Below are 68,415 nucleotides of genomic sequence, written 5' to 3' on the forward strand. Positions count from 1 at the left end.
GACATGCGCTCCCCCTGAGAGCTGAGAACAGGCCCCCACGGTGGGTTAGGATTTATGTTACTCATGCCTCAGAGGAAACCCCAGGCTGTGTAATTAATACAAAGAGTGGCCCTGGGAAAGCGATAACCCTTGGGCAACTGGAGGACACAGCCTCAAGCCAGGCCCCAGAGGCACACGGAACACGGAAGATGTTCCAGGTCTTGGCATCGGGCTTCTTAAAGGCAATACTATTTCTACCTTGAAAGATGTGAAGAGGCATAAGAATTATGACAATTACACAGTAGACTGTTGAGATAACCTGGAAGGCTTTTAGAAAGAGCCAGATGGACACTCACACTGGAAAGGCATGGGAAATTCCAAGCAGGATAAAGAAAAAGAGACTCCTACATAGGCTTGATACGGGAAAGCTGGAGAAACACGGAAAACCAAGAGACGATCTTGAAAGCATCCAGAGATGCTTTAAATTGGAGGTTGTCTCCAAGATGTGCATGATCACTCCCAAGCCAAGGTCCTTCAACGGGAAGGAGATGCGCTGAGAGCCTTAGAGATGGGATTGGCATCCTGGCTTCAGTGGTACCCCTGCCAAGGATGCGCTGTGAGACTCTATCAGGTGAATGAACTCAGTTTCCTTGCCTGCAAAATGGGGATGAGCACAGTAGGTGCCTCTTAGGGCTGCTGTGACGATCAAGCAAACACACGTGCCAAGCTTCGCAGAATGACACACCTTCACCCCAGGGTGATGAGGTTTTCATTCCATTCCTGCCATCACACACCGTCCACTCACCACAGAGCAGGGCCACAAACAAGGAGACAACTTCTGAGCAGTGGGAGAAGAAATCCCCATTTATTCAGTACCAGTCGAGCCAGAAAGCTGGGCCCTTTCCGAGCACCAGTCTCCCTGCGTGCCCTTGAGGTCTGGTGAAATGGTAATTATACAGACTTCCCAGAGGATGAGCTTGCGCCTCAGAGGGATTGAGGGCTGGGCCCACGTGGTAAGCCAGGGCTCCAGCTTGTGCCTGTGCGACCACAGAGTCTGGAACCTCCTCTCTTCTGCATGATTCTCCAAGTCCCCCTCCACAGTGCCGGATGGGGCAAGCGCAGACCACACTGGTGGCAGCCGGCCTCTTCCACCGTGGGTGGAGTGGGGCGGTGAGGGGTGTTCAAGCTCTTGTTCTCCTCCAGGGATCTTGGCACCGAACAGATGCCAGCGGGGTGGCTCAGTGCCAGCAGGGCCGGCGCAGCCAGAAGCACAAGTCGTCCTGCTCCACTGCCTCGCCGTGACTGAGGACCTGCTTCTCACCAGATGAGGTGGGGGTGGGGAGGGAGGGAGAGTGGAGAGGCCCCACCACCCCCTCTTGCCTCTGGGCCCCCTTTCTACCTGGGGGTGTCCCCGGACCCCAGGTGGCATGGGACAGACACGCTCCTGGCAACTAGGGGACCCCGGCTGGTTCTCAGTTGTTCAAAGCCTCTTCCACCCATGAGGTCAGGGTGGCCGCTCTGCTCTGGGGCACAGGGCACTGCACGAGGGCAGCGGGGCCCTCCAGACCGGCTCCGCTAAAGGGAGCACGAGATGGCTCCTCGCCCTCCTCTAGAGGCTTCTCTGCGGCCCCCAAACTCCTGCCGGAAGCGGTCAACCTCCCTCCTGCTGTCAGGTGCATACCATTGACCCAGATGTCCAAGTTGGCTCTTTGGTAGCTACTCTTCTAGTAAACATGACTGCTGACCTGCCTACACAGGCCCTTGGCTGGGCACTTCCAATCCCAGAGGGCTGGCAGTGCCAGGAGGAGCCCCTGCGGGCTGAGTGGAGCAGGTAGATGGACAACTAGCAACCCAGCTTGAAGGGCAAGTCCACGCCAGAACACTGCAGACAAAAGGGACGGCACTGGAAATGGCAACGAGCAGGACAGGGGACGCCCAGGTTGTCAGCTCTTGCACGGGGGCAGAGTTTAGCACAGAGGGCATAGAGACTGGACAGGGAGGCAAAGGGCGGCGTCTGAGGCCCCTTTGCTTGGACGGACACACGGGGAGCCTGGAGCTAGTGCTGGGGCAACAGGGGCTCCAAGGCCCTCAGATGGTGCTCCTTGCAGGACAGGGCCCTGGTGGGACCGGGCACATGGCCAGGACCTGCGACCAAGTTTCACCCCCAGCTCTGCTTGGGCCTTGCTGCACAGGCTGGCAAGCCCTGACCCTCGGAGGGCTGGGCTGTTCCATTTGTGCAACGCGCTGCCTGGACGGTGGTGTGGCTCAGGAAGCAGGGCCCGTGGGAGACAAGAGGGGCGGCCTGGGGCCAGGCAGAGGGAGCGTGTGGTGTGACTAGCCCGACCGAGGGCCGACGTGACTAGCTGATGGCCCGGAAAGTGAGGAGGGGGAGGGTAGAGGGCATCAACACGAAGCGGTAGATCATCTTTACGTCCTCTTGCACCAGCGTCTCCACCAGGAAGTTTTTCAGCACCTAGGACAGAGGCGCGGGTTCTGCCTGGCCTGGCCTCCCCTGCCTTCCAGGGCCCTGAGGGTGGGTGCCCCAGGAGCGGAAGCCTGAGGTTCCCGACGAGGCTGCCCGCCCAGGCCCCATCCAGGCCCACTCACGTGGTGCAGCAGAAGCAGCATCTCCACCTCTGCCAGGCGCCGCCCCAGGCACTGGCGCACGCCAAAGCCAAAGGCCAGGTGTGGGAACCTGGTACCGGAGGCCCGGCTGTCCAGCCAGCGCTGGGGATGGTAGCGCTCGGGCTTGGCGAACATGGCGGGGTTTCGCCCCAGGGAGTACAGTAGCACCTTCACCAGTGTCTGCAGACAGGTGGGGAGGGGCGGGGTCAGAAGCCCTGGGGGTGAAGGTCAGAGGGCGGGGCGTCTGACAGAGGAGCCATGACCTCACTCACCCCGGCCGGGATGTGGTAGTTCTGCAGCACCAAGTCTGAGCTCACCTGTCGCTCCAGGAAGACACCCACGGGGTAGAGCCTGTGCACAGGGGCGGCCAACAGGGTCCTCAGCTGCGACAGGGCGCCCGCTTCCCTTCTGCAGCCTTCCTAGCCCAGCGCCCACGGCCCGAGGGCAGCTCCCCCAGCGCCCTCACAGCTCGCTCCCGGCACTGGGAGGCCCAAATCCCGAGGAGCTGCTTCCTTGCCTCTCCTGAGTCAGCCAAAGCTGCCCCGGCCTGAGCAGCCCCGGGCCAATGAGGACACGACCGACGACGGTGCCGGGACACTGAGGTGCGATCCCAGAGGAAGAAGCACCCCCAGCCCTTTAGGGAGAGGAAGAGGAGGTGCAGGGGGATGTAGCCTTGGGCCAAGCTGCTGACCAGCAGCCCCAGGATCTGCCTGCAAGCCGCGGCGAGCGGGCTGTCCCGACAGCGGCCAGGGCAGCAGGGGGAGCCCAGGTCTACCACGCCTACCTCAAGGTCTCCTTGAGGGCTGCCCGCAGCAGGGGCAGCTCCGTGGTTGCCCTCTGGGGATTTTCTGAGACCCTGGCCTCGGCCACCAGGCTCTCCTGGCGCAGGGCCTGCTGCACTTCCGGGTTCCGAGCCAGTTCAAAGAGAGTCATCAGCAAGGGGAAGGCCGTCTGCAGGAGCCACGGGGCCAGGGCTCAGACCTGGGCACAGGCTGTGCCCCTCCACCCCCAGGGCGCCCCTCCACCCCCAGGGCACCCCTCCCAGAAAGATGACCGCCGTCCCCTGGGGCAGGGGGCCTGCGTGCCTGGAAATGACAAAGCCCAGAGAGCTGAACCTCAAGATCCTAAAGCCACCTTGTCTACTTCCCCTGAATCCCTCGGGGAAGGTGTCCCCAACCTCAGGGAAGACCCAGGCCTCCCGCAGCCGCTTCAGAGCCCGGCTCTCACCCTCCTCTGGGCCCAGGAGGTGCCCACTCTTGCTATCTATCCAGTGGGGAGGGTTCAGGAGCCCCGGGCCATCCGCTCCCCGTGGGTCACCTCCCTGGCCAGCCACAGGCAGGTCCGAGCACGGGGTCCTAACACGAACCAGCCACCCCAGGCCCCAACTATTTCGTCCTCCTGGATCATCTCCATGTGCAGGGAGAGGTGTCCGCCAGCCCAGCCTGAGATCTGGGAGGCTCAATATCTCCTAAATGCCGTCCCCAAGGCAGCGCGCCCCTGGCATCTCCTGATATGCAGATATGGCTCCCTGTTGCTCCCTCAGCTTTAGTCCGTGCTCTGCCCTGTGGCCCCAGAGGGAGCAGAAGTCTGAGTGAGACACTCCCTACAGTGGCTTCCTCTAGCCTTGGATACAGGCCTGGTGCCCAAGGCCCCCTCCTGACAGGGGCCCTGACCCTGTCTGCCCTCCTCTGCCCACGTGCCCTGTTCCCCCCACTCAGCCTCACAGCCCTTCCTTGCTGTCCGCTCTTGCAGGCCCTGGCCTGCTGCCCTCCCAGCCTCCTCTTCTTGGCCTGTCTAACTTCTGTGTGGTCCTTCCACATCCAGCGCAAAGGCCTCCTTCTCCAGGAAGCCTTCCCAGAGCTACCTCCTGAGGCACAGGTCCTGCCCTGGGCTCTCTCACCTTGTGGTTGCAACACAGCCCCTGCTCAGGGAGTGTCCACACCAGGGGTCTGTGCCTCTGCTCAGGATCCTGGGTGCCTGGCCCAGAGCAGGCCCTCAGAGATGCTGGCGGATGCAGGTTCGGTCCAGAGGCAGGCAGCTTCGGCTGCACCCACACCCCGGGGCCCACCCTGCCCACTGTGCCGTGTTGTCAGCCACCTGCTCTCCCGCCCACACACTGGAGCCCCTTGCTGTCCCTCCCATCAGACTGTCACTGCCAAAGGACCTTGAGTGAGAGCCACAGGTACTCTGTCCCTGGGAAATGTCCCCTGTGTGGGCCTCCAACCGCGCCTCGGCCCTTCCCCCGCCACTCCCCCGCCCCAGGACCTAGATGGTCCCCGGGGTCTCTGCTGCTGCATGTCCCCGGGCCTCGTCCACTCTGCACTCTGCCTGGAGCGTGGCTTCCCACAAGAGTAACCACAGACTCCTGCCTTTGAGGCCTGGCTCCCGTGCTCCCCCTTCTCAGTTGGGAAGCTGGAGCCGTAGACTGGGGAGGGGCTTGCAGGAGACGTTTGCCATGGGAGGGGGCAGCCTGGAGGCAGGAGGGCTCCCTGTTCCATGGGAAGGGCTGGGCGCTGGCCTAACCGTGTCCACGCTCCCAGCAGTGAGGTCGATAGAGTTGGCCTTGATGGTGTCCGGGGTCATGTCCGCACGCATCAGCAGCTCTGCCACGATGCCGCTGTAGTGCCACGGGTGGCCGAGGGCCAGCTCCTGATATATTCTCCGGATGGCTCTGTTGGCTGCGGGACACACAGAGACAGAGGCCCCTGGTCTGGTGCTGGGAAGCACTTTTTTTGTCATCCTCCTACCCTTCAGCCCTCAATACCCCCAGGTCTCCATGTCCCACCCCCATTCTCAGATCAGCCCAGTCCAGCCTCACTGCCAACTATCTTGGAGACCATGAAGAAGCCACAGGTCCCTCCTGTGGCCTCCGTTCTCCCCAGACCGTGGTGCGTGGAGGGGGCCCTGGGGGCCCTGGTCGCTGCACTGCCCGCTCCCCCGCGCTCACCGTACTGGAAGATGTAGTCCCAGGCCTCAAAGTGCTCCTTCCACATGTTGGCGCTCGTCCAGCGAGACAGGCTCCTGGGCATGAACATGAGCTGCACGGTGGACTTGAACATGGCCTCCAGAGCGTGGATAAAGTTCAGGCTGTCAGGATTCGGGTGCTGGGCAAAGAGGCCCAGCTGCTCTCCATAAAGGACTAAGTGGCTGGCTGCGGCAAGGAGGGGGTTCCTGAGCCCGAGGCAGCCCGGGCCTCATGACCACCTGCCCCCAGCCCTCCCTGACCCCACCCCGGCCCGCTCCGGTCGCGAGCCCACACCTTCAATGGCGTAGTGGAAGATGCTGGGCCTGATGTCCAGGGTCAGACTCCCGCGGGCATTCTGCACCACCCTGGCCTTCAGGGCCCGGGAGAAATCCCTGGCCACCCTATCCACCAAGGGCGTGTACTTCTGCACAGCCTGCAGCGACAGCACGTCTGGGTTCAGCCGCAGTCGGTCCAAACGCCACTGGGGCCCGTTTCTGTCGAGCAGGGAGCGGGGCATCAGGGCGTCCAGAGTCAGCAGCTGGCCGCGGCCCTATACCCCACCTTCCTTTCCCCAGAGGGAAGCGGGCGAGGCGGGGAGCCGCCTGGTGGTTCCTAGGGGGCAGGCTGCCCGCGTTTGGGCCTCGGCGGCAAGTCTTCCTCAGGGCAGCCTCGTGCGCTTCACCCAGAGGAGACGGGGGCCTCTGCCTGAGGCTGCTGCGGGGGTTTGTGCAAACTGGCAGGCCCCGTGCCTGGCACACCCGTCTCCCACCCGGGCCCTCCCTGGGGCTGAGGCTTTTGCTGTGAGGAAGGGGGCTGAGCCCCCAGGCAGGCCAGGCCCAGCTTTGCTCTCGTCACACCCCAGAGTGGGCGAGGCCCCTGGAGACCTTCATCTCCCGGCTCCTGTAATGCTGCCCCTGTGCCAGCCCCACGGACCCCTCCCTGCAGAGCCTCCTGCTGCAACGTGGCAGGAATCAAGTCGTGTCTCTCCTAATATTCCCACGCAGAGCCCGGTGTTGACGGGGCGCTGCCTGCAGGGCTTCCAGGGGAGAAGTCCAACCCACACGCCAGCCCCTCGGAGGCCTGTGCAGGTGCGGGGCTCCCTGACGGCAGGCATCGTCCTTCTTCCTCTGGCCCTGCAGGAAGGGGCCGGGCTCCCCTGCCCAGCCCCAGGGCACACACGACCCCCAGGGCATGGGCACGATCTGCATCCGGAGCCAGTGGTCACCCTCTCTCCACCCACCCGGATGGTTCCCGGGCAGGCATGCTTCAGGGTCTTCCCTGGCTCGCCTCCTGTCTGCACCCAAGCCACCAGCCCCCTCCGTCCGCGTCCCCACTCGCCCGCACAGCAAGAACACGCCGCACGTGAGGCCACGGTCCTGTCGGTAGGCCAGCCAGGGCTCCAGGAACATCCGCCGGGGGTGAGGGCTCTCCACCTGCTGCAGCCGCTCCACGTCCTCGGGCAGCATGACAAACACCATGTGTCTCCCTCCCACGTCATACCTGTGGGACAAAGCTCCCAGCCCTGCCGTGGCGCCGTGTCCTCCCCGGGGCCCCACTCTGCAGAACCCGTCCGCCGCTGGCCCGGAGCGGGCGGTCCCTCCCGCCGCCTCACTGAAGCCTCCCCTCCTCTGGGGTTTGCGTTTTGTGCTCCCAGCCGCGAGCCACGCAGGGCTCCGTGCTCACGAAGGCCCCAGTCTGCCGCATCAAAGGCACAGACCTGCCCCGCTGAGCCCCCTCCCTGACCCTCCCCCTCACTCCCCGGGCGCCCCTGCGCCCAGCAGGGACTCAGCTGCCAGGAGGGACAGAAAGGTAGGGTGTTCTCGCCGAGGTGGGCAGGGAGAGCTTTACCTGAAAATGGGCCCCAGCTCCTGGAAGGCCTGATGCATGTCCAGGTGTATGTTCTCAGAGCCCTGCTCCTTCCAGATCTGCAGCACCCGCATCCACTTGTGGCCAGGACACCGGGGCATGGCTTCAAAGGGCAGCACCGCCTTGGGGGCCGGAGTGGCTCTGCTGCCCAGCGTGCGTGCCCTGTGCAGGGACAGCCAGGGCCCTGCCATCCACGCTCTGGCCTTTGCCCACAGCGCCATCCTGCTGCATCCCCGCCCCCTTCAGACCCATCCTTTTATCTCCCCTGGCTCGCTGGACCGGCCGACTGGTCACGTCAGAGGAGAAAGTGTCCCTGGGCCAGACCAGGAAACCCGGGGCAGCGGTCAGGGCTGGAGGCCTCCAGCGGGGGAGGAAAGAGACGGACGGGCGCCGAGTCCGGCAGTGACGCAGGCCTGCTCGGCGGTGGCTGTTGAGAGCAGGGGCAGGGTCTGGAGCAGGGACCCGATGGGGTGGGGCTGAGGGCAAGAGGCCTCCCTCCCCGTCCAGTGAGGGAAAGGAGCAAGACGGATAGGTGCCTTATCTTAGCAAGGGATGAAAGGGGACCTTGGGTATTTTCATCCCTTTTCTACAAGGACCAGAGTGGGAAGCAGTGGCGAGGGCTTTGCTCTAATTTCTCGAGGCCGCATGTGTTTTGTCCACTCTTCCCCAGGCCCTGGGCTGGGTCCAGGGAATGGAGGCGGGAGCCAGCAGGGGGTCTCCCAAGGGGGGCTTCCAGTCTCACGGGGGCAGAGAGGGGGATGCACAGACACCACTGGCGGTGGCACTGGGGCCGCCAGGGCGCTGACGTGGCCGAGGCCCTGTCTGTCCGGCCTCGCTGGTCCCGCTGAGGAGCAGAGAACACCTAGAAGACGGGGTCACTGGGAGGGTGGCCTGCAAGCCCCTCCTCAGGCAGGAGGGTGAGAGGTCCCCGCCCCCCCCGCCGGGGCCTGTGCTCGGGGCCCGCAGCCTCCTTTCCCCCCGGAACCCCTGCTCCCAGTGTGGGCAGAGTCGATGACGGGGGTGTGGTTGTGGACTCCCCCTCTCCCAGGGACCCCGGCCAGCAAGCACGCAGCCGGAGCCAAGCCTAAGAGCCAACCGTACGAGGGGGTCCACGGTTTGGGGCCCCGACTCGTCTCACCCATGCCCGGCAGCTTTCCCGTGAGGTGGGTAGCGCTGTCGCCGTCCCCGTTTCCTCAACAGGCGACTGACGCCCGGGGCTCCTGTCACCTCCCAAGGCCCCCCGTCCCGCCCGGTGTGCCCGAGGGGCCCCAGCGCCCTGACCCTGACTCGGGGGTGAGGCGGTGAGGCCACCGCAGCGCAGGCTCTGGGGGCAGGACGGAGGGTATGTGTGGGGTTAGCAGGGTGGCTGACGACCTGAGTGTTACTGGTCAGTCTACTTCAATCCGTTCCCTGCTCCTGACACTTCCTCGGGGAACATTCGGCTGGGGTAATGAGTCAGAACCGCCAAGGCCCCTCGTCAAGCTGAGATGTACGATGTGCCTCAGCCCCAGATGGTGTACGAGCTGTCCTTGGGCCGAGAAGACGCAGCCTGCCCTTGGTGTGCTGGGGCATCAGCCCAGGCCACTCTGGCCAGCCTCCTGCTGCCCGTTCCTGCCGGTGTGCCCTCCACCCCGCGCCCCCTCCCGGCCTCTCCTGGTCTGCCCTTGGGGCTGTCGGGGCTCTGCCGGGTGCCAGCTTTCCCCGTCCTTACACATTCTTCTGCAGGGTGCTGGACATACAGGCCAGCCCAAAGCCGACCCCCTGCCCCGAGGAACGGCAGAGGTGGCTGCACCCCGAGGCGCCGGCACCACACGCTCCGGTGCTTTCGCTGAAGTCCTGGTGCCTCCCAGACCGCCCAGCCTTGAAACCAAGGTGCAGGTGCCAGGAGAGCCTTCTTGCAATGGCTTCTCGCTGATGAAGACATCAGAGGCTTCTCAGGGCCCTGCTCCCCACGTCACCACCCTGGGGGCCTGGCAGCCCCTCCCTGCAGACTTCCTCCTGTGCTGAGGCCAAACAAGCTGGGAGGCCTCCCCGAAGGCACAGCTGTGGGCACGGGCCCAGCCCAGCCCCAGAAGGCCCAGGGGCCTGAGAGGGAAGCACCGCCCTGACGTTCTCCTACCCTGGTGAGTGCACGCCGGTGCTGGCTGGAGAAGAACACAGGTTAGAGGCGTCACCAGGCAAGGCTAGTGCTCGGTGGCCTTGAATATGGAGGACGTTCCCAAGCAGAACCTGCGTCCTCCCCTGGATGCTGGGTCCCGGCTTCTCCACACTTCATCCCCGACCCTTCCTATCCCCCACTCCAGGCACGGAGCCTGCACCCTAGGAAGGTTCCCAGACTTGTTCCCTCTGCCCTGCGCTGGGGGAGGCAACCGGAGCCCCAGCAGCGACCCAGCCCCTGCCCCACCTGCCCGCCCACGCAGAGCCCCAGGACCTGCTGGCCCGGATGTCTGCCCTCCTGGCCGCTGCCTGGGGGCGGGAATGCCAGCTGAAGCGTGAGACCAGCCAGGACCGCCTGGAGGAGGCAAGGGCCCCCCCTCTCGTTGAATCCTGGACTTCACAGGCCCTGCGTCCCAGGACACCTGCTCCGAGGTCCATGCTGTTACTAACAGTCTGTGTCCAACAGAAAAAGACGGAGAGTGACCCAGCGGTTCCACTCCTGGGTACGTACCCGAAGCACTAAACACGCTAATGCAAAACGATGTTAGAACCACTATTTACAATAGCTGCGACATGGAAGCAACCTAAGTGCCCATCCACAGATGAATGCATAAGGACAATGTGGCACATACTGGGTGTCCAAAAAGTTAGTTAGCTAGTTTCCATGCCATCTGACGGAAAACCCCGAACGAACTTACTACTCAGCCTTAAAAAGAATGAAATTTTGCCATGTGCGACAACATGGATGCACTTGGAGGGCATTATGCTAAGTGCAGTAAGTCAGACAGAGTAAGACACATCCTGTATGTTATCACGCATCCGCAGAATCTAAGAAATACAAGCTCGTGACTGTAACAAAAAAGAAACCGGCTCACAGATACAGACAACCAGCTAGCGGTTACCAGTGGGGAGGGGGAAGGGGGGAGGGGCAGATAGGGGGAGGGGATCAAGAGGGACAAACTATTATGCATAAAATAAGCTACAAGGATATACTGTACAGCACAGGGGATGTAGCCAATATTTTCTAATAAGTATATGTGGAGTATAACATTTAAAATTATGAATCATTATATTCTACACCTGTAACTTGTATGGTATTGGACCTCAACTCCACTTCAATGTTTCAAAAGTGGCATATTCACACAATTCAATTCTACGAGTGATGTAAACGAGGTTTACCTTTCATCTACGTACTTATCTTAATGAGCATGAACGATCACAGACCGTGAACCCTTCTCTTACAGTCACACAACTGAATTTCTAACCACGGTGGAAGGATTTACTGCAGGACACACACTGAGAAGGATGAGCACCTATAGAAGGACGAGCTACCAAGACGACATTGAATGAACGAGAACACATATCAAAGTCTGCAACATCGTGATGCACTTTGTATCTGAACTGAACTAGACAATTACATGCACCAAATAGCTGTTTCAAATAGGACCAAAGGCGGAGGAGCGACAAGATCCGGTGATGATGCCTAGTGTGGGGGAAACAGGAACGCAAGCTCGCTGCGGATGTGGAGGTTACCGCCTAGGTTACAGCTTGGTCGACTCCTGCGTGCCCAGAAGTTTCCAGAAGGTCTGGGCAAGACGGCCGGGGGGTGCAGGGTGGCGAAAGTTCCAAAGTCTCGCTAGGACCCGGGACCACAGGGAAGGTTCCAGAGGTCTTGGCAGGATGCGGGCATCAGGGAAGGTTCCAGAAGGTCTTCACAGGACACAGGGTCACGGGGAAGGTTCCAAAAGGTCGCGCGGTGGAGGGGGCGCGGGAAGGGGGGGGCGGAAACGTCCCATAAGGTCTGGGTAGGAAACGTGGCCACAGGGAGGGCCTGAAGGTCTGAGCAGAATGCAGGCTGGGAAGATTCCAGAAGGTTTTCTCAGGACACAGTGTCCCGAGGAAGGTTCCAAAAGGTCTGGGCAGGACACGGGGAGCGTTGAAGGCTGTAGAAGGTTGGGCAGGTCACGGGCGGTGGGCGCCGTGGAGCAGGCTCGGCCTCGGCCTCCGGTCAGCGTTTGCCGGTCCTGAGGTTAGGCCCTACCCCCTCGAGCAAGATTCTGGGATCCCATGGGTGCCAGTCAGCCATCCGAACCCCAAAGCACGCCCACCCATGGGGTCTCTGGTCTTCCCCTACCCCCCAGCCGCCCCTCCCCTGGGTACAGGAACCTCCAACCTCCCACGAAGCAGCCCCTCCCCATTCCAGCTTCTGTTGTGTCTTTTTTCAGGCCCTTTATTCTGGGTTGAAGTTGCTGTCACTTTCCTGGCTTTTGAGATGGAAAATGAGGTCCTTGGGCTTCAGCCTTTCTGCCTTTCTGACGTGTGCTTGGCTTCCCTTCCTTTCCTGCCAGGCCTTGAGGGTATTTAGGTCAGGTTTTGTTTTGTAATATTTTAATTATCATGCTGCCCAAAATAGTTTTTGTTTTCTCCTGGGAGTGACGGGGGTGTGGAGGCTTTATCAGTTGGAATTGTTCTTAATGTCCCAACACGTGAAGCACCTGGTTTCTGCTTAAGGCCACTGTAGTCAGGAAAGGTACTCTGAGTTCCAAAAATCCCTTATGGATGTGAAATCTCCATCTGCCTTTAATTCTCGCGCTACTTTTTGCCTTGAAGTCTACACTGGCTGATACTAATGGATCTGTTTCCACATCTCAATTCTGTTACCCCCTCTGCGTGGGGCTCTTGTTGTCAAATGTTTTATTTCTAAATGCGATGTGCAGTAAACATGCCTTGTAGTGGGATCTGCTGGTAAGGCGACAGCCGAACTGTTTTTGTGTCGAACCATATTCATTTTACCTTCATTTTTGGAGCGTGTTTTCCCTTCCTTAGAATAGAAGTCTTGGTGATCGGTGTCTTCTTTCTACAGCGTTTGGAAGTGATTGTCCGTGAGGTTTTCTGTTTCTCCTGGTTTTGTGGAAAGAGCAGACATGGCTGGGGTTTGGCTGCCTAAAGGTACGGCCTGGATTTCCTCTGGCTGATGTTCAGATTTCACTTACTAAAAATCACTTTCCACAGTTCAGCTGTGGTACGTCTGAGATTGGTCTTCCTTGTGTGAGTTTTTCTTTGGACCTGATGTAAGGCCAACTGGCCCGAGGCAGGGGAACGCAATCAGATTCACAGGTTGCATCAGACCGAAACTCTCCGGACCACCCAGTTCCAGGAACTGACCTGGGGACCTTTCACCCGGCCCAGCCTTCCCGCCTTTCGAAGGGCGGGACTAGCGGTCCCAAGACTGATGCAACCGGCACCAGATAGTGCCACGATACCCGAAGAGACCACGAGATAAGGAATTCCCTTCACCCTCCCAGATTCACCACACCCCTTTCCCTTCTTCCCCTATAAAATCTTGCCCAACCCTCGCCCGGCTGCGACTTCTCTGGCCCCTTTCTCTCGGACCAGTGAACCTCGCCCGGGAGCGCCCCCTAATAAAGCTCACTTGAAGCTTTCCTCTGTTTCGCGGTGCCGTTTGTTAAGATCCGACCTTAACACCTGCCGCACTGAACTTTCTGGGTTGTGGGCAGATGGCCCAAGCTCATCCTGGAAAATTGTCGTCTCTGCCGTTCTCTCTCCAGAGATTATCTCTGTCTCTCCTTCTAGGACTCCGGTTACATGGAGGCCAGATATTGGACTCTGACCTGCGAGTCCCCTTTTCCCAGGTCAGTTCATTGCTTTGTTTTTCTTTCTCTGGGTGTCAGTTTGGATATTTTCTGTAGACCTGTCTTCAGGTTTTCTATTGTTCTGTTTTCCTGCATCTGGTTGGCTGTTAAGCCCATCCAGTGAGTTTTTCACTTTCAGGTGTTTTGTTTTTCTGTTTTAGGGTGTCCCTTTGATTCTCTTTGTGGATGTTGTAGGGGAGGAAAAGATTTCCGCTACCCTCTTAGGTTCCTTTGGCTGGTCTAATCTAGTTGATGTGAGATGGATTAACAGAAGGAAAAGAAACCAATTTAATTTTGTAGGTACGGAGGCCCCATAGGTATAGGACCTAAGAAGTGAGCAGAGATGGCTGTCTACATACCTTTTTAGGCAAAGAATGTGTTATTTGAGAAGATTTGATAAAACAGAGGGATTTTTGCTTGGGGTATCATATTAATGAAGAAGTAACAAAGTTTTTTTATGCCCCTTTCTCAGACTCAAAATCCCCCCATCTTTGGCAATAAGAGTGCCCTCCAATCCTCCCCACATAGGGGGGATACCTTCCCGTGGGACTTTTGCTTCCTGCTTTCAGTGGGACAAAGTAGGGTCAGAGCATTCTTCTGGTACTGGGTGTTTCTCAAGTAACTTTATTTATTTTTATTTTTATTTTTTTTACATCTTTATTGGAGTATAATTGCTTTACAATGGTGTGTTAGTTTCTGCTTTATAACAAAGTGAATCAGTTATACATATACATATGTTCCCATACCTCTTCCCTCTTGCGTCTCCCTCCCTCCCTCCCTCCTACCCTCCCTATCCCACCCCTCTAGGTGGTCACAAAGCACGGAGCTGATCTCCCTGTGCTATGCGGCTGCTTCCCACTAGCTACCTTACGTTTGGTAGTGTATATATGTCCATGCCATTCTCTCGCTTTGTCACAGCTTACCCTTCCCCCTCCCCATATCCTCAAGTCCATTCTCTAGTAGGTCTGTGTCTTTATTCCTGTCTTACCCCTAGGTTCTTCATGACATTTTTTTTCCTTAAATTCCATATATATGTGTTAGCATACGGTATTTGTCTTTCTTTTTCTGACATACTTCACTCTGTATGACAGACTCTAGGTCCATCCACCTCATTACAAATAGCTCAATTTCGTTTCTTTTTATGGCTGAGTAATATTCCATTGTATATATGTGCCACCTCCTCTTTATCCATTCATCCGATGATGGACACTTAGGTTGTTTCCATCTCCGGGCTATTGTAAATAGAGCTGCAATGAACATTGTGGTACATGACTCTTTTTGAATTATGGTTTTCTAAGGGTATATACCCAGTAGTGGGATTGCTGGGTCCTATGGTAGTTCTATTTGTAGTTTTTTAAGGAACCTCCATACTGTTCTCCATAGTGGCTGTACCAATTCACATTCCCACCAGCAGTGCAAGAGTGTTCCCTTTTCTCCACACGTTCTCCAGCATTTATCATTTCTAGATTTTTTGATGATGGCCATTCTGTCTGGTGTGAAATGATACCTCACTGTAGTTTTGATTTGCATTTCTCTAATGACTAATGATGCTGAGCATTCTTTCATGTGTTTGTTGGCAGTCTGTATATCTTCTTTGGAGAAATGTCTATTTAGGTCTTCTGCCCATTTTTGGATTGGGTTGTTTGTTTTTTCGATATTGAGCTGCATGAGCTGCTTATAAATTTTGGAGATTAATCCTTTGACAGTTGCTTCATTTGCAAATATTTTCTCCCATTCTGAGGGTTGTCTTTTGGTCTTGTTTATGGTTTCCTTTGCTGTGCAAAAGCTTTGAAGTTTCATTAGGTCCCATTTGTTTATTTTTGTTTTTATTTCCATTTCTGTAGGAAGTGGGTCAAAAAGGATCTTGCTGTGATTTATGTCATAGAGTGTTCTGCCTATGTTTTCCTCTAAGAGTTTGATAGTTTCTGGCCTTACATTTAGGTCTTTAATCCATTTTGAGCTTTTTTGTGTGTATGGTGTTAGGGAGTGATCTAATCTCATACTTTTACATGTACCTGTCCAGTTTTCCCAGCACTACTTATTGAAGAGGCTGTCCTTTCTCCACTGTACATTCCTGCCCCCTTTATCAAAGATAAGGTACCCATATGTGCATGGGTTTATCTCTGGGCTTTCTATCCTGTTCCATTGATCTATATTTCTGTTTTTGTGCCAGTACCATACTGTCTTGATTACTGTAGCTTTGTAGTATAGTCAGTATGTGACATTGGCATATTTTGGGGTGGCCTGCGTTGAGCCCTATCAGTGCCCTCCTGAAACCTGCCTGGAATTTTCACACATTAAAGCTGAGGTGGGGGCTTCCCTGGTGGCGCAGTGGTTGGGAGTCCGCCTGCCAATGCAGGAGACACGGGTTCGTGCCCCGGTCCAGGAAGATCCCACGTGCCGCGGAGCGGCTGGGCCCGTGAGCCATGGCCGCTGAGCCTGCGTGTCCAGGGCCTGTGCTCCGCAGCGGGAGAGGCCGCGACAGTGAGGGACCCACGTACTGAAAAAAAAAAAATATATATATATATATATAGCTGAGGTGGTAGGTCACCCTGTTATTTCATTGAATTAAGCTCTTAGTGTTGAAAAGAGATCACTTAAATAGTTGTGTCTCCTTTTGGGAGGTGGTGGTGTAGCTGGGGTCCTAAATTAGGCCTACATTGTAGGAGAAGTCAGGTATTTAATAAGGCATTGCCATGGAAACTAAGGGAAAATAACGATGAATGATGGAAGCAAATTATAAACTGTGTCTGAGTTCTAAAGGCGGCCAGTCTAGAAGAGCTCTTCGTATCAGATCTGAAGCATTCTTCACGTGGTTTGAGGGCAGGCAGTGGCAACTTGACAGCTTTTCCTGGTTTGTGGCTTGAATGGCTCGAGTGATCTTTCTGAGTGGCCCACGTGGCAAGAGGTACAAAGATTGTCTATACGTGAGCTGTTGTGGTGATTTCTCGGAAGTTTATGTAAAGTTGTCCATCTTTAGTTTGCATGGCTTTAGAAAAAGGGCAGTTTTAGTTCTTAATGACTGCAAATCAGAAGGGTGGGAGAAAAATAGGAAATTTTAGTTTGGAGACATGTAGCCAAATTTTGAGGAAACACACTGGAAGAATTCAGGATCTAGTTCATTTTACAGTTCAAAAACATAACGTAAAAAGTAGTCAGCAGGGCTTCCCTGGTGGCACAGTGGTTGAGAGTCCGCCTGCCGATGCAGGGGACACGGGTTTGTGCCCCGGTCCGGGAAAATCCCACATGTCGCGGAGCGGCTGGGCCTGTGAGCCATGGCCGCTGAGCCTGCACGTCCGGGGCCTGTGCTCCACAACGGGAGAGGCCACAACCGTGAGAGGCCCACATACCACAAAAAAAAAATGGGCAGAGAACCTGAATAGACATTTTTCCCAAGACATACATATGGCCAACAGGCACATGAAAAGATACTCAACATCGCTCATCAGGGAAATGTAAATCAAAACCACAATGAGATGTCACCTCACACCTGTCACAATGGCTATTATCAAAAAGACAACAAATAACAAGTGTTGGTGAGGGTGTGGAGAAAGGGGAACCCTCATGCACCATTTGTGAGAATGTTAATTGTTGCAGCCATTATGAAAACAGTATAAAGATTCATCAGAATACTGAAAATAGAACTACCATATGAAGGGGAAGACGGGACGAATTGAGAGTAGCACCGACGTATATACACTACCGTGTGTAAAATAGACAGCTAGTGGGAAGCTGCTGTGCAGCACAGGGAGCTCAGCTCAGTGCTCTGTGATGACCTGGGGGTGGGGATGGGGGGGGGAGGGAGGCTCAAGAAGGAGGGGATATATGTATACATAGAGCTGATTCACTTCGTTCTACAGCAGAAACTAACACAACATTGTAAAGCAATTATACTCCAATTTTTTTTAATGACAAAAAAAAAAAAAGAACTACCACATGATCCAGTGATTCCACTCCTGGGTATTTATCCAAAGAAAAGGAAAACAGTAATTAGAAAAGTAACATGTATCCCCAATGTTCATTGCAGCATTAATCACAGTAGTCAAGTTATGGAAGCAACCTAAGCACCCATCAATAGATGAGTGGATAAAGAAGATGTGATATATACACAATGGAGTATTACTCAACCATAAAAAAGAATGAAATCTTGCCATTTGTGACAAAATGGATGGACCTAGAGGGTATTTTGCTAAGTGAAATAAGCCAGACAAAGACAAATACTGTATGATTTCACTTATATGTGGAATCTAAAAAACAAAACAAATGAACAAATATAACTAAACAGAAACAGAGTCACAGATACAGAGAACAGACAGGTGGTTGCCAGAGGGGAGGGGTTGAGGGGAGGAGAGAAATAGATGAGGGAGATTAAGAGGGCCAAACTTCCACTCATAAAATAACCAAGTCATGGGGATGGCATGCACACTGTGGGGAATAGAGTCAGTAATTATATAATTCCTTTGTACAGTGACAGATGGTAACTAGACTTACTATGGTGATCATTTCGAAATGTATGGCAATATCAAATCACTACGTTGTATAATGGGAACTAAGCTAGTGTTATAGGTCAATTATACTTCAAATACAAATTCATAGAAAAAGAGAAGAGGTTTGTGGTTACCAGAGGCAGGGTGAAGGGAGGGGGAATTGGATGGAGGTAGTCAAAATGTACGAACTTCCAGTTACAAGATAAAGAAGTACTAGGGATGTAATGTACAACATGATAAATAGCATGAATGCTGCTGCAGGTTATATATGAAACTTGTTAGGAGAGTGAATCCTGAGTTCTCATCACAAGGAAAAACTTTGTTTCTATTTCTGTTTTTCATCTATGTGCGATGATGGATGTCACTAGATGTACTGTGGTCATCATTTCATGATGTGTGTAAGTCACATCATCGTGCTGCACACCTTAAACTTATCCAGTACAGAATGTCCAGTTATGCCTCAATAGAACTGAAAGGAAAAAAATATCCTTCGTTGTGAGTTCTTGCTCCAGTGTTTAACACCTGTCCCACCGTCCTAATCTGAGCTCACACTCAAAACTAGCTGAAGCTCGATAACCAGGTCAGCCCCGGGACTTCGCTTCCTGCTTTTCCCTCCTTGCTTGGCTTGCTTTTGAACAACCTAACCCTTGACCCCGGGAAAGGCTCTGCCCACAGGTCCTTTCTCTCTCTGCTCCCAACCTGTTCTGTGGGGTACCTTGCTGGCTATGCTCCTCTGTGGCCCCCGCGCACACCGTAGCCCCCTCTCTGGGACCTGGAGTATAATACACTTCTTCCTTCCAAGTCTTTGCCTTGCCCATCCAACATTTCTAATAGGACAGCAGCAGGATGGACAGGCAGGATCTGCCCCAGAGAGATCTCTGGAAATGGAGCCTGTGGGGACAGCAGGACTTTGGGGGCACAGCTAATTCAGGAGATGGGTGGACCAACACTGCCCCACCCCCCACATTGCAGGGAGCAGCCCCCGGCGGCATCCTCACAGGTCCGTTTTATCCCACAGGAAGGTCAGGATCCTCCTGGTCCAAATCCTTCATCAGGCGGGCACCAACAGCAGACGTTTTGCCGGCTGAGCTGCCAGGAAGGGGCTTTCTGGGAAGACAGTAAGTGCCCGGGGAAGCTGAGGACAAGGAATACCCAGGAGGGGACTCCCCGCAGCTGTGTGGCGACTGCACAGAGGACTGGAGGTGGCCTGTGGGACGGGGGCTGGGCGCCCAGAGAAGGAAGGGGCCGGGGGATGGATGATTCTGAAAGGTCTCAACTTTGCAGTTCTGAGGAAGGGGGAGCCGCCCAGCTTCCTTCCTCCTGGGATTTACCCCAAGCGGGTGCTTCTGAGGAAGAAAGAGTTTGGATGTCTGCCAATCACTCCTTCCCACCAGGGCCCAGGTGACACCCATCCTGCTGGTCTGGGACTCAAGGTCCTGGATGAGGTCTGACAGGTGGATGCAGGTGGAGGCACGTGAGCCCAGCCCTGCATTCCTATGGGTAGGGCACAAGGGTTCTGGGGGATATAACAGTGGGCCACCAGGGAAGTGGCTCCAGATGCTGGCTTGCTGAAAGGAGTCTGAAGCTAGTGGTGAGTTGACTCAGGAGGGAGGTATGCTGGGGGGTCAGCCAGGGAGGGGAGGCAGGAGCTTAAACCTGGGGCACCCCAAAGGGGCCCACGGAATCGTGCCATTTCCAGGCGTCATGAAAGGCCCCCATCTCGTCCTTCTGGTCCTCCTGCTGTACTCGGAGCTCTGTGAGTGCCAGGACACCCGAGGGACCTGGCCCAAGGGCATGGGTTGCAATGCCCTGTGAGAAGCTGTGCTTGTGAGCATGTGAGGGGTCTGCCTTCCAGAACCTGAGAGGGTGGAAAGGGGCAACAGTTCCTTCAGAGGGGCCCAGAGGCAGCCGTCCAGAGGCCATGCTCCCACACAGCTGTGGTCCTGTTGTGTGGGAGTCTGAACGCAGCCTTCCCGCCCTCTGAGCTTGGGCCTGTGTCCCTGCCCAGCCCCAGCCCTGAGCCTGTGGTGCTACACGTGTTATGGCATCAGCAATGTCAGCAATCTCAGCCAGTGCCAGTCCACCCAATGCAACTGGAGTCCTGCTGTCTGCTTTAGGGGCGACCTGACCACAGCCATGGGCAGTGGTGAGTTCCCAGCACCCAGAGCATGCGGATGGGTTGAGGGGGGCTCTGGGAATGGCAGGGGGCCAACATCAGTGTCACCTGGGGCACAACCCTGGCCCTCACCGGCTTGCCTCAGTGTCCCCATCTGTAGAGAGAGGGGCTAGCTCCCAGAAGCCTCCTGGAGGGGGCGGGGGTGGGGAGGGTGCCTGGTGGAACAGGACAGCCTCCCAGCAGAGGAATGAAGGGCCCAGCGGGTCTGGGGAGAGGGTGAGGAGGGACGACCCCAGGAGGGTCAGAGGGGGCCTTCCACCCCAGACGGCTCCTTCCGTGCCCACAAGGAAGGTGGAGTCATATTACACGGCCTTTCCTGCGAGATAGCTTCCACAGCCAGGCTGGTGCTGGCGGTGTCGATAACCCCTAAGTCTGAAGTGTGGGGCGTGACCTGCCGTGCAAAGGACCTGTGTGATGGAGTGACCCCGACGGGGCGCAGCCTCTGGGCCCTGGCCGCGGGGCTCCTGCTCAGCCTGGGCCCTACCTTCCTCTGGGCCCTGCTGTGACGACCCGCCTGCGGCGAAGTCGCCTTCGGCAGGCGAGGACTGAGGTGGGGAGGGGCATCGTTCGCTATCGTGGCTCCGCGGGGGCCGCACGGCGGTCCCAGCCCAGCACGCCTGCGCAGACGTGTGCGCTCAGACCCGCGCGTGCTCAGCAAACACAGGCTGTGCTGGGACTCGTCCCCTCGCAGGGGCCCCACCCACCCGGCCAGCCCAGCCCCAGGCGCCCAGCGCCCTGCTGTGCCAGCAAGCCTGACATGTTTTGCAAACGCGGTCAATTAACCAATGACTCAAGATGCAGCAACCTCGGGGCGCTGGCTGGACTGGAGCCTGTAGGAGGGCGGAGGCCACAGCCCGACCGGCGGGGTCCCACTCACAGCGAAAATAAACGCTTTCCACATCCTCCTGATCTTTGCGTTCTGTTCAGCCCCATCGGGGAGAGGGTGGGGTCCCCTGTGACACCCCCCCCCCCGAAGGGAGACTTTGCTTCAAGCCCATTTTCCCTGGGCCGGGCGAGCTCCGATGGCCGGGGGCTGGGAATAGGGGCGCCTGTCCCGGAGCGGCCAGCTCTGCACAGCGGTGGGGGTCCCCGCTCTTCCCCGTGAAGCATTTCCTCCTCCGCGCGCCCCTGCGCGTCCGCGCCAAGCAGAGCCGGAGTGGACCAAACTCCTTCCGCCTTCTTCACTCAACCTCAATCCCTGAACATGGCGCGGCCACCCCCAGACTTGAGGGGGTTGGGGAGGGGGCCTGTCCCCACTGGAATGGGCCTGGGGGCGGGGCTGGGCCGGGCCTCTGAGGCCTGGAAATCCAGAAGCTTCTCCCTCAGCGCCCTGCCTTCCCGCATCTCCCCAGCCTCAGCAGGGCAGCCAGCTTCGAGTGGGCGGTGACACCACACAGGCACACAATGCGGGGTCCGGGGATGGGCCTGTACGGGGTAGGAGCTGCTTCTTGGGAAGAGGCATCTGAAGACCCCATGCATACCTTGCTGGCCTCCAGCGGGCCTGCACAGGTACCCTCACCCCCAGCCTGGTGGGCCAGTCTCCCTCCTCCTGACCTCGCGGTCCTGTCCCCCTGGGTGACCCCGGGCAAGGGTTGTCCCCTCTGGCCTGGGGGTAACCAGGGACCTCGAATGTAAGGGTGTTGGAGGAGGGGCCTTGGGGGGTGATGATGTGGGCAGACCCATCAGTGTAGAGAGTGCCTGGGGCGTGGCGGGTGAGGAGCCCCCAGGAGAGCCCCTGGTGGCCCCTGAGGCAGCGGAGCCTGAGGGACGTCCCAGGCAGGATACTCCTTCTCAACAAGGAGCTTCCAGTCATCCCCTGACACTTTTAAGAAAGATGTTTCCAAAAACTCTCCCATTGGCCAGGTCATGGGTCCCGAGAACCCCAGGAATGGCCCTTGCCGAGAAATGCACCTGTGAGAAAGCCAGGCCTCAGAGGGTCCAGCGCCCAGCCAGAGCCCCACCCCATGAGGACCCAGGGCCACCGAGACAACCCCCGCCACCCAGATCAGTCACGCCTAAGACAATGGCAACGTCTGCAGACACAGAGGGTTAGGCCCGGAGACCTTCTGGTCACGGGTACCCTGTTGGCTGGGCACTTTGGTTTATGGAAATACAATATAGTCCCCCACATTTGTGATTCTTCATTAATTGTTACAGAGGAAATCTTCATCAGCATTTTAGCCATACTTAATGAAAACGTCGGTAAACATCTATGATACGATCTATGGGAATTAAAACCTTGAGTTCGCCCTTTGCCCTTGCTCTGGGGACAGAAAGCAGTCTGGCAAATTCTCCTGACCCCAAAGATGAGTTCTTAAAATAGTTTTCAAAAGGGGCAAGTAGTTTTTCCAAAATATCAAGAGTTTGTTTCAGTGACTGAAAAGAGCATAGTGATAGGGATAGAGAAGGATATTCAGAGTTAGCTCGAAAATCCCACGGGGGGTCGGAAATAGAGAGGGAGCTTTAGGTGGCTTTGGGAGATCACAGTCAGTTAATAATCACTGGAGAAAGTAATGAGAAAATCCTGGAACAATGTGGGCTTGCTTGACTCATAAGGCAGAGCATCAAAGCCAGACAGGCCTGCCTTACAACGAAACCAAGCGAACTTGCTTGCCAAAAAAGCCATGCAATGGAAGTGCAAGTCATGCCCCAAGACAATAAAACAATAGTGGAAAAATAAGTCATACCTCCTGCCCAGTGACATCAACAAGTTAATGACCCCCAGGACATGCTGTCTGCACACACAAACACAGTAATTTAGGGAAAGTTCACATTTCAAAATGAAACACCCTCATTATACTGAGAAGACCTGAAATAATTTTTCCATGGTGCCATGAAAGTCCCGGATGCACCATATAGGGTCAAAAACTCCCCTGCTCAACATGTAGGAGGAGTTGACGTTGGAAGACTCGAAGAACAAGGAAGAAGGTGGTCTTCTCCCCCGCCCCTCTTTTCCTTTGATTAGAAAAAGATAACCCCCTAAGTACTCAGGGCAGCGCAATGCTCGCCTGCCTGCTTGTAAGCCTCACAAGCATCCTATTGTAATACATCACTTCTGTCCACCACTTTGCCTCTCGCTGAATTCTTTCTGCGCTGAGACATAAAGGACTGGAGTTCCTTGGACCACCATCACCACCCACCCACCCCACTCCCGCCCCCCGCGCCGAAACCTAGCGGTTTCAGCAGGTCTGTAATTTGAAGACTAAGAATGTCCATCACAGACACTGTACCGTGGTGAGTGCTTTTCTCACTTACATTTCCGTGGTCTCAATCATATTTCTCAGAGGAGCTGGGTTCTGCCACCAAACTTGTGTCTAATTAACCACCAGATACAAAATTGCTCATCCGCATAGAATTAGACAGACCAGTATAAGAACCAGGCATGTGCTTCCCAGGTCAGAGGGCCATTCCTCCACGTATGAAGGTTGGGCAAGCTAGTTACAGAGGTGTCCTTGGTAGATTAACATGACAACAGATGTGGCATCTAGCTTTTCCAGGTCACCTTCTTTGCTGTGTGTTTCTAGGACCACTGATGTGAGGGAAGCCACTGGTCTGGACAGGTTTCTGGCACACGCAGGGCAGGCAGTGCTGGCTGCCCACCCAGGAGCCCCACCCGCACTGTGCAGGCCTGTGGTTTTGCAGGGCGTGAGGAGCTCAGGAACCAAGCACCACCTCCCTGCTCCCTGTGCAGCCGGGGCAGGTCAGAAGGGGCAGAATTGGCATGATTCAGTAAAGCATAGAGAGAGGGAGGTCGTAAGACCCCTCCCCAGGAAGCCTCTGGAAGCCACCTCCTCTCTGGACAGTGAGTACTTAACAGGAGGCGTGGGATAAGTCTGGGCACCTGCTGTGGGTCACCTGGGGAGGTAGAGGCACAGTCTGCTGAGGACCCAGGTCCCCAGTACAAAACTCTGCCCACCAGAGCAGAAGGGGCCCCAGGGTGGGGCCATCAGGAGAGCAGTTCTCTCCTGGGAAGGGGCTTTAAAGCACTTCTTCCCCTTCAGACACACACAAACACACACACACACACACACACACACACACACACAAGTGTAAGCAGCTTTTGGCAGGAAAGAGCTCTCTGCAGGAGGTCCCTTTTGTCTTATCACTGACCTGAAACGGGCTCCCGGTGCTCCACTCATCTCTCGCACAAGCACGCCTTTCAAATGTTTTGATCACAGGATACCTTGCTAAACTGCTGGTTCTTTCTGTGGATCAAAGAAGTAGAAATGAAGAATAAGTAACCAATGACCAGGTAATGATTTTCCAGCAGTGAGCAGCCGGACCTGAGTTTGGTAACACACATACACCAGATGCCCATACACAGGCACATGCACATATACACACACACGCGGAGATTCACACATATACCTACACACACACACACACACACACACACACACACACACACACACACACGCATGCACCTCTGTCCTATCTGGGACTCACTGCTGGCATTGGTCTCCTGGGATATTCCATAACGTTTGCTTTCCTAGTACAGGAACCACCCCTCCCTCCTAGCCACCACTCTGCCTGGAGTGCAGATGGCAGCTGGAGGCTGATTCACCGTGCTAGGACCAGGCCTCGGGCACCATGGCCTCCAGCAGTCTCACCACACAAGGGGAGTATGAGCCCCTTTGCGGGAGGACTGACCGCTCCCTGCAGGACTCAAGGGGCCCACGTGTCCCGAGGGGCGGGAGCCAGGCCCGGTCCTCCTGCAGAGGCCTGAGGCACAGCCATCTGCCTGGATTCCTCCGCCATGCAATTTCTTGGGCTTTTTAATCTTCCATTGTGATGAGTGGCTACTAATTATTGAAAGCATCTTCTTTCAGCCTGCCATCTCTTTTCTTTTCTTTTTGATTGCTGTATCATGATAACAGGCAAACTTTTTTCACCGTTCGTATTCTTGAACGTATTGGTGGATTATTTAAAAACGTTTTCTGTTAATACATGAAGAGGTGGTCTTACATTTCTTCTAGAGACCTCTAAGTTTTCCACTTGCAGTCTGAGCTTTGATCTACCGGAAATGTTTCCTCCGTGACGCCCCTACCCAAGTCTCAACACGGTTCATCTTCCCTCCTCTGAGATGCGGGCCGGGGCCCCCCCACCGGCCTCCTACGAGAACCCCCAAAATCACTCAGCTCCTGCCAAGCCCACTCCATGCTGCTTTTAAAACATTTTTAACTTTTCATTTTTAAATCAGTTCACACGTACAAAGATGTTTCAAAAATAATGCAGCGTTTCTAGAATTGCTTCCCTCATCTTCCCCAAATGTTAACTTCTTACATAACCATGGCACTGCCACCAAAAACAGGAACTCAGCACCGGTGCCAGACCCTCAGGCCCTTTTGGAATCCCCCACCGTCCATCAGTTCTTCCCTTGGGTCCACAGCCCAGTCCTACACCGCACCTCCACCCTGTCCCCTGGTCTTTGCACCCCGACACTGCCCCTAGAGGCCCCGGCCACTCCCGGCCTCCCAATGCCCATGGCTTGCATTCCAGGGCTTTCACTTCGCCTCATTCTAAGACCCCCTAGTTAATCATAGCATCCCTGTTTTTGACAGCTGACTCTCACAGGTTTGCCCACCAGTCTGTGAACTAGAAACACCCTCCAGGCACCACACACACTGAGGTCCCAGGTCCCAGCCCTTCACCCCCCACCCACCAGAGCACGCCCTGGGAACATCCGAATCTGCAAAGCCCATGGGCACAGACCTGCACAGTGGCCACCTTGGGAAAGCTGGCTGACTCGAGTCTGCCTGTCCAAATGGCCCCGCTGCCCAACCAGGAACAAGAGCCCCCGGCCCTCTCCTCTGGCTCTTCTGTTGGGGGGCAGGTGCCTCACTTCCCTCCATGGCCCAGACGCTGGTCACCCTCGGAGGGAGGCCTCCCGGAATTCAGGGTACCAGAGGGAGCAGTGTGCATGTGCCTGTGTGTGCATGTGTGCACGTGTGTTCTAAATTAAATTCTTTTAACATTTATTTGTTTATTTATTTATTTACTATTTATTTTGGCTGCGCCGGGTCTTAGCTGCAGCACGCGGGATCTTCGTTGCAGCACGCGGGCTTCTTAGTTGCGGCATGCACGCGGGATCTAGTTCCCCAACCAGTGATCGAACCTGGGCCCCCTGCATTGAGAGCACGGAATCTTATCCACTGGACCACTAGGGAAGTTCCTGCATGTGTGTTCTGTGTTTGGTGTTGGTGTCGTGTGCACAGGGCTGGTGTTGGTATGTGTGCACGCTGTGTGCTCAGTGGAGATGCAGGGCTGGGCATCCCACCAGAGCGTGGCCAGGGCAGCCCTCCAGTTTCCTTTTCCCCAGAATGTTGCCCCATTCTGGCCTGGCCCAGCCTGGGCAACAGAGGAGAGGCGAGGGGCACCAAGACAGGCGGATGGCTCCTTTGGCCCCAAGGGAGCAAGCCAGGGGGCTGGGGACCCAGGCGGGGAGGGGCCTCCCCTGCCCACCTAGGAGAAGAGGGTCTGGGGCAGATCCCTCCAGCCCACTTCCCTGGCCGCTCCTGCAGTGGGGGATTCTGAGTGAGGAAGAGGTGAAACCTGTGCCATGAGGGGAGAGCCAATTCCCAGAGACAGTGCAGAAGTCGGCTCTCAGGGCCACGTGGCCTGGCCTCTGCTGACCCGTCCACAGCCTCCCCTCCCTTGGAGAGTGATGGCCAGCTGGTGAAGATCCACTGCGAGCCAGACAGCACTCACCCAGGACCCTCCATCTACTGGGGAAGGGAGGGGGACCAGGGAATGTGACTGCACAGCCTCCCCCAGAAAGGGGCTGCCAAGCTCAGCCAGGACAGGGGCTGCAGGGGAGGGAGCTGGGCGTGCAGAGGTGGTCCTGAAGGACCAGGACCCCCAGGAACTGAAGTTAGTGCCCTAACTATGCTGGTGATAACAGGCGCGTTGGGAAGTAGAATTAGAAACAAACCTCCTGCAAACCCAGAAAACCTCTGCACGTGAATTGTGTTACTGAGTCAGCATTAAAGAGAGCGCCGTGCACATGGCAGGCAGTCCGCTGAGCTGAGAGACGGCAAAGACGGACAGCTCCTCTACTGCGCCCCAGTTCTCCAGACCTACTGTGACTGGTCCTCGGGGGACTGCAACACTGACACATGGCTCACCCCAAATTCACCTTTTAAAAGGATTTAACTCCATCTCAAGTTAGCTCAGTCCTCAAGAGAGAGAATTCATCACGACCAGTTTTCAAAAGTGATTGCTCCAAGAAGGAAGAGGTGGGAAATTTCCTTCCTTTCTTGCTCCAGGGAGAATAATTTTTGGCCTTATTTTTTTTTTTTTTTTTTTTTTTGGTGTGGTACGCAGGCCTCTCACTGTTGTGGCCTCTCCCGTTGCGGAGCACAGGCTCCGGACGCGCAGGCTCGGCGGCCATGGCTCACGGGCCCAGCCGCTCCGCGCCATGTGGGATCTTCCTGGACCGGGGCACGAACCCGTGTCCCCTGCATCGGCAGGCGGACTCTCAACCACTGCGCCACCAGGGAAGCCCTGGCCTTACTTTTAATGTGTGCCCCTCACGTGCAGGATGAATGACGACTCTCTGCCGGCGTCTGTTTGTCCTGCTGCTCACTGCCTCTCAGTAAAGGGTGGCCAAACTCGCGTCTAATATGGCTCAAATCAAGTTCATTTCCATTTTACATTCCATTTCTTTCTCCAACTCAATGCTTTTATGACATAAATAACTCTGTTTCCTATGGAGAGTTCTAATAAGCCATCTGAAAAATAAATGTCATGAACTAGGGGCTTTGTCCCTAAGGTAGAAATGGACAGAATCAAAAATACCTAGTGCCTCCACACAGCAAGAATTTACTTGTGTTGGTCATACTGTGAAATATATTTCTCATGGCAGATGTTGGTCAAAAACATGTAAGAGGGGCTTCCCTGGTGGCGCAGTGGTTAAGAATCTGCCTGCCAATGCAGGGGACACGGGTTCGAGCCCTGGTCTGGGAAGATCCCACATGCCGCGGAGCAACTAAGCCCACGAGCCACAACTACTGAAGCCCGCGCACCTAAAGCCCGTGCTCCGCAAGAAGAGAAGCCACCGCAGTGAGAAGCCCGCGCACCGGGACGAAGAGTAGACCCCGCTCGCTGCAACTAGAGAAAGCCCGCGCGCAGTAACGCAGACCCAACGCAGCCAAAAATAAATTAAATAAATAAATTTATTTTTAAAAAAACCAACCATGTAAGTGTGTGCTCGCTCAGGCTGAGCCTCCTGGATGGGTGGGAGGGGCTTGGGACCACCCCAGGTAGGAGAAGGACTGTGGCTGGGTGCCAGCCACATGCCTTGTACTTGACCAAGGCTGGGCCTCACCCATAGCCTGAGTCCCACCCAGGGCCCAGGGAGAATTCTCTCTGGGGACACAGGCTGAGGCCTGGCTCTGGGGGGCCAGGAATTGTGTACGCTCTTCTCTGGTCAGACCCTAAAGCCATGAGACATACAGTAGAGTAAATGTTTGCAGGACAAAGCCCGTTTTTAAACAATTTCCCTCTCCCCCTTACCTTCCCTAGTATCCAGGGAAGTCCCTTCTAGAGAGAGCCTGTGTGAGGAGCGTTTCCAGGAGCCCAGGCCTCCATGGCAGCGCTGAGCGGGGGCCCCGCCAGCACCCACCTGCTCTTCCAGGGGCCCCCATCTCCTGGCGGGGGGGCGGCCCCATCCCCTGGCGGCGTCCCCCTCCCTCCTTCCACAGGGCTGGCCTGCAACGTCCTGAAGGTTCTCCCATCTGACCCTGGCCCTCCTCCCTTGCCCTTCCCAGGCTTCCAATCCAGATCCTTCCCTTCTCTCTATCCCTGGGAGTCTGCTTCTCAGAGCACCCAAACTGACACCCCCCTCCCCGCCCCTCGCCTCCCCTCCCCGGCATGGAGGAGTCATGGACATGGGGTAGTGAGGCAGGTGTAGGGAGACACGGGCGGGCCCTTGACCTGGGGCAAAGGGTGTGGGCGGAGCAGAGAGGAGGTGGGTTTGCGCTTCTCGGGATGCAGGCAGCCCCGGGGAGGGGCACACTCCAGTGCAGCTTACTGCCCAGGGCCCGGGGCTGAGGACAACCCACTGACCACCTCCTTCCCGGGAGGCGCTGAGGGCCGGCTTTTCTGCATTTCCTAGTAGAAATTTTCCAAACAAGCTGGTTTGCCAAAGGTCTCACGACAGCAGCAAGAGATGAGAAGAACAGAGAACACATCCCATCTCCCCCAGAGGAGCCAGTTAGGAGCCAGTTAGGACAGCGACAGGGCATGGACGGGCACTTGACCGCGCTGCCTCAGCCCAAAGGGAGCCTCCTCTGATGGGCAACCCGCTGGCGAGGCTGAGGCTTGTGAGAACTGCGCTGAAGTCCGTCCGAGTCTGGAGTGACGCTGGGGAAGCAACGGTGGGTGTGAGAGACACGTCCAGCCTCCGGCCATCTGGGCTCCCAGTGGCCACAGATGGCTGATTGCTGCCCCTCAGGCGGCACAGGGGCCAGGCCCGGCCTTCCGGCTGCTCTGTTGGAAGAGCTCAGAGCCGGTCCACGCGGCCCGCCGGGCAGAGCTGCGGGGAGGGCCTGCAGGGTCCTGGTGCCAGCGCGCCCCTTGACATCCGGAGCCCACTCCTCGGCAGGACATTAGAGTGTCCCCACGGAGGGGCTCTTCCCCACTCCCAAGACACCTTGTGGAGCTTTAGGTGGAGATGCTTGTGAGAGTAAAACTCCAAGACTCAAGCTGGGGAGGACTACAGGGGCACCTGACCAGGGTCCAGGGCAGGAGCCGCCTGGAGGTCTCTGAGATAAAAGCAGCGGCAGGGAAAGGATGAAGCCGGCCTGTCCCCGGGACCGTGTGAGTGAATCCACCGTGTCCGGGAGAACGGAGAACAGAGAACAGGCAACAGCTTCGGGGGGGAAACCGGCAGCGGCCTTGAAGCCTGTGCAGGGTGCACTGCACTCTCCGGTCACCAGAGGGCGAACGAGGGGAGAGGGGCGCGCGAGGGGCGGGGACAGGGGACTGGATAGAGAGGGGCGGGGGGAGGAGACTGGGGACAGGGGGCGGGGACTGGGGACTGGATGGAGAGGGGCGGGGGAGCCAGAACTGGGGAATGGAGGAGCGAGGTGGGGTGCATGACGCCAGTGGAGCCGACTGGGGAAGCGGGCGGCGCCCTGACCCGTGCGTTCTGCCGCGTGCCAGCCCGGCCCCGGCGAGCACCAGGGACAGCGACACGTTCCGCCTCCCGAGGCCCCGCCCTGGGCCCTGCCGCCACCGCAGGACGAGCCTGAGCACCGTGCAAAGGCAGACAGCAGCTGACACCCGGCGCGGGTGGATGTCCCTCCCTTCGCAGGATGAAACCAAAATGCCCGACAGCGACGATTGCCCCATCTGCACCCCAGCCGCCGCTCCCCCTTGGCGCCGTCAGCCCCCATCCTCTGCAGACGCGAGGGCAGTGGCTCCAGGCTCCCTGCTTGGACACCGCCGCCTCGCCCGGCGACGCCTGATGCAGACCCAGGATATGACTAGGGGCCATCCAGCAGCAAATGTGCCCCCCATAATTCAAAGTGTGCATCACCCAAACCTCAGTAGTCTGCCAGGAGAACGTTCCCCAGGAATCATGAGTTAGGAGTACAGCCCGGATACATTTTACACACATCCTGGGGGGTGGGGGGACCTGCCACCTTCTGCCTCTGCCCTGCTGGGCTTCCCTTCCCCACTCCCCCACCAGGCTCTCTCTCTTTAGAGGAAGTGTCACCACCCCATGGCACATAGCAAGATGGAAGGCTTCCCCCATCTGAGCCCTGTACCCATCTGATATCTCCCTGGACTAAAGGGGCAGCTGGAACAAAGCCTTGAGGAATAAGCGTGACTGAGGGTGGGAGGGCTGGATCACCAGCACAGATGCTACTCAGTCTCCGTGCTGGAAGATCTGGGCCTCTTCACTTCCTGGCTCACTTGCCAACCTTGCAGGGCTCTGGGGCACTAGCACCTGGCACCAGAGGGCACTAGAGGCCCAAGGGGTGCCCAGACCTCCTTTAGGACAGCCAGGAGAAGGGAGGGGTGAGCAGGAGGGAGGCCTAGTGACTTCTAAAGGGGGGATAAGGATTGACGGGCCAAAGAGGTCGTTCCCTGGTTTCCTGGACCAGCCTGGCTAGCATGGGGACCTGGGAGCAAGCAGGCCAGTGAGGGGCCATGCAGGAGGACACTTGGCCAAGGCTGCATCCACCTCTACCCATTGGGCAGTGCTCAGGACAGGGGCTGCCCAAGAAGCTGTGAGGTAAACTGGATCGGAAAAGCAAGCAGCCCTGGAAATCGGCAGTTTGCAAAGCTCAAAGAACTTGGCAAGCTCAGAGCTTTTCAGGCAGCCTTAGAAGAGTGAGCAAGGCAACACGGAGGGTGTACAGAGTGACCCCAGTGAGGACTTAAAAAATTTTTCACAACCTAAAAGTTGAGAGTTATGTTTTACTCAGTGGGACGTTTTAGGACTTCAAGCCTGGGAAGCAGCACCTCAAGTAACCCCGAGAGAACTGCTCTGAGGAGGCGAGGGGGGAGCCAGGTTATGTAGAAGTTTTGCAACACAGGGCAGGTAGTTTGAATGTCAAAAGATTACTGTTAATTAAAGAAAACCAGATATCCCAAGTTAAGGAATTTAGCCCTTTTCTGTGTATGGGAGGATGCAAGAGTCTGGGCTCACTGAAATCATTCCTTTGATCTGCACCTCAGCTACCTGGGGCCAGTGTCCTGTGTTTTCACATCCTGAGTTTCCTCAGGGCTCACCGTAGGGAGTGGCTGCAGTCTGATGGCTGCTAGATGGCAGGTATTCTTTCCTTCCTGAGTTTCCTCAGGGCTCACCGCCTCCTGTGGGAGGACTGCAATCGCTGATGACTGTGACATCCTTTGTTTACTGATATAGCAGGAAATATTCCATTTCTCACCAGAGACTGGGGAAGTGCTGGGAGGGGCTCCAGAACTTGGGGGGAGGGTCCATGTGCAGGGGGCACACTCCAACCAGGCCCTCTGAGAGTGGAATGGAGCCTGTGGCCTTCCCCACCTGCCCAGCCCCGCCCTGGGTGTGCATGGGGTGAGGTCCCGGCCAGACACACGGGTGCAGGCAACTTTATGTAGAATTCCTCCTGGTCAGAATGATGAACTGTTCGAATCCAGAAATCAGGACAGATCACGGGGTCCGGCCACCTTCTGGACATTCTGAGGAAATTACACTCTGTCTGTAAAAGGTCACTCTTGGGGACAAGAAGTCCTTAGAGGGCATATCCGTGGACAGGAACTGGCCCAGATGAGAAAAAACTAAAAGCGCTGGGGGGCTTCCTTGGTGGCGCAGTGGTTGAGAGTCTGCCTGCCGATGCAGGGGACACGGGTTCGTGCCCCGGTCCGGGAAGATCCCACATGCTGCGGAGCGGCTGGGCCCGTGAGCCATGGCCACCGAGCCTGCGCGTCCGGAGCCTGTGCTCCGCAACGGGAGAGGCCACAACAGTGAGAGGCCCGCGTACAACAATAAATAAATAAATAAATAAAAGCGCTGGGGATTTCCTTGGTGGCCCAGTGGCTAAGACTCTGTGCTCCCAATGCAGGGGGCCCAGGTTCGATCCCTAGTCAGGGAACTAGATCCCACATGCCACAACTAAAGATCCCGCATGCCGCAATGTCCTATGTGCTGCAACTAAGACCTGGCGCAGCCAAATAAATAAATATTTTTTAAAAGACTAAAAACACTGGATGCTGAGGGGCCGTATAAACCTAATCCCAACCTCAAGGCAGGGAAAATCAGTAAAATGGAGCAGAGAGCAAGGTGGTTGGCCAGGATGCCCCAGTCCTGGCCAAAGTGTCCAACAGGTCTTCCTGTCCACCCCGGGGGCCCCAGAGTGCCTGTGCCCCTCCAGGTCATTGCCTGCCAGGTCCCCTGAGACCCTATGAGGTGGGGGATTCCGTGCCCAGGGGAGATAGAAAGTTGCAGCTCTGAGCCAAGCTCGCCCAGAAATCCCACCCACTGCCACATATCTGAGGTGCTTCTGAGAGGAGAGGTTCAGAGTGACCCAAAGGCACCCACCTCACGGTGGCTACGGAACTCTGGGCCATGACAAGACGAGTGGCTCCCGCCCCAGGCACACTGTGGATGGCCACTGTCATCACGCGGCACCCAGCCAGAGAGATCCAGGTAACCGAATTTCCCCTGTTGGCAGTCCTACGTCATGTTTGCCCTGGAAGGATGTGTATGCGAGGCCCAGGTAGCAGAGATGACACACCTGGAGGGCTCGGACCTGCCTCCCCAGCACAGGGAGGCTTAGTTAGCGGCATCTCATGGGACGCGCTGTGTGCCTGCTCCCCTGCCCACCACGCTTCCCCTGAACTGCCCCATCACAAGCCCCAAGTGCACTGCAGGGGGCTGGCCTGGGCATTTGGGCCTCCTGGGATTTGTGACACGTGGGACTGGCGGCACAAGGTCAGATTTTAAGGTCTGTGTGGAAAGGAGAAGCCGCAGGGTCACAGGGGGCGTGGGCAGCTCTGGGGGGGTGGGGCAGGCTGGAAGGAAGGGAAGCAGAGACAGAGGCGGAGGTACCTGCAGAACGACTGGACCCGCAAGTGGGGAGACACACACCTGGCCATTCCAGCAGGTGTCCAGTGGGGGAGAGGCAAGTTCCCAGAGCCCAAGGTTGAAGGAGGGAGACTGAGTGGGCCCCCCCAAAAGTGGGTGGGCCTTTTAGGAAAGCCCCCCTGGCATCACTTTGGTCCCAGGAAACGCCTCTGGCTGATGAGCCTGGCTATGTCAAGCTCATGGATATAGACCAGGAAGTCACACCTCCCAGGGCTGCCATGTGTTCAAGGGCGTGGCCTTCTGAGTGCAGCAGGCTAATCTGGCCACCCCCCCAACACACACCCCACCCTCACCCCCATCGGACAAATCTGACTGGACTGTATGCTGAGAGCAAGCATCAAGGTCAAGGGAACCAGCTGTCCTCCTGGCCACAGTTTTCAGATTATGTTGAGGGGGAGGGGGCGGAGGTGAGGCAGTTCCTCTCCCCAGAGGTGAGACCCAGAAGGGGGCTAACCAAAGGCCACAGCCTACTGCGTGTCCCTGGGCCCCAGGGCTGTGTGACCCCGAGGATGTCATCACTTCTCAGCTGGGACATCTCATGACACACAGAGTCCCACCTTCAGCCTCCAAGGAAAAGGCCCCCAAAGCCCCTCCGAGTTGATCTATCCCACTCTCCTGTCATCTGGTCATCAAAGAAGACCATAGGAGAAGGTGACCCAACCCAGAACTCTGAACACACAAACCCACTCGGCAGACAATCACACAATCACTCGTATCCATGCATAATCACATGGTGCCTAGTGTACCCCTACCTTGCCCATGGGACTGGTCTCCTGTTACAGGATCCCTCTTCCCACCCTGCTCATCCTGGCCACCCTGCCATCCTGCCTCAGTCCCTCTCCCTTGTATAGTTAAGAGGCCACTTCTCCTGGGGCCCTCCCCCACTGTCACCGCAGATGCCACCAGCAGATGCCACCCAGAAAGACTGCAAGAAAAGGTCAGGTGCGAAAAATAGCTCCAACAGGAAATGTGCTGTGAAAGTAAGAAGTGAGAATCTGCAGGGACCCATCAGGCGCTGAGAGGACTCTGCACGAAGAGAAGGGAACCAGCAGACGGTGACAGGTACAGGAAGGGCGCTCTGCCTGGCAGCCCCCGCCCACGGGCAGGCCTTGGCACCCCCAGCTCCCGCAGGCTGCGAGGCTCTTCCATCCCCGCCAGGGAGAAGCAGGAGCAAGGCCTGGGGTGCTGCAGAGCCTGGCCCCTGAGCCTGGCTCACAAGCCCGGGGTGGGGGACGCAGGGCCGCACACAGTGGGTGCTCTGTGAACGCTGGCTGAAAGGCAATTAATGGCACCTGGAGACAGAACACAGGAAACACACTGGGTCAGACTAAGGACGGCCCGCTTCACTCTAACAGGGGCCGCTAGGTTCCGCGCTGAGAGGGTCAGGTCAGGCTGGCTGTGTGAGGACAAGACCCGCACCCAGCCCCGGCTGCAGGGGAGCACCCAGGGGGCTCTTGAGTTCTCCTGGGCTGAGGGTCAAGACGCTGGTGCGGCCCGGATCTCCTGCTGGGCGGCACTGTTGCCCGCAATCACTGCCCCAGAAGCCCCCTCCTCCACTCTCTCATCCTCGTCCTGTCACCTGGCCCGGGCGTGGCGTGCTGAAGGCCTCTTCGCGGACCCCATCCCACTCTGCGGAAGGGGTTCCGAGTACTGCCCCCTCGGCCTCCTCGGACGCATCCCCTCCCCCGAGCTCCACCTCAAAAGTGTCCGGCCACCTGGGGGCCTCCCCCACCCCTGCCCAGCCTGGCCGGGCTGTCGCGATACGTCCCCGCGCAAGCGGACCAGACGGACCGGTTGCGACGGGCCCTGCGCAGGGGTGACGGGCTGGTGGGCGGGGCCTGGGCGCCAAGTCCCGCCTCCCGCACGCCCCCTGCGCTCGCGCGCTGCCTGGCCGCCCGGGAGAGCGGGCTGCCGCGGGCTCGGGCTCGGGGGTTGGCTTGACTGCGTGGCCGGGCCGGGGACCTGCGTCCGCCGGCGGTAAGTCAGGGCCCGGGCCGGGCGGGCGGGGGTGCGGGGACGGGGCCCTGCCCAGCGAGGTGGGGGAGCGGGCGAGTGGGGCGCCAGGGAGGCGGGAGAGGCCTGCGGGAGACTGGAGGTCGGGGTTGCGAGCGGCCCCGGGCCCTGGGCGCCTCGCCTCCACTCCCGGCCCCCCAGCCTCCCGGCCCTCCCCAGTATTTCCAAAGGACGAGGGCGTGAGCGGGCGGAGACTGCAGCCGGGCACCCTCCCGGGGTGGGTAGCCTAGGGCTGCGCAGGCGCCGGGGGCCCATCGCCCAACTCTAAGGCCCATCCCCTGACCCCTCACATGGGGACTGGGGAGGGGCCAGCCTTCCTGACTTGAAGGGGCTGGGATCTTGGCGCGCTGGCAGGAAGGAGAGAGTTAACTGCCCTGGTGGGTCACCATGGGGACGGGAGCCTGCCTTGGGAAGAGGTGAAAGCACCTTGTTTGGCATAGATTACGCAAGTATATGAGGTGCCTAGGAGCCCAGCCCCCTGCGCCGGGCCACAGGCCCCTTCCATCCCTCGGGTCCAAGACGTGCTCCTACCTCTCTTGCTGGCCCAGCGTCACTGAATGCCAGGCTCTCCCGGAGATCAGCCCTGTGAGCCTGGGGGAAGAGTGCACAGTCTGGGTCCCGAATGGCCCTGCCCGCAAACCCACGGGCTCCCCCACGGGCTCCCTTCCGCCTGGCCCTGCTAATGTGGACACATTAGTATCCAGTGCCTGGACTCAGCCCAGCAGGGCGCACTTGGTGGGGTGCCTGGCAGCAGGGTGGGGATGCTGGCCGTGACCGCGGAGGTGCGCCCCAGAGCTTCCTTCAGGACAGCTCAGAGCTCCTCCCGCCGGAACTTCACTTTGTGGAGGAGGAAACCGAGGCTCCTTCCTCCCTAAATGCCGGGATCCCGGAAGAGGCCCCCGTTGGGCTTGGCGCTGTTCTTGGACCTCTGCAGCTCCTGCTGCCAGCCCCAAGACGGCAGCCCCTGCCCAGCCCTGAAGCCCATTCTCAGGGTCTCCGCCAGCCCCTCCCCAAATCGGTTCTCTCCCTGGCATTCTCCTTCCTCCCGGTGCCTGGGGACTAGCCCTTCCCCCGCCCGCCCACGGCTGTCCCCAGCAGAAGGTACCAGACTGCTCCTCCCACACTGCGCCTCCCGCAAAACAGAGAACCAGAACCCCAGCTGGTCGTATTCAAAGTGCTTTCTCCATCCACTGCCAAGGACCTCTGCCCAAGGGAGGGTCCTGGTGCAGGACAGCCCCCAGGGACTCACAGCCACCTGCCAGAGCCTGTGCCTGTTCCCGCTGGGGTGACTGGTCGCACACTGCTGGGTCTCCCTGAGCCTCCCCAGCCACGAAGGGGGGGAGAGTAGCAAATACGTATGGAGTCATCGTCTTCAGCGTTAAATAACACAGAATGGGAGAGCCCCTCTCCCCTCCCCCTGCCCAGGTGGATACTCAGCTAGATATGCCTCATGCCCCCAGCCCAGCTCTAGGTCCCCATGTCAGGCACAGAGCTGGCCCCTGGAAAGTTCTGGACGCAGGTCAGCTAATATTACTGGTCGCCATCCCCCCCTAGGGCCCCTGGACTCGAGAAATTGCTAAGAGGCCAGATGGGAATTCCAGGCAAGGCTTTACTGGGGCTCAAGCTGCAGTACAAGGAAGCAAAAACAAGGAACAGTTCCCGAGAGGAGCTACTTGAGTCCTTAAGTGGGGTGACAGCGGGGGCGGATCTGCGGGTCAGGCAGGAGGCATAGCTTAGGTGGCCTGTCCCCTCCTTGGGGGTACCGGGCAGGAATGATGTGCAGTACCCTGCTTTTGCTCCCAGCACCTCAAAAACGTAGTTTGTGGCTTCTTGTACCCTGTCGCCCCAGGGTGCATGGGCAGTTATTTTTAGTCACTTATAGTTTCTTTGTATCTTGTTGCTCTAGGGGACATTTGTCCAGGTGCAAGCACTCTGATAGAAGATCCCAGGTCCCAGCCTATCTCATCCACACACCCCGGACTGTGGGCAGGGGCCACTCCCTTGACCTCCCTTTCTGGGTGATTCTGAGAACCTTAATGAGTTCCCTCCCCCCAAGCAGCAAGTGCCACAGACTTGGGGAAGGGTCTCAGCTAGGAGTCTGCACTGAGTGAGGGGCAGGTTGGGAGTGGAGCAGAAAGACCAGAGCACAGAGGGTCTTTCTGCTCTGGCCCTGCTGCTGGAAGCTGGCAGCTCCCCCCATCTACGAAGTGGGGACACCAGGCTGCCCCCAGGGCCAGTGTCCCTGACCCCATTGGGAAGAGCAAGGCACCGCCCCTGCCCCAGGGGCACAAGGGGTGGTGAGCCCCGCCCTCCAGCGAGCTGTCTCTTTAGCACAGGGCTGACTTCTTTGGCTTCGTGAGACCCCAGCCGGGACGCCAGTCCCCTCCAGAATGAAGGTCTTCCTGCTGGTGCTGCTGGCTGCCCTCCTGGGTGTGGAGCGAGGTGAGGTGCCCTGGGGCCCCAGGCCTCTGAGCGGGCTCTGCCCTCCTCCTGGACTCCCTCTCCCCTTTCTCTCCCGAGCGGTGCCCACGTCACCTACTCTGCCACCTAACAGGCTTCTCTCCCACGGCGAAGCGGTCCCTCCTACCCCCGCCCCCACTGGCAGCCTCAGCCCTGCCTGGACACTTGGGGCATCACTGGAGCTCCTCCAGAACCAGGGTCTGGTGTCATTGTCTTCTGGGTCTCCAGCCCGGGCCCAGGATACCATAGTTGCTCAGTCAATGCCTGCACAAGATGGGGTGTCCTCATGCCTCTGGGTCCGGGCTGGGAGGGGACACAGGAAGACTCCTGGGCACGAGACAGGCATCCCTCCTTCTGCAGCCCACTCCCTGGTGTGCTTCTCTTGCGTGAATAAGAACAGCAACTGGTACTGCCTGAAGCCCACCGTCTGCTCCGACACCGACAACTACTGTGTGACCATCTCTGCATCCGCTGGCATCGGTGAGTGCAGACGCAGGGCGGCCAGGCGGCCCCGCCCCAGCCCTGTCCTCTCTGCCCCTCCACTCACAACCTCGTTTTCCTGTGCAGGGAACGTGGTGGACTTGGGCTACAGCCTGAACAAGGGCTGCTCCGCGATCTGCCCCATCCCGAGCGTCAATCTCGGTGTGGCGTCCGTGGGCACCTACTGCTGCCAGAGCTTCCTGTGCAACATCAGTGCGGCTGACGGCGGGCTGCGGGCCAGCGCCGCTGTGCTGGGCCTCGGGCTCCTGCTCAGCCTGCTGTCGGCTCTGCTGCGATTTGGCCCCTGACCCCTGGGACCGTGGGACCCTGTGCCCGGCCCAGACTCCCAAAGCTCAGGAAGGAAGGAAAGCCCAGCTCCTCCCAGACCCAAGAGGATCTCGAAGCCTCCTCCCCTAGCCTCCTCCCCCCGCAGCGCCCACCCTCTAGGCCCTGGGGCCCCACAGGCAGGCCTGCCCCCTGCACCCACACACCTGCCGGCTACCCTTCCTTCCCGGTCAGCCTTCCAGGGGGAACCTGGGAACGGAGCCTGAGGGCCCCAGAGTCAGAACCACGTCCCAGGGACATGCTGGGAGGGGCACCTGATCCCAGGCCTGCCCCTGTCCAGGCCCTGTCGGCCCGCAGGTGTGGAAGATGTGCTGTGTGGACAGGCGCTGGTCCGTGCGCCCTGCCGGGCACGGGTGAGTGTGTAGCCAGGTCTCGGCCTGTGTGGGGGGAGGATGGGAGTAAAGCCTCAGGAGCCCAGCCCAAGCGCCAGCACGGAACCCTTTCCCCTGGCATCTCTGCACACCTCATTTCACTCACTTCGAGGGCAGCCTCTAGGAAAACAGGCCTTCTACTGTCCCCAGGTCTAGGCTGCTGACCCAGGAATCTGCTCCCAGCCCGAAATCCAGCTGCTCTCGGGCCCCCTCCCTCCCCCGCCACACTGGATCCCTCCTGCTGCTTTGGTGCCTCAAATAAACAAAAATGTTCCCACCCTTTCCCCGCTCTAGGTGTGGCCCACAGCCTGAGACTGCCCCTCCTATCAGGGTCCTCCTGAGGGGGAGGGGACAGCAGAGAGGCAGAGCCGCAGGAATAGAGGGTCTGAGGGTCCCCCGCGCCCCGGGCCCCGCCCTGAGGCCCACTGGGAGGCAGTGGGGAAGGGGGTCACCGGAGACCACAGCTACTGCCCTCTGCCGGGCAGGTTGGGAAGTTTATCCTCTGGACAGGACTGGACTGGACAGAGAAACTAGCAGAGGCCAGCCTGCTTCTGGGTGGAAGGCAGGACCCTAAAGAGGGAGGGATGGGGTTGGGCGGGAGGGGAGGGGAGGGGACCCCCAGCCGGGGTTGCGGGACTTGGGTACGGGGTGCCTGGGCCAGTCAGGCTGAGGAGGACACGAAGCGTGGTGAGGAAGGGGGCAGGAGCTCAGTAAGTGGGTGAGTGAGATGTCCATCCCAAGGGCCTATGGGAGGAGTTGGGGGGGGGACTCCCCTGGAGAAGGCCTGGACCCTGGCTGGAGGGCAGGGGTGCTGCTACCCGAGCCGGCAGCCCTCGCTGCTACACGCCTACTCCCCTGGCAAGCCCTACTGTGGTCTGTGGCTAAGCCAGGGGTACCCATCGTCTGCACTGGGGGAGTGTCTGAGTTCTAAGCCAAGGGGATTCTTTGATTGGGCTGGTGGCCGAGGGGCAATGAACCAAGGGCTGCAGCTGGGCGCCTTGCAGAGAGTGACAGCTTATCCTTCAGGACGCTGTCGTGTCTCCTGGGTGGTGGGCGGGCGCAGAGCAGGGCTGGGTCCAGGCTGGCCAGAAGCTCTGAGGTGCCTGGGTCCGGGGTCCAAGCATCGCTGTGCAGCAGGGCGGGACAGTTGTCCCTGCAAGGGCTCGGGTTGTGGCCCATATCCCGGGCCCGGGTCACAGGAGCAGGTGAACAGCTCTGCACAGAATGGGCCCTGTGACACACATGAATGCAGCATCCTCGGCGTCATTGCCACCGAGGGCGATGCCAGCCAGCACTTGGGGTTGAGCGCCGATGCTGTGATAGAGCTCAAGGGAGGGACGGGAGGAGCGGTCTGCCCCAGGAAATCACGACGACAAGGGGAAGGAGACCCAGGCCCAGCCAACATCTTGTGGAAGGGTCCAGAAGCACATCACAGCAGTCTGGTTGAGACTCACAGGGTGGTAGAAATGTTGAGATTCACTTGAGTGGATCAGACCAGCATTAAAAACCAAAGCAAGAAAAAGAATTCAAGGGGATGAAATCAGAATGTCCCCCAGGAATGCTGGTTACCTCTGAAGTTCAGAGTCCTCTAAACAGAATGTTGCAGGGACTTCCCTGGTGGTCCAGTGGTTAGGAATCTGCACTTCCACTGCAGGGGGCATGGGTTCAATCCCTAGTCTGCTGTGCGGTGCAGCCAAAAAACAAAAAACAACAAAAATGCTGCCCACCATTCCAGTTCCACGAGGATTAAATTGCAACCCACTGCAGTTGCCCACCAGCAGTGCACCCTGAGGCGAAGTCATGATAGGGAGAAACAGGAAGCATGCTGTGTTTTGGATGTGGGCTCCTAGTTAAGACGTGGATCTAAGGGAGAATTTCAGTGACCCCCGATTCTTGCATCTTCCCATACATAGAAAGCACTAAAATCATTAACTTGAGATGTCTGTCTTTTGTGATTAGTAGTAATCTTTTACCAAGATGTATGCTTGACCACCTGTATTTCCCAGTCAAAAAATTCATATATATCCTGGCTCCCCTACCTCTCCAGAGCTACTGAGAGGCTGTCCCCCAGGCTAGAGTCCTCGGTAAAGTCCCCACAAAAAACTGAAACCGTGTAAGCAGATAGGTTAGGGGGTCCCCAGAGAAAGAGAACCAGGAATGACTTTCTTGACATAAGAGAAGCCATTTTGGCCTAAGCCATTTTGTGATCTAAGCCTGGCCGCAGTGCTTGCCCTTGAACAGGTCTCGGTGATCAGTGATCTTAAGGGAACAAAAGAATACAGGAACAGAGGAAAAGCAGTCAAACAATAGTGCAGTGATGAAGCAGAGTACTAGTTCCTCCTCAAGGGATTTACATCATATATCTTTGAGTTCTGTAAGGAACTAAGGCCCCCACCCAGGTGGTGGGTGGAGGATGATGGTGTCCCTTCTGACTTCAGTCAACCCAAGCCTGGACTCTGTCAACCTTTGCCCCAATTCTATACTGAATAATCCTCTGCTCAAACCCCTTCATGAATATGCACGTACCCTTAGCTTAAAACTTCCCCAGTTGGGGCTTCCCTGGTGGCGCAGTGGTTGAGAGTCTGCCTGCTAATGCAGGGAACACGGGTTCCAGCCCTGGTCTGGGAAGATCCCACATGCCACGGAGCAACTAGGCCCGTGAGCCATAACTACTGAGCCTGCGCTCTAGAGCCCACGAGCCCACGAGCCCACGAGCCTGCGCGTCTGGAGCCTGTGCTCCTCAACAAGAGAGGCCGTGATAGTGAGAGGCCCACGCACCGCGATGAAGAGTGGCCCCCGCTTGCCACAACTAGAGAAAGCCCTCGCACAGAAACGAAGACCCAACACAGCAAAAATAAATAAATTAATAAACTCCTACCCCCAACATCTTAAAAAAAAAACAAAACTTCCCCAATGTCGCTGTTGGGGAGACTCTGCTTTGGGTAAGATCCCTGGTGTTCTCCTTACTTGCTGCCCGTGTAATACATGCTTCCTTCTGCTCTTTGGCATGGTTGTGGCTTTTGGCTCCACACCTACCAAGAGGTGAGCCCAGTTTTCAGGTAACGACTGCTTTCACATTGTGCATTTTGTTTGCTCTGTTTATTGTTGACAGTCTCCACATAGAATGCATCCACTGTGCTGTTCACTCAAAACAAATCACAAGCGACTTTGCTAAAAGGACTGAGACCAGCAGGGTGGGGCAGTGTTGGTGATAGGGACAGAGTGCAGGGACAAAGTAGGCGATTAAATAGTTACTCCCACTAAGGGATCATAAGTAAAGAAAAAAGTATGGGAGACCCCTGTAAGTTAATGATCACGCAAGAAAGCAGGCTTGCTTAGCATCGAAATTAAGCAGGCTTGCCTAGCAACAAAACCATGCAACAGAAGCACAAGACATGCCCCAAAATAATGGTGGAGCAGGACTCACATCCTGCCCAGTGAGGTCCGTAAGGTAATGATTCCTAGAACATGCTCCTCTGTGCACACTAAAAACAAAAATATAGGGAAAGGTGACGTTCTACTGAAACCTGAGATGATTGACTGCGTTTTAGTATATGTTACCACCTTTTTGCCCATTTCCGTAGCACCATGACAGTCCTGGCTTGACCATGTAGGGACAAGAAAACTTCCCTGCCTGATGTGGAGGAGGAGCTGATGATGGAAGTTTGACGTCTACTCAAGAATGAGGAAGAAGGTGGTCTTCTTCCCCTCACCTTTTCTACATTATAAAAATGGAGCCCACCCAGCTTTCATCACGGCGCTGCCTTGCCTGCCCACTTGCATCTCTCACAAGTGCCCTATACTAATAAACCTTTCCTTACCTGTCACTGCTTCCCGCTGAATTCTTTCTGCACTGAAGAACCTATGCTCTACTGAGGCCCAAAACGCGTTCTACGCGTTCTGTCGTTTCAGCGGGGCCAGGCCAGAGGAAGAGGCACAGGTGGACTTGGCCATCACAATCGGGAGTTTGGATTTGACTCTGGGGACACTGGGAGCCAGGGGGCGGGGGGGGGGGCAGTGGCAGGACAGGTATGTAACAAAGGCTCTGTTCCTGCTAATGCTAACCTCAGCTTCCATCTCTGTGTACTGACTATTTTGCAGGTGATATTGATCTGTTATACTCTTCCCACAACTACAATGAGAGATGGATGTGGTTACCTCCAGGCTCAGAAAACCAAGGCTCAAAGGGTTGAAGCCACTTGTCCTCCTGGGTCTATGACCCTGGGGGTGCCCAGCATTTCCTCTGCTCTGGGTTGCAGGGCAAAGTCCCTTGAGGGCTGGGTTCAGAGACAGCTGGGCCTCCTGGGGGTGGCTGATGGTCCTCCTGGTTCCGGCTACGCCTCCCTGCCTGGGGTTGGGGGAGGCTGGAAGGCACAGGCTGTGCTAGAGCAGAGGGAGGCTGGCGGGGACGGAGCGGGGGAGGAGCCCAGAGTTCTGAGTTTCCATTTCCTACAGCCTGAGGGAGGTCAGGGGGTGGGGAGGGAGGGGAAACCCCAGGAGAGGGCAGGAAGGGGAACGAAGCGGCAGAGGGGAGGGGAAAGGAAAGCTTTTCTCGGGCTCTCGCTCCCCCCGGCATCTTCCCGGGCTGCAGGGAGGTGCCAGGCGCAGCACTGTCTGGCCCGGGCACACTCTGGCCGGGAGTCTGGGCTCTCTAGTCTCAGTGCCCAGGGGCTGGAGTGATGCCTGCCATTTCTCTGTAGGCAAATTCAGCTCCGTCCGGTCCTGCCCCTGCCCCCTCGCCTGCCCCTCCCAGGGTGCTCGGTCTGCCGCCTGACCCAGCTGGCCTCCGGGACGAGGGGGGTCCTGCCCAGGGTCTGCCCTCTCCCACAATACTCCTATGATGCCCATGGCCCAGGCCCGGGAGGGCCCAGCGCCCCCTCCTCCCCAGTCCTTAGCATCACCTTCATTGCCCCGCTCCTGCCCTCCTGTGACCCAGGACCCAACCTGCTGGCAGGGGCCCCTCGCAAAGTCTACCTCATGGCCCGGCCTGGGTTTGCCCTGCCGGAGCTTTCAGAGTTCCTCTGGTCCCCTGCCTGGCTCCCCTCGGTCTGGTGCCGTTGGCGGGGGGGGGGGGGGCACCAGACCATCCCCAGGGCTGGCGACGGAGCCACAGCACAGCTGGAACTCCCCTCTCTGAGCCCCACCCACGGGTGCTTTCTGGGACCCCTTGAATGGAAGGTTAATAACCTCAGCAGAGGGTGCATTCTGGGAGGACGACTCCCTGGAGAAATCTGAGTGACACGATGAAGTCCCGGGAAGGAAAGCGTTTAAGGTCGGGGTGGAAAGCGCAGGAGGAGGGGTGCTCCAGGCGCCCGAGCTGCTGGCACCTGGAGACTCTGAGTTAGCGGGCGAGGCGCCGTCCCCTGGCGGCCGCGAGCGGCACGCGGCCGACGGGAGGGCCGAGGCCGCTCGAGGGGGCGTCTGCCCTCAGCCCTCAGCCCTTCCGTTTAGCCTCCGGGTCAGAGCAGGCCGGGGCTCTCCGCGGGCCCGAGGGGGTGGGCCCAGGCTGGGCGGAGCCTCCCCACCACGCCCCCCAGCCCCACCCCTTGCGGAGGTCGTCTTCCTACAGGTCACACTAAGCTACCCAGCCTTCAGGCAGTCCGTCCATCCCGCTTTTGCCGAGGAAGACTGTCCTGGAACAGCCCGCCAGGCTTCATTGTAATATTGAAGGAAAGTCCACCTCTTCTAATAGCTGGCCTCCTCCTGAGGGCTAGAGGGGACGCCAGGCTGAGGGTCCCCAGCCCCCGTCCCTCCCCCAGGACCACGCCCTTTGCCCCTCCCCCAACCCTCAGCTCCTCTGCTGGCAGCCCCCCTGTTGACAGCTCCCCCAGCCTGAGGACCCCCCCAGGGAACTGGAGAAGCCTATGGAGACACAGGCAGCCAGAGGATGAGGCACCTGCTCCCGGCTCACCTGAGTCTGGGATTAGCCAGGAGATGTCCCTGAGCTCTGCCCCCGAGGCCCAGCTTTCACAAGATGCCCCGTCCACCCCCCCACACACACACCCACTAGATCCCAGGGTCAGGACTTGGGACACTGATAGAACCCCAGGCCTGGGCTGGGGGTGGGCAGGAGAGGGGCTCGAGGCTGGAATGGTGGGCTCCAGTGGCTCTCACCCTACTGAACCCAGGGGCGTCTGGCTCCCTCGTCACATTAATGCCTGGGGTGGGGCTGGGGGCAGGGAGGCAGCTCTTGGCCGCGCATGGGCGCCCCTGGCCGGTTCTGCCCAGAGGAGTGAGCAGAGTCTTGCCATCCTGAGGGTGTCACAGACACCGGTTCACCCGCCGCTCCGTCCCCGTCCCCCTCCCCGTTCCCCACAGCTTCTGCTGTACTGGGCCTGACTCCCTCATAGCCTGGGGTCTGGAGACGGTGAGGGTCAGACCCCGCAACCCCGGGCTCCCAGGGACCCCGGCCTTTCCTGCAGGTCCTTGTAATTTGCGTCCCTTCCCCCAGGATCACCAAGAGCGCCTGTCAGAGAAGGGGCTGGAGGAGGTCCCAGCTCCGGGCCTGTCCCCACGGGACCGCAGCGCCCTGCACTCCGAGGCTCTCCTTGCTGAGCCCCCTGCTGGGGAACAGACCTCCCAGGTCCCCTCACTTGCTGGTGCCCGAGCTGCCCTGGGAAGGTGGCCTCACTTTCCCTCCAATGGTGTCTCAGATTTGTGACTCGGTTTCCTCAGTGGTCTACTCGTCCTCAGGCCCCAGCCCTCTGCCCCCCCCACCCGGGCCCTGGTGAGAGCTGTGGTCCCTGTGGGAAGGACGCTGTGGTCCCCAGGAGGGTAGACAGGCCAGGGAAGGACAGGGATGACCCGGGCCACAATGTGAGGGCAAGCCCCCAGCCCTGCCTCCACCCCTGAGGATCCTCCTGTCCACAAAAAATTAGTCAATAGTCATTCTAAGAAAAGAGAATTTTAGTGGCGCCAACCTGAGGATTATAAGCCGGGAGACAGTCTTGCAGATAACCCTGAGGACTCTTCCACTCGCTAAAGGTCAAAGCAAGGTTACATGTTTCTGAGACAAAGGGTTATACGCCAGATGGTGTATTATTGACAGTTTACACAATCCAGATCTACATGTACAAAGCGAGTAGTGGGTCATTACATTAAGTGGGTGTTACAGCAGGCAGGTAGCTAGATACGAGCAGAGGAAGTGGGGTACGGGCCAGATGGCAGGAAACCATACATCTTGTAAACTACGGTGGCCCTTGGACAGAGAAAAGCAGGAACCTCTGGACTGACAGGAAACCACACATTTTGGGGTGACAAGTGCCCTGGAGACAGACAAAAAAAGATGAGAAGAGGCTGCAATCTCCAGAGTCCAAAAGTAACCTTTTGCTCATTATACTCTGATTACAATAAAATTAGCCTCACAGGTAAGAAATATGCATCGGGCACGGAAGCCATGACACTTACCGATCAAGGCTAAATAAAGGAAACATGCCTCCGCCTCTTGGGAAGGTGGAGCTGGGAAGAAAATCAGGGAATACGACCCCAAAGCCCCCCCTCCCCAATGAATATCCCGCCCCTTCACTTCTACACCCCACATGACCCGCTTGCCAAAAAAACTCAGCACAGCTCCTCACGTGAGTCTGCCCGGTCTCGCATCGAGAGCGCGTTGTCGCTTCATACATCCTCACTTTACTTTCTTGACCTCTGTGTCTCCTCTCTGAAATCTTTCTGTGAGTGTGAGTGAGACCTGTAACTTGTATTCACCATAGAAAGTGCAAAGGGAAGGGACTGTACAGATACAGTTAAAGTTCCTGATCAATTGACTTTCCGTGACTCAGAAGGGAGCTGTCTTCGGTGGCCTCACGAGTCCTCTGAAGTCCCCCCAGCAGCACAGGCTCTCTGCTGGTGTGGAGCTGCCAGGAAATGAACTCTGCTGCTTTTTAAGCTCATCACTCTGTTTGTGAGATTCCTATGTTGCTGAGTGTAGCAGTAGAGGATTCTTTTTCATTTCCATGTAGCATCCTATTGTGAGCCCATGCCAGCATTCATGTATTTATTCTGCCCTTAGTGGGCGTTGAGGTTGTTGACAGGTCTGATGCTCATGAATAATACAGCTCTAAACATTTGTGGGCATTTATCTTGGTGAACTTTTTTCTCTTGAGTATGTACCTGGGAGTGGAAATGCTGGGTCACAGGGTATGTGTATGTTTAATGTCTACTGAAAAAAAAAAAAAAGTACAACCTAAAAGTTGAGAATCATGTTTTATTTGGCAGCCTTTCTGAGGACTTCAAGCCTGGGAGGCAGCCTCTCAGAATAGCTCTGAGTTTCTGCTCCGAAGAGGTCAGGGAGGAGTGAGGATATACAGAAGTTTTGCAACAAAGACCAGGCAGTTGGAGCGTCAAAAGACTATTGGAGTTTTTTGTTTGTTCGTTTCATTTTAAGGGCCGATTTTATTTATTTATTTATTTTTGGCCACACCACACAGCATGCAGGATCTTACTTCCCTGACCAGGGATCAAACCCATGCCCCCTACCGTGGAAGCCAGACTCCTAACCACTGGACCACCAGGGAATTCCCAAAAGATGATTGTTCATTAATGAAAACCAGACATCTTAGGTTAAGGAATGAAGCGCTTTTCTGTGAATGGGAAGTTGTAAGAGGCTGTGCTCCTTGAAATCATTCCTTTGATCTGCATCTCAGCTTCTAGGGCCAGCATCCCGTTCTTTCCCATCATGAGTCCCCTCGGGTTGCACAAGTGGGGCAGCCGCGGCAGCTGAGGGCTTGGCAGTGGGCATCCTCCTCGTCTCCATCCTGCGTTCCCTCAGGCTCACCTTCCGGGGGGGCGGTGGTGGTTGATGGCTGCAACGTCCTTTGGCTGCTCACATGGCAGCAACATTTTCCATCCATAGGAGCCTTAGCAGACTGTGCCAGTTTATACTGAGGCTGGTAAAGTGTAAGCTCTCCAGCTGTCCACATCCTGCACAGCTCTTGGTATTTTCAGTACTTGTCATACTAGCTATTCTTGTTTGGATTTCTTCCTCTCCAACTGTCATATATTTTGTTTTCCTAGATTAACTGCACGACTCAGCATATGACATATTTGGTAAGTGTTCTACATGCACTTAAGTATGGATTCACTTGTTTGGTATGATGTTCCATATATGTCCATTCTGTTAATTGTTTGCAATCTTGTGCAAATTTATGTATTCTAAGTGACGTTCTTGTCTGCTTGTTCTATTGTTAGGGAACCATTGACCAAAACTGCCCGCATCGCCCAGGCATGATAATAGCCATTTGCATGAGCTGTCACACGAAAGGAGGTTCCAATAAGGAACCCGATACTGCCGCAGAAAACTCACCGGGAGAACTTGGGAGGGGCCAAAAGGAGGGAGGAGACGCCAGCCCATAAAACGTCCTGCCAACCTCCCAGAAACCCTCCGACTGGAATCCATCTTAACTCAGAGATGCATGCACCACCAGGAAGGACCCTGAGTCAGACCAAATGTGGGCACAAGTAGGATAATCGGCCAGAGACAACCCAGAAAGTAAGCCCATCACCATAAAACCCGAGACTGCGAGCCACGTGGCGGAGCCGTCCTCCTGGGGTCCCTGACCCCCCTGCTCTCCGCCCGGGCGCCCCTTCCCAATAAAGCCTCTTGCTCTGTCAGCACGTGTGTCTCCTCGGAGAGTTCATTTCTGAGTGTTGGACAAGAGCCCGCTCTCGGGCCCTGGGAGGGGGCCCCCTTCCTGCAACACTATCGGTTACTTAAAGGATTTATGGTAAAATATTTGTGTCACTGTAAATTTGCCTCAACTTTCACTTCTGCCATATCTTGCTTAAACATTTTTTTTTTTTTTTTTTTCCTTTTTGCGTTATGTGGGCCTCTCACTGTTGTGGCCTCTCCCGTTGCGGAGCACAGGCTCTGGATGCACAGGCCCAGCGGCCATGGCTCACGGGCCCAGCCGCTCCGCGGCATATGGGATCCTCCCAGACCGGGGCACGAACCCGTATCCCCTGCATCGGCAGACGGACTCTCAACCACTGCGCCACCAGGGAGGCCCTTGCTTAAACATTTTGAAGCTGTTACTAGTTGTATACAGAGGTAGAATTGACATATCTTTGTGTTATATTGACTTTTTATCACTATGAAATATCTTTTAGTAATATTTCTTGCCTTAAAGTTTACTTTATATGGCATTAATAGGGTGAAACAAGATTTCTTTGGATTACTGTCAGCATGATGTTTTTCCCACTCTTTTTCTTTTCAGCTATTCTGTGTCCTGATTTTTAAAGTCAGAGTTGTAACCAGTTTAGTGTTATTTTGTATCCAGTCTAAAAAATTTTGCTTTTACTTTGGAATGTTAAGTCCATTTACATTTAACATGAGAACTAACATAGTTGGGTTAATGACACTTGGTTTCTCTTTTTCTTTTTTTTTTAATAAATTTGTTTTATTTTATTTATTTATTTTTGGCCGCGTTGGGTCTTCATTGCTGCGTGCGGGCTTTCTCTAGTTGCGGCGAGCGGGGGCTACTCTTCGTTGAGGTGCGCGGGCTTCTCATCACGGTGGCTTCCCTTGTGGCGGAGCACGGGCTCTAGGCACGCGGACTTCAGTAGTTGTGGCACGTGGGCTCAGTAGTTGTGGCGCATGGGCGTAGTTGCTCTGCAGCATGTGGGATCTTCCCCGCCCAGGGCTCGAACCCGTGTCCCCTGCATTGGCAGGTGGATTCTTAACCACTGCACCACCAGGGAAGTCCCGGTTTCTCTTCTTCTAATGCAAGGGCCTGACCTCAGCTTTGCTTGCCAGGCATCCACTCCCAAATGACTCTCTGGAATAAACACACTGCCAGCCACAGGATTAGGTTCGAGCCAGACACGCCCACCCCCAGGCTCCTTTGTTCTAGAGCTCTTAGTTGGTTTCTATAACTCACCATCCTGCGCTCTAGTTTCTCCTCTACCCATGCTTTAAATCCCCACTCTTCTGGGGGTTTTTTGTTTGCTTTTTTTGTTTTTGTTTTTTTTGCGGTACGCAGGCTTCTCACTGTTGTGGCCTCTCCCGTTGTGGAGCACAGGCTCCGGACGCGCAGGCTCAGCGGCCATGGCTCACGGGCCCAGCCGCTCCGCGGCATGTGGGATCTTCCCGGCCCGGGGCACGAACCCGTGTCCCCTGCATTGGCAGGCGGACTCTCAACCACTGTGCCACCAGGGAAGCCCCCCACTCTTCTGTTTTAAAGTCACTAATAAAGAGTGAGCCCAGCAAACCCCAGACCTCCACCCTCGACCCCATAAAAAGAGAACCCCAGGCTAGTGCTAGCACTCTCTCCCCAAGACCTCACATTGTGCCTCCAGGCACGCCTCAGGGTCTGTGGTCAGCTCAGGTACAATTCTCTGATTGGCTGATGGTGAGGTAAGAGGGCGGTTACCATGATCAATGCTGAGATGCTTGTAGGTCCGGGGCCTCATGATCATCAAGTAGTTTATTTCTTCCATTTGGCGGTGGTTTTAGCGTCCATAAAACAACTCAGGAAACGTGCATCAGATACTGTTATCTGGGTACTTCAGAGAGGACCTACAGCAGAGGATGTGGGGGAGGGTCTGTCCCAGGAAGACCCCAGAGGGTCCCGCTCAGTTACACGGAGTTATCACTCCTGCTTCCTTGCCCTTCTTCCTGGAGTTCCATGTTCCCATTTGTAATCATTTCGCTTTACCTTGAAGAGCTTCCTTTTTTATTTCTTGTGGTTCGAGTCTACTGGCAATGAATTATTGCAACTTGTGTATAAATCAAACTCTTTTGTTTTCTATATCTCTGAATAATATTTTTGGTTGGCATAGAATTCAGGGTTGCCAGACTTTGTCGTTCATCACTTTCAAGATACAATTTCATTTTCTTCTGGCTTTTTTGTGAAAAGTCAGCTTTAGCTCTTAATTGTTGTTGCTTTGTAGGTACTGTGTCTCTTTCCCCTGGCTGCTAACAGTGTTGTTTTTTGGTTTTCAGCATTTTGATTGCAGTGTCACTAGCTGGGATGACATTCTTTGCATTTATCCTGCTTAGAGTTTTCTGTGATCCATGGATCTGTGAATTATCTTTCATGGATTTTGAACAATGTTATCTCTTCAAGTATTTATTTATTCCCTCTTTCTTCCCTGTGGTACTCCAATTTCATGTAAAGTTAGACCACTTGACTGAATCTCACAGGCCCTTATGATATGCTGATTAATTTTTTTCTATTGTTTTCATTCTCTCTAAGCTTCCCCTGGGCTGTTTTATATTGTCCTGTCTCCACCTACGGTCATATCGTCTTCTGCTCCTAATTCATCCAAACGAGTTCTTAATTTCAGATATTTTATTTTTTAATTCCAGAATGTGATGGTTAATCGTATGTGTTAACTCGGCTGGGCCACAGTACTCCAATATGTGGTCAAACACTATTCTGGATGTTTCTGTGAGGATGTTTTTGGATGAGATTGTCATTTAAATTGGTGACATTTGAGTGACGCAGATTGCTCTCCATAATATGGGTGGGTCTCACCTAATCAGCTGAAGGCCTGAATAGAACAAAAGACTGACCTCCTCCAAGCAAGAGGGAATTCTGCAGCAAACAGTCTTTGGACTTTAACTGCAGCATCAGCTCTTGGGCCTTCTGGCTGTAGGGGAACAGAATTTGCCACCCTAAAATGTGTCTCTTTGTCACATTCATTGTTTTCAGCTGGTTACTTTCTGAGAAAGAGCAGACATGGGAAGGGTCCTGACAACCAAGTAGGAGTTGACCTTTTGTAAGAAAAATTTACGTTTATAAGGGAAATCTCCATTTGGGATGACCAAATCTCTAGAAACTCTTATCATTGCAGAAGGCAATGACTTAAATCTGCATCACAATCCTGGTCACCTGCCATAACTGAATCTCCCCACCTTCAACAACCTGTTTTGTCTTTAGCTGAGGATGGTGTTTAAGGTGAGGGCTGTGGCCCCTTTGGTGAGTTACTCAGCTCTCCTGGGTCTCTCCCATGTAGACCTGTTGTTAAACTTTTGCCTGATTCTCTCCTGTTAACCTGTTTCGTGTCCATTTCACCCTTAGACCAGCCAGAAGGGTACAGGAAGGCTTCTCCCCCAACGCCCAGCACACCCCATCCTGAAGAGTTTGGCCCTGCAGCCACTTCCTTAAAATAAATCTCTTTTTGCTTCTATACACATTCTATTGGTTCTGCTTCTCTGGTGAATCCTGGCCAATGCAGAGAATATTTATTTGATTTGTTTCATAAAGTCCTATTCTCTGTCAAAACTCTGTTTTTAAAGTCTATTATTGAACATACTTGTCACGTTATTTTAAAGTCCTTTTCTGCTAACTCCGTTATCTGGATCATCCATTGGTCTGTGTCTACGGCTCTTCTCCCCTATTGCTATTGGTCACCTTGGAGCCTTGTATAAACAAGAGCCAGAGGCCACGCATACCTCTGTAGTAGCGGGTCCCTCGTTTCCTCTTTTACCAGATCAAAGTGCATGAGGTATTCACCAGGTCAACTCCATCACAAGTTGAGCTGGGTTGGGCTGGACCGCAGCTTTAGGAAACTCATACGCCCTCCTGTCCCTCTCCTCCCAAGCTTCCGGTGGAGACTCGGGCAGGCGTGTCTCCTGGTCCTGGAAAGCGTGGCATATGCCCTTCACGTCTTTGCACCCTGCTTTTAAGCCTCCCACTCCCAACTCCTGCGGCCGCTTTAGACTCTGGCAAGTCTCTTCAGAGCAAGGTCAAATGTGTGTTTGGAGCAGACCTCTTTAATCGGGTGGGAACTTGGCTCCTGAGAGCCGTGGGGCTGCCGCGGATGTCACTCTTCCTTATACACGCCCCGCCCTGGGTACCACGGCCTGCATCCGGGATTCAGCGCGCATTCCGGTTTCTCGTAGGTTTCGCTTTCCCGGAGCTGAGTGTGCTCGCCCCTCCTCCCTGGTTTGTGGATACAGTCTCGCTGGTGGTTGGCAAATCCCCAGGAAGAAAAGACAGGGCAGGCTGGCAGCGTCGGCTCAGCTCGGGGGACTTCTCCACCTCTGGAAGCCAGTCCACTTGGTCCTTGTCCCTCTCAGCTCCCCAACACGTTTACTTACGACACCTGCAACCTGCCTGTTTTTTTCTTCTTGGTCCAGTGGGAGCATGTGACCGCCAGTCTACTTCAACCTCGCAAATCCCGGACGCCCTCTGGTGGCTACTGAATTTTATATGCTTACTTTGCATCCTGATTCATTACTGATTGTTTTCCAAATATGTTACTTTTATTCTTTATTCTCTAGGATTTCCAGGTATACTGCCGTATCATCTACAAATGGACCTGGTTTTACTTCTTTTTCCATTCTAAAGCCTGTAATTGTTTATTGATTTCTAACTGTATCAGTGAATACTTCTGACTGAATTTCAAATAGTGATGGGAATGCTTTTCTTATAATGGGTATTTTTCTTCTAATGTAAGATGATAACTTTTTAAAAAAAATACATGATACAGGGCTTCCCTGTTGGCACAGTGGTTGAGAATCCTCCTGCCAATGCAGGGGACACGGGTTCGAGCCCTGGTCCTGGAAGATCCCACATGCTGCGGAGCAACTAAGCCCATGTGCCGCAACTACTGAGCCTGTGCTCTAGAGCCTGCAAGCCACAACTACTGAGCCCGCGAGCCACAACTACTGAGCCTGCGTGCTGCAACTACTGAAGCCCATGTGCCTGGAGCCTGTGCTCCGCAACAAGAAAAGCCACGACAATGAGAAGCCCGCGCACTGCAATGAAGAGTAGCCCCCACTCGCCACAATTAGAGAAAGCCCGTGAGCAGCGATGAAGACGCAACACAGCCAAAAATAAATAAATAAAATTTATTTTTTTAAAAAAGTTACATTTTATTTTGTTTATTTATTTATTTATTTTTGGCTGTGCTGGGTCTTAGTTGCAGCATGTGGGATCTTAGTTCCCTGACCAGGGATTGAACCCGGGTCCCCTGCATTGGGAGCGCGGAGTCTTAACCACTGGACCACCAGGGAAGCCCCAGCCCCCAAACTTGAGCGTGTTTTTTTTTTTTTTATCATTTCTGCTTCACAGCATCTTGAGAAGTCTGATACCAAACTATTTTTTAACCTACATATATGTTGTGGGCTGTAGGCACTAAGGGGCGCTTCCGTATCTTTTACATTTTTTAATATCTTTTTTTTTTTTTTTCGGTATGCGGGCCTCTCACTGTGTGGCCTCTCTCGTTGCGGAGCACAGGCTCTGGACGCGCAGGCTCAGCGGCCATGGCTCACAAGCACAGCCGCTCCGTGGCACGTGGGATCCTCCCGGACCGGGGCACGAACCCGTGTCCCCTGCATCGGCAGGCGGACTCCCAACCACTGCGCCACCAGGGAAGCCCTTAATATCATTTTTATTTTATTTATTTATTTTTGGCTGCGTTGGGTCTTCGTTGCTGCACACGGGCTTTCTCTAGTTGCGACAAGCGGGGGCTACTCTTCGTTGCGGTGCGCGGGCTTCTCATTACGGTGGCTTCTCTTGTTGCGGAGCACGGTCTCTAGGCACGCGGGCTTCAGTAGTTGTGGCACGCGGGCTCGGTAGCTGTGGCTCGCGGGCCCTAGAGCGCAGGCTCAGTAGTTGTGGTGCACAGGCTTAGTTGCTCCGTGGCATGTGGGATCTTCCCGGACCAGGGCTCGAAACCATGTCCTCTGCATTGGCAGGCAGATTCTCAACCCCTGTGCCAGTAGGGAAGCCCTGTGTCGTTTGCATTTTCTACTAGTGTAGTCTTAGCGCTCACCATTCTAGGTCGTTTTTCCAGGAACAGGTGAGCCCTTTTAGTTCGGGTTTAGGTCGCTTTGTCCTCTTGTTTGCCTGCCTTCCTGCTTCAGTGCCTCTGATACAGCTTCCGATTTAACAATATCAAATGCCTGCTCCCTTGGAACTTTGTGAGACTTTATTTCTAAGCTGGTCTTTACGTTTTCCTCCATTTGTTTCCTCACTTTCATCGTTTTTCATCTCATGTCTTCTTTTTATTGCCTACTGTTGTTTTGAGGTTCTGAACTTCTGATGGGAGGTGTTCCTTCATATTTTCAAATGTTTTGACTCAGGCATGAGAGATTTATTCTGCTTCCTGGTTCGTTTTCTGGGACATTTTTCAAGAGAAAAGTTTTATTCTCGTTTTAATTCTTCTCCCTGCAGTGTCTTCCCACAGATGACCGCGCAGTAGGACGCGGCCTCCTGGCGCGAGGCCGCCCTCTTCCGGCTGCGCGATGAAGTGCAGCTGTTCTTGCGTCCGTGGTCTGGTGATGGGAGGGGTGGGTGACTGCCGACATCAGGAGTCTCTCTGGTTGCTGCCGCACTTAATTTCCCCTTCTTCCTTCCTTCTTTCCATTGGCCACCAAGTCTGCAGGGGTTTCGCCCCTCCTACTGGTCTGCTCCCCAAGAACGGATGCATCTCCCACTGCCCCTGCGTCCCTGCATCAATCTTCTCAAGCCCATCACCTGTAGCCAGGCCGCTGGCCAGCAGCTCTCAGTCTGGCTCCCAGCATCCCCACGAGGGGAGCTGGACCTTCTCTTTCTGAGGATGGCTTTTGTCCAGCCCATCACTCTCAGACCCTTAGTTTCTTTCTCCCGTTTCCATCCGCTTCCTCCAGCGATAGCCACGCTGCACAGCAGGTGCCCCAGGTCCAAAGACGGCTCTGCCAGAAGTTTGTGTTCGTTTTTCTACATGAAAGTAAATGACATCTGTGGTCTCTCTATCTCCTATGCAAGCTGAGGTCATGAGGAGCATGGGGTCTTGTTCCCTTGCTGTGTTGATCTGAATTCCTTTTCTTGCTAGAAAGAGTAAATAGAGTTGGATGTAGGCAGCTGAAATGATCCTAGCGCCAGAATTCAGTGGGATTTTTAAAACTTAAGATTCCAAATTTATTATTGCAAATGTATAGAAATACAATTGGTTTTTACCTTATAGCCAATGACCCTTCTAAATTCATGGATTAATTCCAATATTTGCTCTGTACATTATGTTCAAAACTCAAAATCACATGATGTCCAAATGATAAGAAGTTGATTTCTCATCTTTTAAAAAAATCTTTATTTATTTATATTTTTGGCTGCATCGGGTCTTAGTTGCGTGGGATCTTTGCTGCGGCATGCAGGATCTTTTCATTGGGGCACACAGGCTTCTCTTTAGTTGTGGCTTGCGTGCTCTGTAGTTGCACACGCGGGCTTAGTTGCCCTGCGGCAGGTGGGATCTTAGTTCCCCGACCAGAAATCGAATCCACGTACCCTGCATTGGAAGGCGGATTCTTAACCACTGGACCACCAGGAAGTCCCTGATTTCTCATCTAAAATGATGATCCCCTGTTTCTCTATCCAGGACAGAGTGAGTAGAAGGGGTGTTAACAAGGGGGAAGTGTTCAAGAGTTCACCATAAAGATGATGCAAGTTAGAGCCGGTTTTATAGTGACCTTTATCAGATTAGAAAGATCCCCTCTATTCTTAGTTTGCTGAGAGAGCTGTAATCACAAATTGTGTTGAATTTAACAAATAATTTTCTGTATATATTGGATTGTATAATATGTTTTCCTTTTTGTGGGCCATTGGTGATTTTCCAATATTATGTTTAGGATATGCTTCATTAATTTTCATGGGATATTGCTCTGGAATGTCCATTTTTTGTAATACCTTATCCATTTTTGTTAAAAAATCATCACTATGCTAGCTTCTTAAAATTAATTAGGAAGTGTTCATTTATTTCTTTCCTCTGAAAGAAGCTTGGAAGATTGATATTATCTTTTCTTTGAATGTCTGGAAGAATTAACCAGTGAGAGCATCTAAATCTAGAATTTTCATTTGCAGAAAGTTTCTTTTAAATCAGCTTTTTGAGGTATAATTTGTAAAAAGTAAAATTTATGAATATTAAGTATAGTTTCATGAATTTTGAAAAACTGTTTTGGCCGTTTTAACTGCTTTGCATTTTCATATAATTTTTTTTTTCACTTTTTTTTTCATATAAGTTTTGAGTGACCTTACTAACCTCTCACAAACGCCAGCTGGTGGGTTGATTGAGATTACATGGAATATATAGGTCAGTTTGGGGAGACTATAAACAATATTGTCTTCCAATCCATGAGCATGCTGTATCTCTCCATACATTCAAGTCTTCTTTAATTCCTTTGGCACATTTTTTTTTAAATATTTATTTATTTATTTAATGTTGGCTGTGCTGGGTCTTAGTTGCGGCACATGAGATCTTCGTTGAGGCATGTGGGATCTTTAGTTACGGCACTCAGTCTCTTTGTTGTGGAGCTCGGGCTTCTCTCTAGTTGCGGCATGCAGGTTTTCTCTCTCTAGTTGTGGCATGCGGGCTCAGTAGCTGTAGCACACGGGCTTAGTTGCTCCGCGGCATGTGAGATCTTCCCGGATTCGGGATCGAACCCGTGTCCCCTGCATTGGAAGGCGGATTCTCTACCACTGGACCACCAGGGAAGTCCCAGTATGACACATTTTTGATGATACTCTAAAGGACATTGATTTTTCATTTTTCTGTAATTAAAATTTTTTTAATTGAGATAAGGTAGATTCACATAGAGCTTTAAGAAGTCATGGAGAGATCTGTGTACATTTTACCCAGTGTGTACTAATAGTTACCGTTTGCAAATGGATTGGAAGACTCAGTACTCTGGGGGTTTATTATTCTCCCCAAACTGATCCATATATTCCATGTAATCCCCACCGAGCTTCCCTAGAGCCCTCAGAGAGAACACAGCCCTGTCAGCTGTTTAGTATTGGACCTCTAGCATCCAGAACGGTGAAATCATAAATTTCTTTTGTTTTAAGTCATCCGAATTTGTGGAACTTTGTTACAGCAGGCCTAGGAAACATATACCTCTGTTGGGGTAAAGTATGTCCCTCTGTCTGCGGTGATTCATCCAAGGCTCCATGGAGTAAATCACCCTGTGAGTTCTCAGATAATGTTGCTGATCAAGGCGCTTGGGGCAAAAACACCAAACCCATTCCTGATCTCTGTAACAATCCCAGCAGGGTGAAAAATCACACCCTGCAGTGTAGAAATGGCACAAAAGGGTCAGCTACCCCCAAGAGGCTGGCTGGTCTCAGGAGGGATGGAGCCAGGGCTCCATCCCTCCTGCTGAGATGCAGAGGCTTCAGCATCAGCAGCAGCCAGATATGGCTTGGCAGGGCATCCGTGCTCCCAGACCCATGCGCAGCCCCCACCCCTGCCACCGTGACTGCTCCACTCATGAGCCCACCGGGCAGGGCTGGCCCCCAAATGGCACGGGTCCACAACCAGGCCGTGGTGTGGTAATCACCACGTCAGCCTGCAGTACCGGGGAACCTGCGACGGGGCTGTGGAGGTGGCAGCTGGGGGGAGCAAAACCCCTGGGGCAAATCAGTGGGCAGCAAGCAGAGACCTGCCACCAGTTTTCAGACCTGGAACCCTGGGACCCCAGAAGAAAGCTTCTGCCACACACACATTACAGTTGGTGACCCCACCCTTCCTGAAAGGTGCCCACAGCTTTAACTCGGGACCGTACCCTAGGCACTGGGCCCCAGGACATTTCAAGAGCTGTGAGATGCAGGATGTGGGTGGACGGTCACGCCCAGAGGCCTGAGCATCATCCCCGACGTCCCCGTTAGAGCAGCAGAGCGGGGGCTCCAGGAGCTCCAGGAGCTGTGGACGGAGTCAGAAGAGGGGATGAAACAAGAGCAACCACGGAGGCACTGGGGCTCCTGCTCATCACTTCCTGCGACAGTGTGACAGGAGCCAAAGCAGAAGGAAACGCCAACACAACACTTTTCACCTCCTCCCTGATCTCACTGCTGAGGCACCTGCATTTTTCCGACCCAGAGGTGGGGAGAGAGTAGGGTTTGGGGCGGAGGGCGAGGCGTGGGAGAGTGCTGAAGGCTGAGCAGGGGGAAGCATCCGGAGGGCCCCTGGGCTGGCCTGCAGGTGGGCCAAGAGCACAGCCAGAGGGCGTGAATCCTTGCTGGCAGCTCCCTGAGTTGGATGTGGGGGGCGCTTCTCCCACGAGGCTGGCAGGGGCCCCACACCTCAGCGGCACCCCGATTTCTCAGGATCTGAGTGAGAAGCACAGGCTCCTGTCTGGACCCGAACCGGTGGGAGTCTGAGGGGTGGGGCCCAGAGCCAGGTAAGGGGTCTGAGGCCGTGGTGGACCGAGGCCACCATCAAGGTCACTCCCAGTGCGATGGATGATGGGGCCTGGAGCGGGAGAACTGGGGGTCTCAGCTGGTTCCAAGCCAGGGAGGGAGGCCTCCGAGCACAGTTGCGCTCAGTCGCCCTGTGGCGGGAGGTGACACGGGGCCTGGGGGCTCCTCGCGCCCCAGGCTGAGGCCACGCTGTGTAGCCTGGGCTGCAAACCCAGTGCTGTTATCAGGCAACTGAGCTCGGGAACCCCGAGGGCGTGTAGGGCCCGGATGGCATGGCCTGGGTCAGTGGGACACACAGGGCCACCCCTGGGGAGCCTGGGGGAGCCTGTCAATGCAGCCGGGACCCAGCAGACCCACTGGACCGGGCAAGAAGCCCCTCAGGATCGGCCTCCCCCAGCTCTGCAGCCTGTCCAGCAGTGGCTGGCAGTGGCAGCGCCTAGCAGGCCAGCTTTGTCCTGCTGCTGCCGCACTTCCGGACGACAGGCTGTCCACTCACAGGCCCAGGCAGGGGTGGGGTCTGGATTTCCAGGGGCCATCCTTGGGGGCAGGGGATCAGGAGGTGACAGGCAGTGCACCTGCTTGCTCTGGGATGGAGGGCAGAGTACAGTGGGCAAGTGGGCAGTCACGTGGGTGACAAAAACATGATTATCAAGAGCAGAACTGATTTTACCCAAAGGCCCCGTCCTCGCAGGGGGCCGGTCACAGCCCAGGAGTCAGGAAGGCTTGCTTTCCTCCCCAAGACACCCCCATCCCCAGAATGACCCTAACTGCAGCCGTTGTGTCAGCGCCATGACAGCGGGGGTTCACAGGGATGGAAGGGACCCACCAACCGCCAGGCTCGGGTAAGTGTCTGGGTCGTGGTGGCCTGGTCTTTGTGCTGCAGATTTCAGGCACAGGCTTGTGGTCACCGAGGGGCATGGGTTCCCCTCGCCCCCAGTCGTGTCTGTTTCTGGAAGCCCAGAGGACCATCAGGGCCCCCTGCCTGTCCGCAGCCCACAGCTCCTTGTGAAAACAGCAGGCTTTGTCTGCTGGGGGAGCTGGGGTGACTAGTGACCACGGTAATTTATGATCCGACAGAGGATTCGGAGAACACCCCCTATCCCCACCCCTCCTGCCCCGCTCAGGCTGACCCCAGGGCCCTCCCTGTCTGCCTCTCAGCCTCCTCCCACCTCTCCTCCTGCCTCTCCTCCCAGCCTCTCCCAGCACCCAGGACCCTGAATGAGATCAGAAGTGAGGCCAGGAAGGCATCTGGACATTTAGCGACCACTGTCCACTGTGCCCTCTGACACCCCTAGTCCAGTGCCAGAGAAACAGGGTCACCTTTGAGGAGGGCCCATTCCTGCCCACAGGGGCTGACATCAGGGAGACCCGCCGTGGCCGGGACCACGTGCCTTCGGCCCTGCTCCAGGTAGGGCTTCTCTCCTACAGAGTCCTCCCGCCAGCTGCCCCATGCCCACCCGGGTTGCTTCATCACACCCACATCCAACAGCACCACGCAATTTGGGGTTTTCGAATTTTTCACAGATTCACGTTCAACTCCATTACGGCATGAAATGACAAATGAATAAACGCACAACGTAAGCCCAGATCCTCCCCCCAGGCATCTCCAGTTCCACCCGTTCTGTGCCCACCTCCAAGCCGGGCCCATGCCCGGGCAGAGGCTGGACAGCAGGGAGGGCTGGAGTGGCACCCAATGAAGGGAGGCTTTGGGTGCACCAGCACCAAGGCGGAAGCTGCACCTGGCCAGGCATGGTCCCTAGGACGTGCCAGGCAAGAGGGGGTGGGGGACAGTCCTGCTGGTTGGACCACTAGGTGGACTGGAGGGGAAATGACCCCAACCAGCTGCACACCCTCATTCATAGCCAGCACATCCTCTCCCTGTGGCCATGGGAAGCTGGGCCTGCAGAGGATGCCGAGGCCTCCAGAGGCCCAGTGGCTGCGAGTGGAGGTGGCCGGCAGCAGTCGCTTGGGGGCCAGAGGCAGCCCGTCCAGTCCCCCTTTGCCTGCTAGTCCCCCCTTCTATCCTTCGGCCCACTCTCCTCCTGCGAGACCCCTGGGGGCAGGGTCACCCACTGCAAATCCAGATCCAGGGCCAACACCCTGCCTGCTCCTCAGAGGAGCTCAAATGGGTGTGGTCAAGGAAATAAAGGCAGGAAGGAAAAACAAAGAAAGAACCTGGGGAAAGATGCTGGCAGGACATGGCGTGGAAAACTGTGAAGCCACCTGACACGCAGGTGCGGGCACCTAGGCATGGGCGCTGCCTTTAGGGGGCAGCCTTGGGAGGCAGGGGTCCCTGGGGGTCAGAAAAGAGGGTAGCCTTTCCTGCCCACACCTGGACTCACGCAGGGCCCTTAGACCTGCCCGGTCTCCAGGTGAGGTTGTGGCTGGGGTGATGATGCCTCCAGAGAGAACGGAGTCCCACTCCGGACCATCGCCCCTGCCCTCAGTGGACTCTGCTGCTTTATCTGTGCCATGTTGTTTGGTGACAAAGATTCTTTGCTTGACCAAACTTTAGTCAGGCTCCCAAACCTTCTCCTGGGCCCATCTGGGCACTTCCTTGTAAAATCCAGTTTTAATAAGAACCTCCCCCAACTCAGTATCCGATGGGGTTCCATCCCCTCCCACCCCCCAGGTGAGGACTGAGCACCTGCCCGGCCTTCAGGGAGATCCTGGTAGGTTTGTTTAGCCAGAATCCCCCTACCCCTGAGGTCTCCGCTTAGTGTTTTTCCATGCACTGACCACACCTGCTCCCTGGCTGTAAATCCCCACGGCCTCTGCTGTATTTGGAGTTGCCCCCAGTCTCTCCCCGCACAACCCCTTCACAGTGGTCCCTGCGCCGGTCTCGAGAGCCCCGCTAAGATTATTCAGTCTTACTGAGCTTTAACAAGTGTCATGGAATTTTCTTTCTTTAACACTGGTTCTGGTGAGGACAGGTTCCTGGGAACCCCGGGGCCGATGGAGAGTGGTTCAGTTCACTAGGCTGAAAAACAAGAAGAAAGGACAAGACAAAGGGAAGAATTTGCAGGGGACTCTGCGAAGGTGACCTGGGTGGGAAGCAGGTGGGGTCTGGTCCGCACCATAACAGGAAGAAATGCCCTCCACACTCTGTGTCCAGGTCTCCGCCAGGCAGGGGGAGAGTTTGGAAAAGAAGCTTGATAGGGCCCAAGCACAACTAAACTACCTGATAGACCCAGTGGACCCATCACAGGGACAGCCAAGGGGCCCAAGAGACTCAGGTGCGGGAGAAGGATGCCCTGGCCGGAGCTGAGGATGTTGCTGAGGACACGCGTCTCGCCTGGCGAGAGGAAAGGAGCTGAGGGCGCGCCTGGCTGAAGGCCCTGCCTGCCGCTCAGGCTGACTCAGGCTCCAGCCCTGTGGAGTGCTGACGAGGTGGGACAGAGCTGGGGGACCTGCGGGAACAGCATCTCTGCAGCCTTGTTTCGGGAGCTCCTGACGCCCTCCCTTCTCCTGGGGTCCCAGACCCCGCCTCACACAGGGAGTCACGAGAGAAAGAAAGAAAAGATTCAAGCCTGTTATCTGACCCCTTCTTGCTGCTCTCCGGACTGCCGATCCTTCCCCTCCTTCCCCCCCACCACCTTCTCCTCCTCCTCTCCTTTCTCTCCCTCCCCCTTCTCCCCCTCCTCCCCTCCCTTCACTGTTCTTCCCCTCCCCTTCCCCTCCTCCCCCTCCTCCCCTCCCCCTCCTCCCCTCCCCCTCCTCCCCTCCCCTCCCCCCTCCTCCCCCTCCCCCTCCTCCCCCTCCTCTCCTCCTCCCCCTCCTCCCCTCGTCCCCTTTCTCCCCTTTCCCCTCCCTCCCCCACTTGCCCTTGACACTTAGTTTCCCTGCTTCCTGCTCCGGGCCTGGTTCTTGATGCTTCCCCTCTGGACGGCCCTTCACTTCATCTCTGATTGCCCTACGGGCCTCCTGTTCTCCAGCCCCAATGATCCCTCCTCCCCCTTGAAGCCCTCCATCTCTCTCCTCCACCTCCAACACCAGACCACTTGCCACCACACCTGCGGGAAGTTTCAGCTCTCCTGAGCCTCTGAGGCAGGGACTCAGTGTGGTCCTGTGTCCCCAAGGTGTGAACCGGGCCCTGTTCCGCAGGGGTCTGTTACAGGAAGAGAAGGATGCATCAGAGCTGGCGCGGAGTGGAGGCTGGCGGAGGGGATGAACCCACAGGGGAGACGCGCGCGCCCCCTACCCGCCTTCTGCTCCAGCAGGAAGCGGCCATCCGCACGGACCCCACGAGACGCTCCCAAGAGCCCGAGCTGTGAGCAGGGGCTGACAGGCCTCCACAGCCGGCCCTCCTTCAGCTGACTCTCCTCAGAGGGCCCCGCTCCCTGAAGCAGGGGAGGGAAGGCTCAGGAGGAGTCGTCGGGCTGCGAGAGGGGCGCCGCAAGAACCAGGGTCTGAGTGGCCTCGAATGAGGAGGGTCCAGGGCGGAGAGACCGAGGGGATGGGCGGTGCGACGGGGGGAGGTCCGGACAAAGCCTCCGTCTCTGCTCCACCGCCCCCCTCCCGCCCCCTGCAGGCTGAGCCGTCTGGCGTCATGGGGATGCCGGTTCTAGTCCTGTGGGCTCTGCTGGTGTCTTTGGGCTGTGCTGGCGGAGCCACAGAGCCAGGTAAGGGCAGCCCTCTGGGCTGCGGGGCGCGGCGGGCGCATCTCTAGGCAGCGGAAGCCCTTTGCGCCGCCGGGCAGGTGCTCAGCGCGCTCCACCGCGGCCTGGTGCTGCCCACAGGTGAGAACCTGAGCTGCTACCAGTGCTTCAAAGCCACGAGCCGGGAGTCTTGCAAGCCCGCCGCGTGCGCCTCCACCGACCGGGTCTGCGTCTCCCACGCGGTGATCATCACCCTGAGTGAGTCCCTGGCCAGTGCGGAAGGGGCCTGTCGGGGACTCTGCGCTGGATCCTTTGGGGTCTCTGCGGGGAGTTGAGGAAGGCTCCCTTCAGGGGCCCCCTCGCCTGCGCCGACCTTTGCATGATCCCGGTCCTGAGCGCGGGGAAGAAGGAGGCAGCGGCTCAAGGTTGAGCCCTGGGGGCTTCCGGAGGGGGCTGGCTGGTCTCTTTCCTTCTTTTCGGTTTTCCTAAACCAAGTGCCACTGAGCAGCCTATGATATGATGTAACGCAATGCATACAATTGTCATATAATACAATATAATAAAGTTCAATGTAGTGAGATACCATGCACACAACGAATACAGCAGAACAAACACAACACAGCACAGCACGACGCAAGGAAGGCGGACTCCGCCCAAGGATATCTTGTCTTCTATAGCTTGGGTTGTTTTGAGTGTCCTGCTTCCCTCTGGTGCTGCGTTCAGGGGTCTCTGCGCGTCTCTACGTGAAGGAGGGAGGGGTGGACGGGAGCCCAGGCCGGGTGCAGCGGGTCCTCTGGTCGCCATCACTTTTCTCTCTGCTGTGCTTCCCCCGTCTCCCCGGGACGCCCAGGCCCCTGGCTACCCGGGTGTCCAGGCCACGTGTGGTTTCAGGGAAGAGCCCCGACCAGGGCCAGCAGTCCTGAACCCTGTCTTTGCTGTGACCTTGAAGGTGACCCTGGGCAGCTGTGCTCCCACAGCTGTGCAGGGCCTGGCCTGTGAAAGGGTCAGGAGAAGGTATCTGTAGACGTTTCAGGACCAACAATTCTCTGACCCGAGGTTTGGTTCTGGCCTTCCCTGCCCACGGGAAAGCGCCCCTCCCCAGGCTCCTCCTCTCTTCCTGAGCACTGGCTCTTCTTTTCTGCAGGATTACGGGTGGGAATTTTGCTCAGCAAGCGCTGTGCTCCCAGGTGTCCCAACACCAACATGAAGTCTGAATGGTCGTCGGGCCCCGGGATGCTCGGCAAGATCACCAGGCAGTGCTGCTCCAGATCTCTCTGCAACAGGGCAGCCGCCCTGCAGGAGGGGCCCTGGGCCCTCCCAAGGGGGTTCCTGCTCCAGGTGGGCCTTGGCCTCCTCTGGGTCCTGCTGTGAGCACCTTCCCCTCGGCCCCAAAGCCCACGCTGTCCTCCCACCTCTATCCTGCCCCCATGGCTCTCAAGACCGTGGGTGGGACATTCACCCCTGAGATGGTAGGCGGTGCCGTCACCTCGCCCTGGGCCCGGCACCTCTCCTGTCCCCAGCAGGGGCCCTTCGCTCACACAGCCTGGGATTGTAGCCCCACTCCGTGGGGGTCAGGGATGGAGGCATGCAATGGGCATTTCTCAGTTTGGGGTAACAGCCCCTGCCCTGAACAGAAGCTCCAGACCCCTGTGTCGGGCAAGAAGAGCCTGGCAAGGCCAGAGGGTGGCTCAGCCCTGGCTCTGGCTCTGACTGGCTCTGTGGTCTCGGCCCCTCCACGTCCGCTGTTCTGGCCACCTCTGTCCCTGGCCCAGGCAGAGTCCTGCAGTGGGACCATGACCTTCACTCCTTCCAGAGACAATAAAGTTGTTGCTTGACCGCACCCCCTCTTGCTTCTTCCTCGTCTCTACCCATTGGCCCAGACTACAGCCCTCTGGCCTGCTCTCAGCAGACTCTGTGGTTGTGTGCTGTCCATGGTTGGAATGGTGGACAAAACTGTCCCTCTGGGCTACAGCCAACCAAGCTGGGGACAGGACCAGCGTTGGGCAAGCAGGAGTCACAGGCTCAGGGTCGGGTCCTCGGGAGGGCCAGCTGGCCAATGGTGGGGTGGAGGGTCGAAGTCTGGGGCACATGACAGGGGTCAGTGGTGCCTGCCTAGGAGAGTGGGGTGGAGAGATGCTGGGAGGTGACAGCTGGGCGGTGGGGTGGCTGGGACCCATGTCTGGTGCACAGGGGGGCTGGATAGAGTAGGGGCTGATGGAAGGCCTGGAGGTGCCCAGGATGGCCCCACACCTGGCTTGGGGGAGGGTCACCCAGGAGAGGGGCACAGGGGAGGAGCAGGTTGGGACAAGTGGAACTCATGACAAGCTCATAGAGACATCCAGGGGAACGTCCAGGGAGACATCCTGGAGGACGGGGAGATAGAGGACAGCGGCCAAGAATCTGTGGGTGGGGGCAGCGTCACCAGGCAGCAGGTCCCCAGAGCCCAGAAGGATGCTGGGTCCACACACCTGTTCCCCAGTCCTGGTTCCTCAGGCTTACCCCACCCCGGAGTCTGCACACCTCCCCCCACCCCGGAGTCTGCACACCTCCCCCCACCAAGGTCTGCACACCCCCCACCCAGGATCTGCACGCCCCCCAGGGTCTGCCCAACTCTGGGGCCTTACACCTGCCTCCCCCATTGCACACCTGACCCCAATCTCCAACTCCTGGTTATTTCCCCTGTGGACCAAGATGGGCCTGGCCGCCCCTCGTGCTCTGCGGCCTTCATGCATTCCCAGTCCTGGGCTAGGCTCCACTCTGTGCCAAGGTGACCGATGGAGTGGCCAGGATCTCTCTGGATGAGAGCCCCAGAACGCCCAGCTTAAAGTGGGACCTCACGCCCCTTCAATGCAGTTGTGAATTTTCATGCTGAATTTACACCCCTAGGCTGGCCAAGCAGGCTGGTCACCGTCTACTGCTTCCAACTCCCCACACGAGGTTCCTGGCCCATTGAGGCATCAGGAATCTCTGACTTCCTGAGTCGAGGCCAGTCCACAAGGCCAGTGCAGAGGGGAAACAATCACCCAGTAGGGCCATGGTCTTCTCTCCAAGTTGCATTCTCCTAGGAACTACGTGTATGTGATCCGGGTCAGGGGCCACCACACCCTGTCTCCCCACGACTGCTGTACCAGCCACTCTCTGCTTCCCTCTCCATGAAGATGACCACCTTTGGAGCTGGTCCCTCCTCTGGACAGGGGACCCAGGATTGTAGGCCCTTCTGGGAAACCTCTCGGCTAGAAATCAGAAACTTTGCTGAATGAATGGAGAAATGAGTAAAGAAAGAGTGAAGGAAAGATGAAGATGGTTGACAACCGAATGAGAAAGGTATTCTTGAGCAGGGAATGGATGCTTCATGAGGGCTGAGCACGGGAGGTGAGAAGAAGATGGAGCCTGCCCTCAGCCATTCAGCTCCCCCAAGTCCCTCTGACCTAAGACAACGGCGGGTCACATCCTTCCTGGGCACCACGGCCCTCCCCCTTTCTCCAGGGCCCTGAGCAACACGTGGCCGCCACGGAGCAACCCAAAGCTGGTCTGAGCCGGCCTCAGGACCGCCAACGTGCGGGCACTGCTATAGCTGTCATTAGTTTCAGGATTTTTGCTGTGGATTCTTTGGGGACTAGGTTCTTTTTCACAGTCTCTGCTGGGAAGCTCAGATCCGGCTACAACCTGCGCTCCAGCAGGCTTCCAGCTTCGTGCTGACGCTCAGATGTATCCAATCCCGTCTCCATCCTGGCCACGCCTTGCCTTGCCTTTCTTCTACCCCACCTCCCTCAAAATTATTTGAGTTTCCGATTCTCCTAGTTTGTACTACCTTAACTCTTTTAACTATAAAATGGATTTGGTGAGTCAATGTTCATAATTTCCCCATCCCTTGACCTCTGTTCACTGGTTCTGCCTGCAGGGTGCTCCCTGTCCTCGTCCTGCTGTGGGTCCTGATTCCACTGATGGAGCCTGGGTGTCTCCCCAGACGGCCCACGTGAGGATGGGGTGCTCAGGAGGCACCGCAGGACAGCCCGATGGCAGCGTGTGTTGGGATTGTGAAGACCTAGAAGGGAAAGCCAGCAGTGAGGGCATACCAGATGCTGCTTCCAGTCCCCTTGCCCTAAAAAAGAGACCCAAGTCTGCCACGTCTGTGGTACAGAGTCGTGAGTCAGGTCGTGTGTGAACTCCACACGCAGCAGAGTCCAGAACGGCCTGTGTTCTCCCACAGGTTCTGTTCCCCACTCCTCCCCCCTCACCCCCGAGGGTACAAGTACCCCCGCCCAAGGTCTGCTCAACCTTGAATGGAGCAGTCTGGTTCTCTCATTTTGTTCCAAATGTCCAGATTTTTATCATTGAACAATAAATTACCCCATAGACAATGTTCTCTGTCCATAAGCATTTAAATTAAACACCTATAACAAAGAAGATAAACTTTTGAATCCCAAATATTTTTAAACTAAATTATTACATTTTGATTAGTTCATCTGTTGGACAAGGAATTATAAGAGGAATTTTTTTAATTCCTTGATCTGAACAGTAATAAAATCAGGACAAACATTTATTTT

The 68,415-nt window shown here is 56.1% G+C and overlaps 3 protein-coding genes across 8 annotated transcripts; 2 read left to right on the top strand and 1 right to left on the bottom strand.

Moving 5' to 3' along the window:
* Window positions 1-2,338: 2,338 nt before the first annotated feature.
* LOC132500811 (cytochrome P450 11B1, mitochondrial) lies at window positions 2,339-7,656 on the bottom strand. 2 transcript variants are annotated; one of them, XM_060116100.1, is made up of 9 exons: window positions 7,418-7,656; window positions 6,914-7,069; window positions 5,864-6,063; window positions 5,552-5,755; window positions 5,128-5,282; window positions 3,389-3,555; window positions 2,877-2,955; window positions 2,587-2,784; window positions 2,339-2,452 (listed from the first exon to the last, which is right to left on the bottom strand). In XM_060116100.1, exons 1-9 carry the CDS (start codon window positions 7,654-7,656, stop codon window positions 2,339-2,341), a joined length of 1,512 nt encoding a protein of 503 aa, XP_059972083.1. The 2 variants fall into 2 exon arrangements, with proteins under 2 accessions (XP_059972083.1, XP_059972084.1); XM_060116101.1 differs by lacking the exon at window positions 2,587-2,784.
* A 27,692-nt stretch (window positions 7,657-35,348) lies between these two features.
* On the top strand, window positions 35,349-42,980 carry LY6E (lymphocyte antigen 6 family member E). 5 transcript variants are annotated; one of them, XR_009534073.1, is made up of 5 exons: window positions 35,349-35,461; window positions 37,829-37,939; window positions 38,318-38,437; window positions 38,525-39,135; window positions 42,738-42,980. XR_009534073.1 is itself a non-coding variant. In XM_060115853.1 (4 exons), exons 2-4 carry the CDS (start codon window positions 37,888-37,890, stop codon window positions 38,743-38,745), a joined length of 393 nt encoding a protein of 130 aa, XP_059971836.1. In that variant the 5' UTR covers window positions 35,349-35,461; window positions 37,829-37,887; the 3' UTR covers window positions 38,746-39,435. The 5 variants fall into 5 exon arrangements, 3 of the variants coding, with proteins under 3 accessions (XP_059971836.1, XP_059971837.1, XP_059971838.1); XR_009534072.1 differs by lacking the exon at window positions 42,738-42,980 and adding an exon at window positions 39,304-39,435; XM_060115853.1 differs by lacking the exon at window positions 42,738-42,980 and having other exon boundaries at window positions 38,525-39,435.
* Window positions 42,981-63,819: 20,839 nt separating this feature from the next.
* On the top strand, window positions 63,820-65,239 carry LY6L (lymphocyte antigen 6 family member L). The gene is made up of 3 exons (XM_060115605.1): window positions 63,820-63,892; window positions 64,010-64,126; window positions 65,013-65,239. The coding sequence occupies exons 1-3, from the start codon at window positions 63,820-63,822 to the stop codon at window positions 65,237-65,239; spliced, it is 417 nt and encodes a 138-aa protein (XP_059971588.1).
* Window positions 65,240-68,415: the final 3,176 nt, after the last annotated feature.

Source organism: Mesoplodon densirostris, chromosome 13 (genome assembly GCF_025265405.1).
Source record: "Mesoplodon densirostris isolate mMesDen1 chromosome 13, mMesDen1 primary haplotype, whole genome shotgun sequence".
Taxonomy (NCBI): Eukaryota; Metazoa; Chordata; class Mammalia; order Artiodactyla; family Ziphiidae; genus Mesoplodon; species Mesoplodon densirostris.

Bases quoted from the DNA above. Each gene is read 5' to 3' on its own strand.
- LOC132500811 (XM_060116100.1), bottom strand. From the start codon at position 7,656: ATGGCGCTGTGGGCAAAGGCCAGAGCGTGGATGGCAGGGCCCTGGCTG. The intron at 6,064-6,913 runs GTGCGGGCGAGT...CCTGCTCGACAG, and splicing joins ACGTGCGGCGTGTTCTTGCT to AAACGGGCCCCAGTGGCGTT. The intron at 3,556-5,127 runs GTTAGGCCAGCG...TGGCTCCTGCAG, and splicing joins CTGCTGGGAGCGTGGACACG to ACGGCCTTCCCCTTGCTGAT.
- LY6E (XM_060115853.1), top strand. From the start codon at position 37,888: ATGAAGGTCTTCCTGCTGGTGCTGCTGGCTGCCCTCCTGGGTGTGGAG. The intron at 37,940-38,317 runs GTGAGGTGCCCT...CTCCTTCTGCAG, and splicing joins CCTCCTGGGTGTGGAGCGAG to CCCACTCCCTGGTGTGCTTC. The intron at 38,438-38,524 runs GTGAGTGCAGAC...TTTCCTGTGCAG, and splicing joins CTCTGCATCCGCTGGCATCG to GGAACGTGGTGGACTTGGGC.
- LY6L (XM_060115605.1), top strand. From the start codon at position 63,820: ATGGGGATGCCGGTTCTAGTCCTGTGGGCTCTGCTGGTGTCTTTGGGC. The intron at 63,893-64,009 runs GTAAGGGCAGCC...TGCTGCCCACAG, and splicing joins TGGCGGAGCCACAGAGCCAG to GTGAGAACCTGAGCTGCTAC. The intron at 64,127-65,012 runs GTGAGTCCCTGG...TCTTTTCTGCAG, and splicing joins CGCGGTGATCATCACCCTGA to GATTACGGGTGGGAATTTTG.